The sequence below is a fragment of the Perca fluviatilis genome, chromosome 10 (assembly GCF_010015445.1).
Source record: "Perca fluviatilis chromosome 10, GENO_Pfluv_1.0, whole genome shotgun sequence".
Lineage (NCBI taxonomy): Eukaryota > Metazoa > Chordata > Actinopteri > Perciformes > Percidae > Perca > Perca fluviatilis.
In genome coordinates, this window is record NC_053121.1 from 25,129,682 (window position 1) to 25,180,663 (window position 50,982).

General features: G+C 40.0%; 3 protein-coding genes across 6 annotated transcripts; all 3 read right to left on the bottom strand.

Annotated features, from left to right (window-relative positions):
• Positions 1-464: 464 nt before the first annotated feature.
• vimr2 (vimentin-related 2) lies at positions 465-18,177 on the bottom strand. The gene is made up of 10 exons (XM_039813392.1): positions 17,882-18,177; positions 17,324-17,468; positions 16,997-17,155; positions 16,687-16,806; positions 13,105-13,200; positions 10,584-10,715; positions 8,525-8,656; positions 5,776-5,886; positions 5,527-5,651; positions 465-1,478 (listed from the first exon to the last, which is right to left on the bottom strand). Exons 1-10 carry the CDS (start codon positions 17,989-17,991, stop codon positions 1,436-1,438), a joined length of 1,173 nt encoding a protein of 390 aa, XP_039669326.1. The 5' UTR covers positions 17,992-18,177; the 3' UTR covers positions 465-1,435.
• Positions 18,178-18,264: 87 nt separating this feature from the next.
• ocrl (OCRL inositol polyphosphate-5-phosphatase) lies at positions 18,265-36,074 on the bottom strand. 4 transcript variants are annotated; one of them, XM_039813387.1, is made up of 24 exons: positions 35,546-36,074; positions 34,187-34,266; positions 32,185-32,276; positions 31,714-31,752; positions 31,214-31,327; positions 30,036-30,230; positions 29,641-29,875; positions 29,330-29,503; positions 29,107-29,208; positions 28,882-28,996; positions 28,501-28,617; positions 28,014-28,195; positions 27,538-27,649; positions 27,006-27,115; positions 26,619-26,754; positions 26,392-26,502; positions 26,028-26,193; positions 25,548-25,783; positions 24,796-24,819; positions 22,877-22,996; positions 21,968-22,052; positions 21,624-21,751; positions 21,312-21,423; positions 18,265-20,445 (listed from the first exon to the last, which is right to left on the bottom strand). In XM_039813387.1, exons 1-24 carry the CDS (start codon positions 35,585-35,587, stop codon positions 20,321-20,323), a joined length of 2,952 nt encoding a protein of 983 aa, XP_039669321.1. In that variant the 5' UTR covers positions 35,588-36,074; the 3' UTR covers positions 18,265-20,320. The 4 variants fall into 4 exon arrangements, with proteins under 4 accessions (XP_039669321.1, XP_039669323.1, XP_039669324.1 ...); XM_039813389.1 differs by lacking the exon at positions 24,796-24,819; XM_039813390.1 differs by lacking the exon at positions 34,187-34,266 and having other exon boundaries at positions 35,594-35,634.
• Positions 36,075-37,539: 1,465 nt separating this feature from the next.
• si:ch73-335m24.2 (protein eva-1 homolog C) lies at positions 37,540-43,159 on the bottom strand. The gene is given in 9 exon segments (XM_039812586.1): positions 37,540-38,322; positions 38,627-38,707; positions 38,795-38,866; positions 38,943-39,086; positions 39,996-40,148; positions 41,583-41,706; positions 41,799-42,004; positions 43,041-43,111; positions 43,113-43,159. Coding segments are annotated over 9 exon segments (1,266 nt in total). The 5' UTR covers positions 43,145-43,159; the 3' UTR covers positions 37,540-37,939.
• Positions 43,160-50,982: the final 7,823 nt, after the last annotated feature.

Below are 50,982 nucleotides of genomic sequence, written 5' to 3' on the forward strand. Positions count from 1 at the left end.
GAAAACAATGTCTTCCATCTCCTCTGAGGACTTGATTTAGTTCTGCGGCCCTGAGAAAACAGACACAGCAGCTTCCTCCTGAGCAGGCCATGTTTCATGTCGAGACAATTAAACAAGTCACCGTATCCACCCATTCCCAGGCCTTTCTCCAGACACTGAACTCAATTATTACAGAGGCTAACTCCTCATCACCACAAGTTCACCGAGCGTGGCTAATCTTATCTTGATCCGTTATTAGCAGCATTTTTCATCTTTATGGCAGAGCTAACAAGCCTTTGAGATCGTTAATAGCTGGGAATGTTCAAATCTCACATTGAACATGAAGATGAATGAAAGAAAGATCACTGAACATAAATCACTCTGTGCTCGCTGCATAGTTTTATAGTGCGGGGAACTTCTTAAGTCCAAAAATTCACAAGCAGTTCTCATGAAACAGAGATTTTCACGAAAGAAATCACACAGTATGAGGTGATCTCTCAAGCAATTAGTTTTATTCAATTTAAATCTAAAGCACATGCGGATGCTTGTGCAGAAGTGGGAACCAACAATGATTTATCACAGACAGCTTAAATGTCATGTGGAAAATAAAAAGATTACAGAGGAATGTATTACAGAATGCTTATTTCTAAAAATGACAGCAATTGGATCATTGATTTCTAACGGAGAAATAATGAATCATACAGACTTTTTCTTGTAGAAACATCCAGGTGCTCATGTTGTAAGAGCTGCAGAAAAACAACAACTTCATGAACCATTTGAAAAGCAAACAGTGCACTGCACACTTGACTGTCAGTTATATGTAAAAACAAAACATGAATGCATGACTGTAAAAGCAAAGGGAAGGTGGGATGCTTTTAGTTACCAAAAGGAGAACTGTCAATATGTTAACAGTGATGGGGTCAAGGGTTAAGAGCTGGTAATCAGACAACGTTTGAGTGATGGATGAGGTGGTATCAGAGGGGGATGACTTCACAGAGCCGCAGTTTAACGTGTGTGTGTGTGTGTGTGTGTGTGTGTGTGTGTGTGTGTGTGTGTGTGTGTGTGTGTGACTTGTTCAACAAAGAGGGGACAACACATTTATGAATCATAGCAGTGAGCTGGTAAAGATAAAACCCACTTAAGGAAATATCCCTGCCAGACACTGAATGGATACGCACTCATTGCGCAGACCCCATCCTCCCACCTCTTTTAGACAGCTCCATCTTTCTTGGGAGTCTCGGGGTCATCTGCCAGCGATCTGTTATCAATGGCCCCGCTTAGGTCTCCAGACGGTATTAATCGGTCATGATAAGTTCTGCTTAAATTGCTGCATTGGTACCTTAAGCTTCATCCTAGTGCTGGTTTCGGTGTGTTTTTCACGTTTCTCTTTGGTCTATTTTCTAATCCATGTGTGGGGGGAGTATCCAGCCTGCCAGTCTGATTCTCCAGCCTCAAGTCACAGTTTGCACAGGCGCTCCTCCTCTTCCTCCACCAGACTCCTGAACCAGAGAAATACCACGGTAAACACACAGAGTACAGGTGACCAAGGTGAAGTACTCACAGGTAGTGCTGCTCATCAGTTGTAGGCCAAGTTTACCAGAAAGACAGAAGATTGCAAGTTAATTCTTTATATTAAAAACATTAGTTGATAATCTCACCTTAAGGTCAATTTTTAAGACTGCAACTAACTATTATTTTCACCATCAATTATTCTCTCAATTAATCAATTTGGGGAAATTGTAAAAAAAACAATTTCCTAAAGGCCAAGGCAACATCTTCAAATGAAGTTTACTGTTCAAATCAAAATACATAGATTTTTTGTTTACTAATACATAAGACAAAGAAAAGCAGCACATAAAATCTAACACTGAGAAGATGGAACTAAGGACTATTTGCCATTTTGCTTATTTCACTTGTTCTGAAGCTTTCGATTATAAACCTCAAAAATGGGCCTTGAGGTGAGATTGTTTTGTCAACAGCTGCTTCCAGGGTGAAGAATGAACTTCATAACTCAACTTTTAAGCCAACATAAATGAGAAGTCCTAAAGGAAAAATACAGAAAAAAAATAGACATGATAACAAACTCCATCTGCTGATGAAGATCATGTGATAGGATCAAAAGCTTAAGAACAGCTACTAATATACACATTTAAACCTGCAATAACTGCTTTTTTTTAACCGCAAAAACACACTTTAAAGGTCCCATGACATGGTGCTCTTTGGATGCTTTTATATAGACTTAGTGGTCCCCTAATACTGTATCTGAAGTCTCTTTCCCAAATTCAGCCTTGGTGCAGAATTACAGCCACTAGAGCCAGTCCCACAATGAGCTTTCCTTAGTATGCGCCATTTCTGTGTCTGTAGCTATTAAGGAGGATGTCATGGGCAGGCCAAATGATCTGGGCGGGCAAAGCAGAGAAAGGGGAGGTAACCTTGATCCTTATGACCTCATAAGGAGCAAGATTCCAGATCGGCCCATATGAGCTTTCATTTTCTCAAAGGCAGAGCAGGATACCCAGGGCTCGGTTTACACCTATCGCCATTTCTAGCCACTGGGGGACCATAGGCAGGCTGGGGGAATGCATATTAATATTAAAAAACCTCATAAAGTGAAATGTTCATGCCATGGGACTTTTAAATACAATATTGACATATCACCATCAAGTTGATATGACGTACTTGCTAGCAAAAATATGCTTTTTTTCACATCCAGCAGACACGGAGCAACATTATCATTCATTTTACGTCATGTTTGTGTCCATCTGATGAATGTAAGTCCAATATTTAATCTCTTTTTAACGCTGTTTTTGGTCTCTACAAACTCCTCAGGGAAATATCTGGCTCTTTAGCTGCTAAATGCTTCACTATGTTCACCATCTAGTTGCTCACTGTGGCAGTCTGCTGTTTGATGCTGGGCAGGTAGAAGTGCACAGTGGGTTTTTAAAAACAGCTGCCTGCTACATCTGGACACGCTAGTGATGAGAGAGATGAGAGTGTACCAAAGCAGTAAAGTTGCATGCCAGAAAATCAAAACAATGAGCTGAAAGATGCTATTAAGCTCAGTAGCGCAGAGGGGATTGATTGGATTCACTGTGAATATAAAAAAATATTGATTATAGCAGCTTTAAGATAGGACCGGCAGACCAGTCATCGACTGCACTTAACTAAAAAGGATCTTGTCCCTAGTTGAGCTACTTGTTGCTGAGTCATGCAGCACCATGAGCAGACCACAATGAACAGCAGAATGAATTACAGTGTAATATGGTTCACATTAGCATTGAGCAAAAGCAACGAGCATCTGCCTGAACTACTCAGATGCTTTTTCCAGGCGATAAGCCACCATGTAATGGCAGCCTTGGGTCATTAAGGTCTGTTGTGCAGACAGTTTGCCACAGCACGGAGAGAATAAACAACCACCATTTTCATTTCTTATTCATGGTTTTAATCACGGATGACAAAACATCCAGTAAATAAAAAAAAGGAAGGAAAGGAAAAAAAATAAAAGTTGGCGTAGATTGTGTGCCTTTCCTGTGCCTTAAATGTCTTTGGGACAGTCTGTTGGGTAACGAGAGGGAATTAAAACTGTGGCGAATTTGGAAATGTGTGTAAGGGGAGGGCTGACATTAACAGGCTGGCGTGGAGAAGAGCTGGCAGTGGCCCAGCACACAGCGCTGACAGTGTGAGGTCCTCTTTGCCCATTCTAATGAGGCATTGTGAGGGTCTGAGCTTCAGGTCTGCAGCAGGGGCCCCTGGGGGTCAGATGCAGTCGGATTGGCGATGGAGGGACCAGGAGGAATTACGTGGCAGCAGGATGAGGTGGTTGAAGTGCGTCAGTCCACATACCAGAATGGCAGATGGTTAAACAACCTCAGTGGAAGGAGGGAATGACCTACAACGTCTTCAAGGTCAGGTACAGGAAACCGCATCATATTCAGAAGCTGTTTCCTGTGACTCCAGTTGGCCCGTGATGTCAGGCCTTTGTTTGCAGGAATATCTTATTATGGACAATGCGGATGTCCAGGTGGCATTACATGAGACAATATTGGACTTGCAGAAATACTCCTTGTATTATTCACTGTGAGGCTTACGCAGAAACCTTTTGTTGATGTTGAGGAAAAAACAGTGACGATGGATTTAATTTAAATCTAATGAAATCATCCCAGGGTTATTATGTGCTTTGCTCCTAACAGTTTATTCTCCTCAAGAGGTTTAAATTATGTGTGGCACCGTAGGGAACGTCGGTTTTCATTTGACCCCCTACCGCAGAGATGGGAATCTACAATAAATGTCAGGAAAAGGCTCCGACGCTTGAGATTTTAATTGCAATCAGAAACTAAAGCAGTTGACTTTATGACACCTTTAACAGGAGAAGACAAACTAATCAGTGAAATCTGGTGCAGTGTTTTTGTTGGAATGAACACCTCCATGTTCTCCAGCAGACATGGCTGTCCATCTCTGCCCCAGAGTGCTGGTTCAGGGTCATCCTATTGACTGACAGCCTCGCTAACAGTTAGACCTCGCTGTCCCAAAGTCTGCTTATCTTCTCTGGTATAATTGTACCGTGCTGTTAATGACATAAAGAGTGCTTTATAATGATAGGGGTCTCATTTAAGAATAACAACCTGCAGTTCTCTATAAGAGGGGAATGAGAGTTGTGAAAGTATGGATGACCACTGTAAGAGTCGTATTTATGGCAGCTCTGAGAATTGCATCAACACTAGAACCTTATGGTCCGTTATAGCATATTAAGTAAGTTAGAATGTATTATTGCTGGAAAATCAATCCCAGGAGGAAATATCAATTATATCTTCCCAGACACTGTTGTATACAGAGCTTATTCCAATTGTTACCAACTCAAATCAAATAGATTACTAATACAAAGAGCCTCAAATTGAAAAGTACAATCTATTCTAGGTAATATGATCTAATGTAATAATCCAAGTTTGTAATATTTTTGGACTGTGTTTTATTAGCCAGGAATTTGACTCTGGTTTCTAGTAGCTCTCAATTTTTACATACTGTACAAATAGGTTAAAATATACAGTAGATGCATATATACACATATTTATAATCAATAATGGACAACAATATACACCAATTCTAAATGATTACAGGAAATTCTAAACAAGAAAAACCAATAGTAAAGGGTGAGTGGTGGAATAAATATTGAATATCAGATAATATTGGATAAGATAGTAGGTGCATGTATACATTACACGTCTATCAACAGTATACACGGCCTGCTTAGATTTATATTTGGCAGGGTGTTATGTACTAATTCAGTCGACTGTTAAAGTTAATTTGACTATTTCTTTGTCGTCGCTTTGTTTCATATTATTCATGTGTATTAATGAACCCCAGGATGAATTCTAGCTGCTTTACTAATAGGGAGCGTATAAACAATCAACAATTAAAACAATCCCAGAACAAATATTTCAAGTTATTCAGTTTCAAGTACAGTTTTAGGTTTTCAAGCTTACCTGATCATACAGAAGATTTATTACAGTTTCACACAAAAACACAATTTATTACACCAGACTGTCTGACCTGTAAGCAGTAATTTCCATGTCTCTGGCCATCTTCTCACTGAGCAGCTCCTTGTAGTCTTCACACTGCTTCTTCATCTGCACTTGGAAGTCGGCCTCCTGGTGCCGCATTTCATCAATAGTACACTGAAACACACACACACACAAACACACACACACACGGATTAGAGGGTGAGACTAAATGACAGAATTAGACCAAACCACTGGTCCTTTTCAGCCTATGATTACGTTAATCAGTCGACTCTCAGACCTCCAACTCAGCAATCTCGTCAATAAATGCAGCCGTCTTCATCTCAACCTCGTCCTCCAGCTGCTCGTTACACTTCTCCAGCTCAGAGAGCTCCTTTTGTAGCTCTGAAATCTACAGAAATATAAACAACATACAGCAATGGTTATTCATTCAAAATATACTCACAAAGATTTCGACTAGTTATCATGTCAGACTATGTCTCGATGTTCCCTTCATGGTCTCTGTCGTGTTTCAAATCACATTATTTACTCTTTCTTTTGGTCTTGCCAAGAAAGATATCTGGGTTTTTAGCATCTGGATGTTCGACTTTCTTCACCAGCGAGTGGCTAAGTTTGTCTGTCTGCAATTTGATGCTAAGCAAGTACATTTAGTTGTTTTTTTAGAGCTTTTTAAACAAGCTAGAATTGTTCGTGTGTCGTAAAAAAAAAAAAACGAGCTAAAAGAAATGGGATAACTCTCTATGGGTTGGTCATCACAAGCAAAGGCATTACACATTTGTCATTTGATCGATTTTTGATATAAAATGGATAGAAATTGAGCAAAAACAAACCAAAACTTTAGTATGCCAATCAACCCAACCTACACAGATAAAACAGGTTCCTTTACTTCTACCGCAAACTAAAGCAGGAGCATCCCCCCCCCTTCCCCTTCCCCTCCCCTCATGTCTGAAGCTGTGGTGTCCTGCCGTGAGTAATTACAGCAATCACGCAAGTTCAACAATTAGCTGTCACAGCCAGATGGGGATCCAGGCAGTCGTGCTCATCTTTCAGTGAGATCATGTGAGCAGAGGAAGACCCAGCTGATGATGACTCCCAAACCTGGTCAAGCCACTTGCTCCCAGACTCCTTGGTTCTCCCTGGCATAATGAGTGAGGTCTGGGATGTGTGCTTATGCGAGAAGTGGCATACAACCCCATCAGTGCCTGCTCTATTATATACATTTCTGCGTCATGGCTGATTTTAACTGCAATCTGTTTGTTTGGACATGTTGTGTCTCGGTGAGAAGCCAGACCTGAGGCATCCATCACAGGCGAGAGAGGAAACAGAGCAGATCAGGCCGTGCTGTTCATCCGTCAGGCTGGATTGAACAGAACTGGGGATAGGGTGCTGCATAGTAGACATGTAGTAGATGATGTTGGGAGAGTTCTGCTGTGGTTACAGAGGCTTACTGTTTATTTAAAGAGCTGGAGGAAGAGCTACAGCCTCATTAATGAGAACTAAACCACCATGTTTGTTACAGATGTAGCTAGGCTTCAGCTGTGGTCTGACCACTGATGGATGTTAAAGAGACTAATGTGAAGGAAATGGAGGTAGTTTTGGGAATCACCTGGTGATTTTACCTGAGTCATAATTTCCTGTTTCGTAGCTTTGTTGAGGCCTCACTTCGCTCTTTCATTCAAAGCCCCTTGCTGTCATTTTTCTGCTGGCAGGATGAGAAATATCCGATGAAGGTTTATTTCCTCCCTTTCATTTGCAGAGGTAGTCTCTAGTCAGTGTGTGTGTGTGTGTGTGTGTGTCAAGTTTTAAGATGTTCATGACGCTGCAGGCGCTTTAAAGACTGTACTTAATAACTGAGGACACAGAGGGCAATAAATCCTGTCTGAGCTGAAGCCGAGCCTTTCACATCTCCTGCTGAAAGTGTCCGCAGAGTAAACACTCTGGTCAGCAGGATCTCCCACACTGTTGCTCTGCTGTCACTCAGCTGCTCTCCACTCCCTTCGCCTGCTGTGGGAAACCATTCATTTCCACCATTATGTCTGATTTAAGAGCTGATGGCCGATGCAGAGCCAGTTGTGGTCTGTAAGACTCCTCTTTTCTTTGTCAGTAAAGAAGTAGGAAATGTGTTATGGGAAGATGTAAATCAGTAGGCAGTAACTGAAGTATTTAAATGATGTGTAAATGTGAAACTTAAAGGGTCATTCACCCCCCCAAAATACAGATTTTCTTCCTTGCCAGTAGCGGTAACCAGCCATGCAGACAGTTTGGGTTTTATTTGCAGAAGTTTGTAACTATCAGTTTTGGAAATGTATACTTTATATTACAATGTCCCAATTACTCTGGATAATCCTTAGAGCATGCAGTCAACAATTTCCATGGGACTACTTTTTAAAACAATAGTTAAACGTTTTCAGAAATACGCTTCATCACTTTAGAGAGCTAGAGGAGCAGAAGCCGGCTTACTTAGCTTAGCATAAAGACTAGAATAGAGCAAAAAAGCTAACCTGGCAACCTCATGCTGACTGGCTGACTCACAGTGACTGCACCCAGCCAAGAAATAGTCCAACACACAACCCCTTCTGCAACCAAAACTTGTTGTTTTTATACTTTGGTTTTGTACGGATTAAACATACAACATATACATGTGTTATTTAGTGATCTTTAGAGGTGCTGGTAGGCTGATTTTGTTACTTTTGGACTGAGCCAGATTAGTTGTTTCCCACTTTTTTTCTAGTCTTTGTGCTAAGCTGACCAGCTGCTGGCACACATGACAGTGGTATCAATCTTCTGAGCTAACTCTATTCAAGGCACTAATAAGAGTATCAGCTTGCTTAATGCAGGAGCTTTGCACAACATGTTGTTGAGATTTGCAAGGTGTGCGCAGCAGAAAAATGAGATCTCATCTCAAAATCTTGGCAAATAAAACCAAATCCCAAATCTACCTTAATAATGTGGAGCACTATTTGTTTGATTTGGGTGAACTAACCCTTTAAAAGTGATGAAAAAAGTAGGTAGGAAGTGAGTCGGCTCACCAGCATCTTCAGCTCATTGATGTCGTTTATCTTTGAAAAGTCTTTGACTGTTGACCCTCCAGCTTCCCCCACTTCCAGTTGTTTTCCATCACCACTGTGAACCACAGCGGAGGAGGATGCACCACACTCATACTGCAAAGACAGAAGAGGAGGAAGAAGTTCAGTCGTGAAAGTTCTGACCTTTCAGTTTGAGTCTGCAAATGCACAGGACCATGGAGGATGGTGTTTCTTTTGGGCAGTTAAGTGCACTCTGACAGTGGAGCAAGGAGCAATCAGAGCCTCTTATCCCAGCTGATGGTTAAACCTCTCCTCGTGTCCACTACATTCCTGATTAGATGGAACAAATGCAGCAGAAACAAGCAACATGAGGGTGCACAGGTGTGTGGGAGTCAGCCAGCAATCACCATTACTGTTCAAACCCCGATAGCAATCATTTTTAGCATCGAGACAATTGCGCGTCGTAATCGAGGCCAGGCACAGACAGGACGGTGTCCAGCTGGCGAGAGAAGAGACAGAGTGGGAGGGAGAGAGAGGGAATAGACGGGGTTTGGGGGAACAAAAAAAACACACCTACGCATCTAGACAGACACACAAATACATAAATACGCTGGATACCCTTCAGCCATGCCTCCAAATGAAGGACACACGCACCAGCGTCTACTCCAGTACTGCTGAGGAGCATGGGAAGGCGGCCAGCAGTCTGATTTCAGCCCTGACCTTCGAACCGGGCAGACATCCTCGCCCCCAGAGGGGGTCAGACCCACCGGAGCTGTAGTCTGACCCCGATGCAACACACGCACACACACACACACACACACACACACACACACACACACACACACACACACACACACACACACACACACACACACACACACACACAGGTAGACAAAGGCAGCCTCTGATTCTCGAGTTCTTCCCTGGTGTTGTGTTAAGAGGAAAAGAAAACAAGTGGGAGTATCGTTGTGTGATTTGTGAAAGTTGAGATTTTCATCTGGCCCTAGCAGGGATGTTTCAGAGGGAGGGAGAAAGTAATCAGTGGTCAGTAGGAGGTTGAGGAAGGCAGCCGGTGGAGGGAGAAGTACTCAGATCATTTTACTTTAATAAAAGTAGCAATACAACAATTTAAAAATACTCCAACTAAAAGTAATTCTAAATCCTACTGAAGTAACATTACAGAAGTATTACAAACAAAATGCACCTAAAGTATCAAAAGTAAAAGTACTTGTTCTGCAGGAAAAGGCTCCTGTCACACATACATCATTATATATGAGATTATTAATACTGATGCATGCACGTGTAAGTGGCATTTTTACTGTTATAACTGGTTGAGGTATAGCTGCTGTTTCTTTATATACAGTTTAGTCCAGTGGTTGTCACACCAAGGGGTTGGCCCCGTCCAAAGGGTCACAAGATCAACGAGATGATTAATGGGAGAGGAAAGAAGAAAAAACTAAGTTTAGCGACATAAATTTATATTCATGAAGTGACTTAGCGAATGTATCCACCAGCCGGTGGCTGGTGGATACATTCGCTAAGTCAGCTCTTGATATAGTTATTGATAGAGTTAAATTAATTAGCTGATTTTCTTGGTTAAAGATTTATACTACATTTGGATGGAGAACACTATAGACATCTGAAAAGTGGCAAAGGGCCCCAACCAGCCATTGCTAGTGAAAAAAAACACTGGCTTCATCTTTAAAAATGCATTTTACAAGCTTATCATGTTTCTTTAATGTCAAATCTTAATCTGAAAAGTATCCATAGCTGTCAGATAACATACACCCCTCTGAAGTAATGGAGTAGGAGTAAAAAGTAGCATGACATTGAAACCCTCCAGTACCTTATAATTTTACTTAAGTAAAGTACTTGAGTAAATGTACTTATTGACTTGTCCACTATTGGTGTTTATGAGGCCATTCATGTGCATGGAAGTGTCGCTCAATGAGAACCAAAGCCAGAAATAGCCTTGCTGTGATTCTATGGTTGTACACAGACATGCTACTGTAAAGCATCAGGCGGCCACTTCATATGGGTTTTATGCTACTGTGTGTTGTACCTGGAGGTTCTCGGCCAGCTGGCAGTAGTACTCTTTTACAAGCAGGGCTGGAGTGATGTCAGGGCTGCCAAATGTAATAGCTGCCACTGCTCCTGTAGCCCCTTCAGCTGGCTCCAGCAGATTCTCCACTTCCTGATCATACATGCCACACACAAAAAAAAAAACAGCGGTGAAGTATACTCAGTGGTCAAATGCAACTAAATAACTAAATGTGATTATTTCCATTTCATGCTACTTCGTTTTTCACTACATTTCAGAGGGAATTATTGTACTTTTACTTAACTACAAGTACATTGTGCTGATAATATTGAATAATATTTTGAATACAGGACTTTTACATGTAACATTTTTACTGTAGTCAGAAGTAGAATTTTTACTGTGTGGTATTAGTACTTACTCAAGTAAAGCATCTGCATAGGTTACTTAAGTTAAAGAATTGTAAGCATTATCTGTAAAATTTATTTAAAGTGTCAAAAGTAAAAGTACTTGTTATGCAGATAAATGGCCCCTGAGTGTTATACTAATATATACTGTAGCTAATTTGATCTATTTTATATACTGTTGAATGATTTTATATTTAAGAACGCATCATATTTTATTAGCCATCATATGTTTTCTATGTAAAATCTTGATTTGTAACGTAACTTATAACTATAGCTGTCAAATAAAACTGTAGTGCAGCAGAATTATAACGTGGCATGAAATGAAAAAAAGTACCTCTGATATGTACTAGTAACATTTCACCTCTGCAAATACAAACACACATAGTTCATTTTGATGAATTTACACACACATCAAATACCTCAACATACTTGTCTTCAGCTTCCAATATCAAGCTCCTTCAGTAAAAAAAAAAAAAAAAAAACCTATATCCATTACAGAGAAAATTAACTGTTACAGAGCTGCAATGGCAGTCTAACATTTGTATCCTTTCCCCTCCACCTAAATAACGACATGGCTGCCGATTCATCAGGGAAATATGGGGTATCTGAAGTGCTGAGAATAACAACAGTTAATAAAACAAAGAAAATTTCTTTTTCCATTTGGTATTCAGCTGCATTTCCCGGACTGTGAGTTATCGAGCGTGTCCCAGAGGGAGTGTGTTAAACGCCGGGCGGCCTGGCTTTGCAGAGAAAAACAGTGTGATGGAGTTGCTCCTGCTTCAGCTGCCGCTCTCTCTGCCTACAGCCTCAAGATCTGATACTGGGGCGCGTCTGTCATCTCCTGGCGGGGTGGAGAATATTGTAGAAGGTGGAGAGAGCAGGGTGTGTGTGGATGTGATATAGGTAATTATGTGCATTGGATATGGTTGCAAACACAAGCCTATTTTAAAAGGTGCAGTAGGTAAGACTTATAAAATTAACTTTCTGTCATATTTGCTGAAACTGACCCTATATTCCAGTAGAACTACATGAAGCAGGTAATAAAAAAAAATAATAATCTGGCTCGTCTGGCACCACCTACAGCCTGTAGTGCGATTTGCAAAAATCCACCGCTCCCTGTTCAGATGCACCAATCAGGGCCAGGGGGTGGTGTCTAACTGCGTGTCAATCACTGCTCATGCACACGCATTCATTCTCCCTTGTGGCTGTTCAAATTGTTTGGCTAAGTCCTGGATCTTTGCAATCCTACCTACAGCACCTTTAAAGCAATAGTTCATTTTGGGAAATATGCGCGTTTGCTTTCTTGCTAAGAGTCACATGAGAGGATTGATACCACTCTCAGAGTGGTGGTGATCTTCTAATCCAACTCTCAGAAAGAAATCATAAGTGAGACATATGCTGATTTTCAGGTTAATACATGTATTTTGGATTAATACAGGATCATGTTAACCTGCTTTAATGTTGTTGTTTTTTTCCATACTGTCTGTCTCAAGATACCTGTATTGACCCTCAGGCTAAAACGCTCCGTTTTAGCGCCCGTCTCTTTAAGCCCCCCGCCCAAAAAGCCCAGTCTCTGAATGGTTTGTGAGAAAAATATGGTGCACCTTTGCAAAGGTAGTTCTCAAGCTGCTGGATGGAGATACTCAGATATGGGGCGGTATATTCTAATGAGCCTGCATGTGACATAGGAAGGGGAGCCAAATCTGAATGGCTTGTTGAATTCCATGTTTTCGGATCTAGGCAGCTCACAAAAACCTGACTAGATTGTCTTATTTCACAGTTTGCAGGTTGGTACTGCACTTCAGATACCAAAATGTATGTGCACGAGCACTGAATAAGTGAGTTTTCATTTTATGTCCCCTTTAAAACACTGGAACAAGGACTCAAATGAACACAACAAATTAAACAAGGGCCTAATTTTGACTTGTTGCATGATATACTAGATACATATTTTGTGTTTTAATCCTCTCCCCATATGTTTATATTGACAGGGATCATCCTAGCTGTGTTTGTCACCACAGGTCTGGATATTTCTCCAACATTCCCGTCTGACTTAAGAGCTACATTTTGAGTCATTTTCATGGCTATAAAATTTCCGTTTTACCACGCTGCAGCTATAGATCCTCTCTCTCCCTCACCGTTGTGTGCTGGGCCTCCATGTTGGCCAGCTGCTCCTCGTAGATAGCCACTTGCTCCCTCAGTGCCAAACACTCTGCTGTCACAGCATCGACTTCCTGCAAAGAAAATCAAATTAACAGAGAACAAGCTGCAAGTACAGAAGTTCAACTTCATTTCTGGAGGCGTCTCAGAACACTGCAGTTTGTGCAGTAAATCACACCACAGGTTGAAGAAAAGTACAAAAAGGCTTTGTTTCCACCCTGAACAACCATTTTAGAAACCATCAGCACATCCACCTGTTTCCCTGAACAGCAAGTAGACACCGCAATGCAGAGAAAAGGGGGAGGAGGAGGAAGTTCAGAAGCAGGCTAACTAGACACAAAAGCTCTGTCCACCGATCCATCCGCTAGCAGGGGTTCTTAGCTCATCTACTCTTTTTAAAGAACCAGATTAATTGGTGTTGGATGCAGTTACTGTGGGTGCCTACATTTACATTTGGACACATGCAGAGAGAGTTTGGTGGTGAAGTTGTGGAGCCTTGCTGGGAGGGTGGCACGGTCCTTGATGGAAAGCAGTAAGCAAAAGTGGTTTGGTCCTGATGCTGCTGCTGCTGTTGCTGCCTGCGTTCAGGAATCTGCAAGCAGCTGGGGAGAAACTTTAAAGCATTAATTGTCTTTTTGGCCTCTTAGGGGCAACAAGCTGTAAACACAACCATGACATACTAGCACCTTATATAGTTCATTTGGAATTTTTTTTTTGGAAAAGTTGCTTATTTTTAGCATCCAGGAGAGCAACATTAGCATTAATGTGGAGTCGTGTTTCTGTCCACCTGACAATTGGAAGTCTAATATCGACTCTCCTTTTACTTCCCTTTTGGTTTCCACCAACTCATGAAGGAAATATCTGGCTTTTTAGCTACTCTCTTCACCAGCTAGTCACTAACTGTGTCAGTCAGCTGTTTGGTGCTGAGCAGGTAAAGTGAATTTATCAGAGATTTTTTTGCTAAAAACGATGCTGATTATCGATGAGAGGGAACCAAACCATTATAGCGGCGGGCTGTAAAACGGAAACCGTGACTGAATAGTGCCCAAGTCAAATCAAGTATTTTTCTATTTTTATTTCTATAATTATCCGTTACTAACCATGCAAAAATCCAAGTTAAAGTTCAGAGAAAAAAAAACATCTTTAGGTATTATTTATAAGTTAAGACAGGCAAAAACTGAGCTCATCTGCTTCATCTGGAAGTGTGGGTGTGTTTTGGCCAAACAACCCACTAACTGACATCGTATTCTGATGCAAATGTTGCTACATCCTGATTGGTGCTTAGAAGTACATGACATTACCTTTTTCCAACACAGCCCCGCCCCATTGAAACCAATGGAAAAGTGCACAGAGAAAAACAGAAATCATGTGAAATAATCAAAACTGAACTAACTTTAGCAGAAAACTGTTTGTTTGTCTGGAACCCTATTGCTTGGCCTTTAAGATTCCTCAACATTTTAAAATCCATCCACTGTTTTTACAATTCTCGCTCTGATGACGATCTTGTGAGGTCAAAGCCGGTAGGCGTTTTAACCGACATGCCTGACTAAATAAAGGCTTTTATTATAACTTCTCTCCTTGTTCTGCCTAAGAGTGCGTGAAGAACATTTTCTTTTCTGTGCCCATTTTTTTTGTTCCCATGCAGCACCACTTACAGTAAACCGACTGAGCACTTGGCCTCGTCACTCATCCACTTCCTTGTAAGTGCATTTTAATTCTGGTGAATGGTGTTCTTGCACAACTGTGTTTTACTGCAACCCACCAGGTCTGGTGACAATAACATAACTGAAACAAAAGGTTTATGAAGAGGGGAAATTTGTAGGCCTTGAAAAAATGGAGCAGAACTGGCAGGAGTGAAACAACACAATATCCAGTAGTATACTGGACTGGATAACATGCCTTGTTTCATCGCTGTCAGTCTACCATTATGTTGAGAGAACTGCAGCTAGCTGTGGGTTGAGTTGTGTAGCGTTTGCTCCTCTCCTCCGCATCTCTGCTCTTCCTCTACTTCGCTGTCGGTTTCCCACCAAGTCTTTCTTGTCACCCTCCAGCTGCTCCCAATTCAGAACCAGAGAACTGAAGGAACAGCCAGCAGGAACATTACGGCACCGTATTATAGCCTGCATCACATCTGTAAGGGAGAAATTAAATCCTCCCTCGCATCTGGCCCGGCTGGGAGGAGATTGGCTCTGGCATGTGTGAGGGAGGGGGGTATATGGAAAAGTTGGTGGCTCAGGTTGCAGTGGGCCACCAGCCCAGACTGTGACTGCTGGTGATCAACACCCATTGGCTGCATTACAGAGGCGCAGCTGTGCCGAGTTTCAGCTGATTCACCAGGAGGCCGAGGGGAGGAGGAGCAGGGAAAGGCTTGGCAACACTGCCGTCTAGTGCTGAAGGCGCATTATCACAAGAGAGGTGTGATCATGTATAGCACGGTACAAGAATCTAAGAGATACTGTATTGATCCCCTGGGGGGGGGGGGAAATGAAAGAATAAAAGTTGTATAAGTCACAAGTGACTCAATTTAATATTCATTAGTTGATTAATTTGAGTTTGAAAGATAATACCAGGCAAAGGAATACCAGGCACGGAGGGTCTAACAAAAAGGTGCTACTGGTTGCATTTTGGGAAATGTAGGAGCCAGTGTCATTGCAGCTTGACCCACACTAGGGACTAAAAATCAGGGTATCTCACCTTCTGCTGCTTCAAATTTGGCCATTCTTTTCTTATATCTCATCTCTTGAAAGTCCCCCAACTTCATGGAAGTGCAATAAAATGTTTTGAAGTGACTCTTTAACCTAAATACATACCCCTAAGGGTTAAACATAACTATTTTTAATCTCATGACCTCTGGTTTGGAGGGTGAATTGCAGCACTTCTGCCCATAATGCTGGAGGGGCAGGGGGCGGGGGGTTCCATAATTCAAAGTCAAACAGTCTGTAGGACATCTCATGGACACCTTATAAACAGGAAAAACTATTCAGGCCAAAAAAGTACCAACTATGATTAACAACTTCAAGGTTAATGTTTAATGTATAGTGGAAAACCCATGAGCTTTTGTTTTTCACTTAACAATAAGCCATCAACTCTGCAGTTATAAATGTTAGTAAGTAGTTAATATATGTTTGTTGGCTTTGAATCTCTATAGCTGGATTCATTTATAGAGCTAATTTTTTCAAAATAACAGGATGTAACACAAGCTAAACTGGTCTGAGAACATACTCTAACTTCAGGGATTCTTCATTTAAAATTTGCAAAAAACTTATTTTTATTTCTGCATTTTAATTGTTTATTTCTTGTCTGTATTGAAGTAATACATTATTTGTAATTTGTTTAGCAACCCTTTATGGATGTCACTTTAGTGTTGATCTTGGTTTGCTTTAATTATTTAAGTTTACCTTAACTCATTCATGTTGCATTGTCAAGCTTTATGCTGTACTGTATATACACATTTTTATGTAGGGGGACTCTCAGTGTTTATAAATCCTGGCTACAGCCCCGACTTTCACAAGTCGACTTTGTTCCCGGTAAGGATGCTATATAGTATTTACAACTATTACCTCAGCAACCTCCTGTCGTCCCTGCTGGAGGATGACCGTCTGCTGTGCAGCCTTCTCGTACTCTTTCATCAGACGTTCAAGCTCTTTCTGCAGCTCCTCTGTGTCACACAGAATCTCATCCTGCAGGGAGAAGCGGTGATGACAGTGATGGACCTTGACAAGGTTATAGATCAGTCCTGTCTGTCACTGCACAAACTAAAGTAAAATTGATGGGATGGAAAGCGCAATGGACCATCTATGAGAAAACCCAATTTAAGAATGTCGCACACAGAGAAGCATGCAGCAGACACACCCAGCAGCGGCAGCATACCCTCTCCCTGCGCAGTCTTTCCACCACTGCATCCAGACTGTAGTCAGGCTCGGCCACAGTGGAGGTGATGCTGGAGGAGGCTTGTCGACTGTTCAGCTTCTCCTCTAGTTCAACAATCTGACATTCAAGAGAATCATTCTCCTCCTCAAAACAATGGGCCTAAAGGGCAGAGACAGATTAAACAGTTACATACTGTGTGTGTGTGTGTGTGTGTGTGTGTGTGTGTATATTCACTGCTTCATTTACCAAGAACAAAAGGCATGACACAGCTGAGGGAAAATAAAGTGCTGGTGTGTCATTGGGAGCAGTAACAGCGTTTTTCCTCACCAGTTCAATAAGCCTGACCAGGCGGTCGTTGAGGGCTGCGATGATGTTGCGCTCCTGGACAAACCGGTTCAGACCCTCCTTGTTGAGCGCCTCGGCAGCTACAAAGTCTAACTTGTCACAGCTACACTTGTTAACGGCCGCACCCCTGAGAGGAGGACACAAAGTACCAAAGACTGGAATGGATTTTCAAGGATCCTATGGGCGATCATTTGATCCACATCCAGGGATAGTTAATGACTTTTACAAAGTTGCATACAGTAAAACATTCATTTGGGAAACAAACAAAAAAAGTTCAACTACAGTACAGCATCATTCTTTAAACACTTCAGTTCATTAGCCCTCACCTGTCAAGGTAAATGAACATAAGACTAATTATAGAGAAATTATTTCCATGAGCACAAAAAAGGTATTTGTCATCACTATTCAGGGAAATCTGCCTTAACTACAACACCCACATTCATGAACATTTGTTTCTGGTTAAATACATCTTAAAGTCTACATATTTTTAAGTGAAACAACACTGCTGCACTCAACCTCTACCCAGAGACACACACTGACCTGACAGAGGACCGGCACTGCCCTGCACACTGCAGACTTAACCCTCCATTTCGACTCCAGCTATCATCCTCAAACAGCTTGCGATAAGAAGACACTCTGAGCATGGCCATGGCTTTGAATAAGTTGAAACTGGGCTACAACACAACAGGCAAATAGTGGCAGCAGGTCCAAGCCGGGGGTTTTATATTCACAGTGAATGAGAATGTTGCACTGAGGTGAGGGATCTCTCACCGGCCACTGAGTAGACTAAATATACGGTCAACATCAGCCGGTAACGATTTCACATGTACCTAAAGAGTGAGCCCCAAAAACCATTGTACAATTGTTGTTCATCTAAATAACAAGCGGTCAATAAAAAGGCAGTGTTGAATGGGAAAACAAAACTGCTTCATACATAGTTTTATTTCTGTTAAATAAATTAAAAGCACCAAATATCTGTAAAGTTGAAAACAGGTGCGACTGTTTCCTCACGTACCTTTAAATGTACCTTAATTTTATGAACAGATTGTGACAAAATTGAAGACAAAAAACACAAAGGGATCAGTTGGTACAGTGGCATAAGACAACACATAAAATCAGAGGTTATTGATTATATTGATTTCCTGTTTGACATGTTGAGGATAGTATTTCTAAAGACAAAATGAATAAATAAATAAATGTAAAATGGCTCTCCCAAATCTGAATCCCCAGAACTATTCATTCAGGCTCAAGCCACCTTTTGGCAAAGCGCAGCTTGATTAAGACTAACGGAGGAATCTAGTGTATTGATGGCAATAAGGCAGAAGAAAAAAAATATGCAAGAACAGAGCAAGTTCAGTCCGACCGGCTTTTCTATACGTGCCATGATTGTCAGTATGGCCACCTTACATCATGTGCTCACAATGTCTCCAAACATTAAATCTTCTCAAATTCCCGGCGCATCTAAGAAGAAATCCTCTGACATCACTAAATTACAGGAGATACTGAGCAAAGGGAAATTAATGTCATAAATGTGAATATTTTTGTGAACTGGGAAAGCTAATGCTGACATATCTTGGGGAAAACTCTAAAAGGAGGAAATGTTGTTCATTATACACAGCTTAAGTTCCTTATTTCAATAACAATGACATGTCTTTTCAACACTGACTACAATGTCCTCACTGGCACAAATGAGAAAGGTGCACAAAGACAGGCTGTACCCTGCAGAGTAATGAGCCATTAAATCTTACACCCAGAAAGTGCTGCATCACGTAAAGCAAGAGTACTATTCATCTGGATTTACCACGAGGAACACAACAGCAGTGTCTTGGCAACACAGGCCTAAAACAACGAAAAATTATGTGGCAGAAGTGAGGAAAGACGTGTAAACATACACAGACATCAACAGTACCACAAACATGACAAAACGTAAGACGCCATCACAGATTTGCGTCACCATACCGACAGTCAAATACCCATGACATACCCAGAGAAGCAATCACTATTTACACTATTTAAGAAATTAAGAACAACAGAGGGTGAAGGTTCGCTCGATTCCGGTTGACCAGGAAGTTAGTGTGTTAACAGACTTGTTTTGTAACTCATAAGGAACTGGCAAAAAGAGATGTGAGGCTCACAGCTGGATTTACATAAAAACATTCACGACAGTTTTCTATAACAGGATGATAAAAACAAGCGATGAAAATTTTAAAACCAATTCAGAGCTTAAAAAAAAAAAAAAAACATACTGTAGAAGGAACCAGAAACCATTCCCATGGTGCAAACTTAGATGAAAAATATTTAAATAACAGTTATAATACAATCAGTATGGTAACAAAAAGGTCCTAATGATATCTATAATATTGTCCCCTCAGTTAAAATGAATGATTGTCATGATTTATCTTAAGCTTAAACATTCTTTCCACAATTATCCCATTTCAAACTATTTATACTTTTAACTTATTCAGTCTACTTCTTTAAACTTCAGGGATTTAATTTCTTTAGTGTAATTGAGTCTTTCGCTTAGCATCTATGGATACAGAGTGTTTTTTTACATTCATACCACTCACTCACTGTTCAGGAGAGATATTTTTGACATGAGCGCCTACAATAAGAAGGGTCAGCTGAGGAGGAGAACAACTTTAGTCTGGAGCCACAGCCTTTCGGTCATCAGAAAGTGCATAGGCATGAGTTTAAACCTCTCCCAAGTGCTTACAAATCCAGCGAGTGGTCATTCTGTGAACGAACTGAAGATATAACACTTGGTAAAATCATCACAACTCTAATGGAAGTCTTGAGTTCCGCTAACAAGAGCGATTGTGAAAAGGAAGGATGCAAGAGCGGCACTGGTCTCCAATAGATGACAAAGTACCATGTGGATGTTCCACAGTGTCCTACAGGTCCAGGTCCTCAGCCAACAGCAAGCCAGGCTGGGAATCAACTCCAAACCCGACTGATGGCGCGAGGTACCATTAACCTCGGTTACTCCTCGTCTCCTGCCATGAGGAAACCCAGAATGAAGTCGATAGCTTTCTGACGTTCGTGTGGTGTCTGCCTGCCCATCAGATTGGGAGGCGGACGGATAAGGAGGCTGGCAAAGAGTGTAGCTAAAATACAAGAACAGGACAAAGAGGTAAAGAAAAGAACTGATATACTAACACAACATCTATAACATCTGGTCTGTATAACCAGCAGTGTGAAGACAATATACACAGTTTAACATTCATGTCACAGTAACCAACCCTTGTGTGGATATGTAGCAGAATGGCTACCATAAAGATGATGTGTAAAATCCCTAACTGACAGAAAATCAAAGGGAAGGAAGAAAGTGAATAGTTAGTGGTCTCCCCTACCACTGTATAACCCACAATGCCTTTAAACAACGTACAGTAAATTAGTCTAAACTGCTTCAGTGGAAATACTCAGTTGTCTGCACTAAAGACTAAAATAATAAAATAAAATATCATCTCATATACTTGTTAATATGAGTATATTCAGGGATGGGTATCATTTAAGAAGTTTTGGTTATAGCTTAAATTTACTTCTGACACCAAAATGTATTAATTATTGCCCAAGTGCAGTATTTTGTGTAAAGGTTTATATGATGTAATAATAATAAAAGTGTAAACACTGAAATGTTTTGTCTCAGTGTATCGTTGAAACACGGATGTCCGATGTTATGTATGCCATATTTATAAAAGTATTGTAAAACAGAAGCTTTTGTTGTCACAGTGCCTTATGGTGATCACTGTTGTTATCCTGATTGTTCATTGCCATGGGAAACAAAGAACAAACACAGAGAGGGCTAACAAAGAGAGATAGCTTCACATACAACAATCCAATTTACACTACAATGGTCTTATTCTCCATTGTACACATTACACACATTATAAACATCTAAGAACAATAAATTGGCTATTCAATGAGCTATAAGGTAGTATGAACATTAAGGTAGGATGTATCCATTGCGTACCTATGAGGCTGGCTGTTAGGTTGTTGTTGTGTGAGTGCTTGAGAAGTTCCTTCAAGAAGGCCATTAAGTAGCGAAACACGTTGCGGTGAGCCCGGGGCAGCTGGGAGATCAACTGTCCATTGTCAAAAGAAGACAAAGATTAGTCATACACATTACTGTATGCAGTATAGGACATAGGCAATCCTGGGATAATGCCGAGCTAAAACACAGCCACTATGCACTCTTTTCTATACAGTTCTTCTAAGAAAACAATGCCCAATTGGTATCCATCATACAGTTAACTACATGGTATGTTGAGTGTAGGCACTGCACCTGTTTGCAGAGGCGGCTGTCATGAGAGCAGTCTAGGCACCGTTGGTAGAGTTCGTAACACACCACTGGCTCCGGCAAGGCCTCCAGGAAGATCAACAGAGCCTCAGCTACAGAGTGGTTACAACCAGCTACATGAACAGTTAGGGAAGAACAAGCAAATATGGAGTTCTATAAATATACTGAGAGGTAGGGTCAAAATTAGTTTATTGAGTAAGTATGCAAGTATGTGCCTTAATGCTACTCTATGGGTCTTATTTTAAGTGCTGTTTGGCATTTCAGTGGTTGCAGGACTGGGTCTTAATGAAATCTGGGGCATGTGGGACTGGCTTCATAAACAAGGATACAGATAGAGTCTGGGATGCTGGTGTCCAGACAGTCGATGATGCTCTGCAGCTCCTCTTGTAGGCCTGGTGTCTGGAACAAGTCCTCCTGGGAGACACACAGAGACAAATATGGAACATTTAAAAACAGTTTCCACAAGTACCTCTGTGTCCAAGCAGTATCAGTATAAGTTGGTTAGTTAGGCGATAAGTGTCATGCACACACACGTGCCAGGCCCACTTACAGTTATAAGACACAAAAATAAATACTGTTGCCATGGTGATAAATTTGCCAATCATGAACATGACTTGTTACATGACATTGCAAATAAAGACCTCGGTCTTCTAAATCATCTATAAATCATCATATAATGACGAATAAAACATGAAATGGACTTAGTCTCCATCCACACATATTAAATTACTTGGAAAACAAAGTCTTTTAGTAAACCTGTCTGTTCATAACTGCGCACACACACAAAGATCATCTTCACATAAGGCGCCACACTGTTTTTCATCAGAACAAGTTCATAATTTAGGTGAATATTAAGTAAGTTAAGTAAAATGTATTTATACAGCGCTTTTCACAGAAAGAATCACAAAGTACTTTGCATAAAAGGAAGGATTAAGTGTTCCTATGGGCTGAGAAAATTGTCCTGCTTCCTAAAACATCCTAAACTAAACCATATAAAATCCCATTTAGTTACAAAGAAAATTTTACAAATCTGAAAACAACACCGTGTTTCTCAATTCATGAAAAGTTTTGGAGATACATGGTTTCACAGGACAGTAACACTATATAAAATGAATATTGTGGAATGAAAAAAATAATTGATATCTGGAATTCTGTCTTATGTAATAGCATAAGTGCCTTTTCTTGATCATCTTTAAGGGTGGATTACATCAAATTTTAAAAGCTGTAGCCTTTCTTACCTGATCACAGGACTTGGTGAAGAGATGGTTGACAAGAATCCACACTTCTTTGGGGATCTTCAGAGGTTTGTCCTCGGTACTTGCACCATCCACCATCAGGAAGCTCACTTTTGACCTTTCCTGATGAGAGATATTAACACATTCACTAGGTTTCACAATGGCAAACTGTAGCAGACATTAAAGCATTTCCTGTAATAATATACCAATATTCTCCCATGTACTCACTACCAGAGAAATTATCAAAATCATGACATTATTCTTATACTGTGTGATTTGAGACCTCTATGTGACTGCACATGAGAAATTTATCAATTAGTGATGGATATAGTGATGGATATATGAGCAGCAGTGATTATCTCGGAGGTCTGGAAACTTGAATGCAGGAGAGCCATTTTAAAAAGGGCTGTATATCACATTCTTTTTGTATCTGCAAATGGATTCCCGCGACTCACGAGAGACATCCAAAAATAACCACAGCTAGTGAGCCTGCACATACAGTAAATGCAGAGGAAACTGGAGTGGGCATTTAATGGGGGACTATGCCAACATGCAGAACTAATGTGATATCCTGTAAAATGTTTTAACACCAAAATAGTCTACTGTGAACCTTCAGGTATTTACAGTGTGGTGAATCTTCCATATACAAGATCAAGAAAGCTTTAATAAAGAATGTATAAATTGCTACATTGTTAGAAAACAAAGCCTAATTCATATTCTAAGTGGAGATCTGTTCTGTCTCAATGCAGCTACTCAGTTTCAATGATATGTAACAAGTTATGAAATGCAAGAGGAGACTTGTCGTTTGGCTTCATAGGAGTGTTTGAGTTTAGCTGAACAGAGCCTAATAATTCTTCTCATTATTTTTGATTATGTATACGAGGGAGCTGTGCAGTCTGGGTGACCTGCTGTGAAATGAGATTTAGTGTGTGTGTGCTTGTGTCTAAGTTTCATTGGACTGGAGTACCCTGTCCTCAATAGGCCAGGGGAGATTTAATGGTTGACTGATCCACACACACAGATTATAACTAAGCTGACATGGTCTGGCCTGTGAGTGCCTGTGGGTTAACAATTGTTGCCCTTGTCAGTTTTCTGAAATGTAGAGAGTATGAAACTGATTCAATTTTCTGATTAGCTAGTGAAGCCACTTTTTAATCAACCTAAGTGCACAATATTGTAGCTGAAAAGGACTGCACGTTAAAGGAGTAGTCCAACATTTTAGGAAGTAGGCTTTGTTTCTTACTTTTAGAACATTAGATGAGGTTTGCTACCACTCTTGGTGGTAGCCTGGCTCTCTCCAAAGTTTAGAAATACACCTACCAACACCGCTAAAGCTTCATAATTATTTTTTACAGCATTTTGATATCTGATAATGAGCCTTCAAACTCTTGTAGCTGTTACTCAATCCGGACTTCCTGGATCAGATTTCATGTTTCACTGGCAACCAAAGCAACAGGCCCCAACTAACACCACTCCTTGCACTGTTTTAACAATGTCTCATCTAATTCTCAGAAAGAAAGTGAATACAAATATCCAATGATATATTATAATAATATCATAATATAACATTATATTCCAAAAAGTGAAAGTGTTCCTTTACTTTCTGCTTGTTGGACAGCAGGATAACAATTTTCAAGTAAATAGTCTAAACATTTTATGCTTAACAAATAAAAATCAAATATATATTTCTACTACAGTATGTAAATCTTTGAGATTAAAGTTGGGCATTAACAGGATGTAGCCTACACTGGGGCGTTTGTGACTGACTAATTCTAATAATAGTTGAACCAGTTTCTCTTTATGACATGAGCGACTGAGGATGGTCAATAAAGTGTCATAAAGCAGATACTAGGTCTTGTAACCAAGGGGATTTTGAGGCTGATTTCACTGATAGATGATCAGTATTGGTTTTAATATTTTACCTTTTCCATGTAGTTGTCCTCTCCCTGAGCAAGAAGTCAGCCAACAACCACAGTGAAGAGTTGGAAAGGAAGGATCAAGGCAATTAGAGGCGATGAAGGGAAACAAAAGAAGAAAGAACAAAGTAGATAGAAGAGGTATTTGCATAAACACGGAATCAGAAAAGTAGATAGATTATAGATTTTTCTTGCATAAATCATTGATCAAATTCACCAGGCCAGTAGGAAAATGGAATAGCTTAAACAGAAATAAAAAGGAGTACTGAATGATAGTATATTCCAAAGCAAAGTCAGATTAAGTCAAAAATAGCATTATGGAAACAGACAGAGGTGAACGTGTGAAGACCAGAGGAATCTATTTATATAAAGCACTAATATGGGCCTAACCTGAGTCAGTTTTCCCTGTTCCTTAGGAGCTCCCTTCCTATGTTTTTTGCCACTTCCTTGTTCCCTTGGCCCCTTTTGGCCAGAATTATACAGGTTGAGACATTTTATGCGCTCCAAATATAGTTCTCTCTGTGTGACTGAGTTTACCCTGAGGGAGGGAACAAGCTCTCATGCGTCCCTGTTCAGGTTTCAGGTAGTGGATAGCTACACAGTGAGAAGCAGCCATCGCATTACAATCTGAGCTAAGCTGCTCTGAGTAGAGGAGGGTTTATGTTTCAGAGCTTCAACTAGCAATCTTAGGAAAATATGCCTCTGTTCAGTAATACTATCACTTTAAACTGGTCTGATTGGATTTTCATTTCCCTCACCAGGTCAATTAGTTTGGTGATGGGGATCTCTCTGATGGGCTTCTTCATGCGGCACAGAGTCTCCAGCGAGGTACCAAAGCAGCTGGGCAGGTAGTTGCCAGAGATTGTAATGAAGTAGTCTTTGCCACGGTCCAGATGGAGCACCAGAATGTCCTCTATGGCGTCCTCTGCAGAGTTCAGCAGCGTGACGGAGTCTTTACTGACGTACACCTCCAGATAGATCTCCAGGGTCTCATCTGCTCAGGAAGATAGGGCAGGGTTTTAATGCTTTAATTTAATGTTTAAAACTATTAAAACGGGTGAATGGCATGACTCACCACAGTAGTCAGAATTACACTATTACAGTGGGAAAACTAAATGTATTATCTCCCTTTTACATTTCATCACCAATGTTTAAAATACTACATGATCACAGATCTAAAATTTGAGGTAACAAGCCTAAGGACGATCAAAAAAGAAAAGAGAGTTGTTCAGACTTACTCGGCTCTAAGAATCCATCGCTTGGTTCGGCACGGAGCCAAGGCTTACAATACTGCGAGTCATTGAGTTTGGGGATGAAGGCAAAGTGACAGGGGACCTGGCCGTCGTTTGTTATAAGGAAGCGCTCCTTTTGAAGCTGGCGAAATTTCACATTCCCAAATGTAAACTGCAGGACAGGGAAAGAGAGGCAACATTAACCACAGATTCCAAGTAGCTCAATCTCACAATTCTTTGGAGAAATTACAACAAGCTACTCTGTTTTGTAAGGTTATCAGTGATTAGTGCCTGAGATGATATCACTGAGGAAGGAACATAAGACACACCCTCAGTTGGATGAGTGCATGTGAAGACTTTTTTTTTTTACCTCTCTCCTGCTCAGAGTTACAGATGGAAGGAAATCGTTCTCCATTCTGTCCATCGCTCGAACAATCTCCTCAAACACCTTTTTGTGGCGCTTCTCATTTACCACCTTAACCTGGTACACAAACACACAGATCCTATTTATTAAAATGAATAGCAGAACTGTGCATGTTTCAACCAAAAGCAGTCAGTTGGCCTCATGTGTTTTTATTTGAAAACATAGTTTCTTACCCCTACAGTGAAGAGAGCACTGACAGGCTTGTGGTCACTAGTTTGCAGCTCCATGTGACTCCGGTATTTGAGCTGCTTGACATTGTTGCCCCTCCACAGGATTCTGTCACACCAAGCCGGGACACGGCACTTCCCACTGCAGGAAACAGCCACAGTTTCAGAGGCAAAGTTAACACTCAGATCCCAGACACACATACAGTACTGCTGACTCTATATTAGTGTAATGATAAGGCTGGAAAAAGCTTCCTTACTGGAAACATTTAATCAGGATTCCAAAGAAGAAAAAACAAAACTGAGGAAAAGTCGGATATAATAATGCAAATCCTGGAGTAGGTTTGTGTGTTAAATAATTAAAATAAAAGATACAATACAGGGATATGTTTTTACCTTGAGTCCCATCGATCCGTTTTTGGGTCGTACTTGTACGTGGGAATGAAGTTGATCTCTCCCTCCATGAAGTCTGTGAAGGCTTTCTTCGTCTGCCTCTGAATGTTCAGCTACACAATGAAAGTGGCAACATTTCAAAGTATTATTCGGTGAAAGAGTCAAACCCGAATCCAGTTCCTTTTTATCACACGGATAAGTTTAAGAGGAAAATCATGGCAGATTACAAACGCATCAAGTGTGGTAATATGTAACAACCTGCGTAATAATGCTATTAGAAAAACGGCTTCCCTTATACATTTACATATAACTTCTATTTATCATGATCCATTTATCATTTACTGTTTCAGTTATGTCTCCCTGTCATACATTTACACATCAGAGCTTGAAAACACAAGCACCGTATACAGTACTAATATAAACAAACATATTTTATTAACAGCTACTAAGTAGAAACACAAGAGTTAAGTTCTAAAGTTGTCTGTGTTTTTAAAGTTAAAAATAAGTCAACCTTATGGTACGTATGGTCTCTTACCTGATCAAGCTCCTGAAGCTTTTTTAGCTCATTCTGAGAGATGTGCTGTTTGACCTCAGCTGAATCGTATATGAACAGACGATAGTTTAGATCCCCGAGCCAGATTACTACACTGAAACGCAAACAGAGATGGAGATAGCTTTAAACAACAGAATCACAGCAACAACTTTGTAGTGAATTTGATTATCTTTACAAATCCTATCAAAGATAGTCAGTAGCTCATCTTTGTAAAGCCACTAAAGACAGACACAAATTATGTTAGTGTATCAGGTAATAAGAGCTTGGCAGTACAGAATTATTTTGAAGTATTGGAAATGTGAAAAAATTATTTGTTATATGTACAAACAACAATAAAACACAAGAACTGTGAACAAAACCTCAAGCTGATGATACAAACAAAACCACTGAGTGTAAAATCTGACTATGCACATTCATTTAATGTTCTCACTCTGGACATGAATGCCTGAGGAACTCACTCGTGCTTGACGATACTGAGAGGGGGGTGGTCCAGTAAGTGGAAGGACATGCGGGCACAGATGTCTTTATAGTCCTGGTTGCGGCGCTCAAAGTCTTCCACGTGTGCTGCTAGATGTGAGTTGACGATGCAGAAGCTAGTATTGTGGAAAACAAACCTGACTGCCACACCTCCTTTGTTCCCCTGCAAAAAAAAATTAAACATAAAAAAAGATCAGTCTGTCAGTTTGCACATGCAGGAATGCTCTGTGTAACATGTTTAATATTAAATAAATAAATCAAACAAACAGAATTGCAGTATACTATCAGGAAAAAACACATGACTTTTTAAGTATTTCTTAACACTGAGCAATACAGCATTTTATTTTTACATTTTACTTATTTTTCTGCTGCACTTGAATGAAAAAAACATGGCACATTTATCCCATGGTTGTCTACTATCACTATGTGGATTTTGAGGCAGATGGTCTGAGTTTAGAGTGAACAAACCATTTTCCCCATGATTCCTGTCCCCACATGCTCTGCAGCCACTTCTTTAATGTGATTCTTGTGAATCTTTTTGACAAAGATGACAAGCATCATCCCAACTAGACGTATCATTCGAACCTGTAGACATAAAAAAAAAGCAAGTTAGCACATTTATCAATGTATTCATCAACACGGCAGGATCCAATTGTTCTAGACAGTATTCATCCATGAGAAATGGCTGCATTTATATGGCACTTTATATCCAATTTACATTACATTCACACACACACACTGATGGCCAGGGGCAAATGTATTACTATTTCTATATCAGTGTCTTGCTCATGGACACTTCAAAATGTGGACAGGAGGAGCTGGAGATCAAACAGTCTTTTCTTTACTCACCCTCTTGTACTTGGCTTTTGGGTGCAAGCTCCTCTCCATAGCTTCCACCCACAGCTGCTCCTTGGGTGAGTCCATGTAGAGGAAAGCTTCAGTGCTCAGGTCCAATTCTTGGAAACTAGAGTCATAAAACAAGTCACCATATTGAATGTTATTAAAGCAAAAGCAGAGAACGATATGTATGACTTCATGGTCAGACAAGGTACTGTAAGATAAATTCTCACTGACCCCAGAGCATAAATATCAGGAGGTTCTGTGTCACAGCAGAGCCACGGCTCAAGGCTGCTGTCTGGAGCCTGGCCGTTCACATTCCACGTACCTGTGAAAAACCTAAAGAAACAAAAAGCAGTATTTATGCACAGAGTAGGGTTAATGTGTGCAGGAGCAGCATTGTTGTGTTTCTATATGACTACAACAAACTAACGATATATAATAAAGAAGCTCCTCTCACCTGAAGGTCTGGATGTCCACGTACTCGTGCTCCTTCTTACCCAGGCGGTGTTTGATTAGGTATTCTCTTTGCCCTGCCTGGCTGGAGAACATGGCCTGTCTCATGCTGTTGGTTGTGGGGCTCTCGCTCCAAGACGTTGGCCTGTCCGCATGGTCAAACCCTGACCTAAAACTACTGGAATGGAAAAAGTAAGTACGATTTAACACCAGCAACATTTTGGACGGCTCAACATTTTTTTAAGTTAAGTATATTCAGCCAGTTTCCAGTGTTTTCAGTAAACCTGACATGGTGTCATAAAAAGGTCAACTTACTCTGGTTTGGAGTTGTCTCTGGCCTGTAGGGAGACAGCTCTGTCTTTAGGGACTGGTGGAGGAGGCAGAGGATTGGATGGAGTGTAGGAGGCTTTGCGAGGAGGTAGAGGGGGAACCGGAGGAGGCTCCCTAGCGGCGACGATGCGATTCTGGTGGTTCTTTTTTTCCTCCACTTTGAGAGCGTGGTTAAAGTTGTCCTCAAAGCCAAAGTCTGAGGCAAGTGATTGAACTGGATCTTTGGAAAGTTCAGAGGAACAGAGGATTTAATCTAACAGCAACAGAAGCTAATTTGGAAGACAAAGACGTTGGGCTTTGTTTTTTAAAGTTGCTACCATTTATCTTTTTTTCTTAACTGTTGGATTTTTCTGAATGTAAACACAGTATCTGTATATTACCTGCGTTAGTCTGATTTGTTGACCTGCTGTTGTTTAGGTTGGGAGGCAGAGCACTGGTAGATTTGGGTGGGTTGACTCCAGAGCCCACAGAGTTAGCAGTCTTGTTTGCTCTTTGCGGTGGGATCGGGACCGGACCTCTCAGGGCTGTTGCTGCAAGGGGCTCCATTGCTTTGGGTTTTGTGAGTTTGGATTCAACTGAGAAAATGAAACAGCAATGTCAGGATAAAGCACACAATGATCCACACTTAACACAACCATAATCAAGCAAAAGAAGCATCTTTCCAGGGAACTTTATTTTTTTTTGTTTAAAAAACAATAAAAAATGTGCCAGACCTTGCTCAAGATAGAAGCTCATATGTCTTGTTAAACCTTTGACTTTACTAAGGTAAATTCCGATCCTGTTTCAGTTGACCTCACTGAATGCAAATATGAACATATTGAATTTCCCCTTGGGGATCAATACAGTATGTATGTCTGTCTGTCTGTCTGTCTGTCTATCTATCTATCATAGATAAAAAGATAAAAAATAACACCCAGAAGAGCAATGTTGTCATTACAGGAAGTTGAGTATACCAGCTAACAAGTGGCTTGCTGATAATAAGAGGACACGGTTCTACTGTAGTACTACTGATACTATAGGATGTTATAATTATCAACCAGGAAATGAAAATAAATGATAGTAACAGTAAAACGAGATGTACAGGTTCTGACTATAGAGATAATAACAGCTCACTGGCAATTTTTTAATAGCCACAGTTTACATTCACATCAAAAGTGCAATTAGGGAAAGACTCAAGTAAAAAAAAAAAACACCACACACGTTTTAGTCTTTATCTACTTACTATAAAGATAATCCAAACCAGTGCTATAGTGTAATACACAGCAGTGAGGACAGCTAGCTGAAAAAGTTTGCTCATTCAGTTGAGGAGTATGAGCTACATGGCCAGAACAAAAACGTAAGAATGAAATCAAAATAACATAAGCTTCAGGCACCTTTAAAGGTGGATCGGATTTAAAAAATGGCAGCCAAGTGAGTCTCTCTCCACCAGTGTGGATGGCAAGTATACACAGGAAATCAGTGAGCGGTGTAATCCACCCTAGCTCAATAAATGTTAGATGAGTGAATAAATAATTAATCATCTACTGCTTCAGACTACCGACAGACAGTGACGTCTTACCTTGTTGCTGAGCACTCTTCACCTGGGTGAAGAAAGTCTGAGTCCGATCATCATCCTGGAGTTCCAACAGCAGCTCTGGAGCTTTATCTCCTTTGATTCGTATCCTAACGCAGGCTTGAGAGGGGTACAGAAAACACACACACTTACACATGTTGGACATGTTTAGACTTTGCAAACAAATTAGAAATGCAGACTGTCTAGAAAAACAAAGCGAAGTGATTTAATAGTGAACCAACTCAGCATTCTTTCAGAGAGCCCTGGTAACCCATGACCATTGTCTGCTACTAAATAAAGGACATTGGGCTGAAGGCATGTTCTAAAAATGGGGCTGTGTTGCAATAAATGCCATGTTTAAGCTCTCTTTTGTTCCCAAAATACAGGCACATTTTATACTTGCTGGCGTGCTTGGAAGACCAAAACAACATATTTTCTGCTTCTGCTAATTGGTTTGAAAACAAAGAGGAATTAATTTAATCTGAAGAGAGGTAAAACATACTTACAAGCTACTGAGAAGTTAATAAGAAGAGCCTCTTCCGCCTCTGAAATGAAAATGGAGAGAGCTTAAATGGCGCCAATGCAGTTCAAAGGTCTGTTGTGGGAGTAAACCAGAGGTGTTATAAATTATTTCAACAGGCTCAAGTTGTCAGTTGATTTTTAAATGTTGTCTTCCAAGTGCAAAGGAAATGCTCCGTGGACTTACACTTTTACACCAAGTGTGGGATGACCCTGAGTGACACTAACAGCATTATGCACTATGGTTAAAGAATGTGAAGTGAGGGTCAACGTTATAAACATGCTATTCTATTGGGTATCTATTGGATAGAAAGTACAAACATCTTAGAATACATAGAAATGAAGAATAGTTTGTAGCAGTTGGTAACTTAAAATATCGTGAGCATTTGATTATAATTAGCATACCCAAAACAGTAAATGCTGTGAATTTGATATTGAGGACAACAAAAGTCACATACCTCGAACAATTTCAAAATTACCATTGATGGGTATAGACAGCTGAGCCACTGGACGAGACACAACAGCATCAGGGGTCGCCAAAACACCCAATCTGGATGAGAACAGCACACTTAACATCAGCTCTGTGATGTTTTAATATCATTTAAGATTAGCAATAAAACCCTCTAAAACAAAAGGATATGCAGATGGTCTGCAGCAATTTCCCTTTTATGCTCATAACAGCCATTTTCTTGGAATTAAAATTGTGTTTCATGCACTGAACATTTGTGATGCAATATGGGTAGATGTACAATAAGGATTAGATTATAATCAGTGATTAAAATGTGAATTTAAGATTGTTAAAAATCTGAAATGCACATGCACACATGCAAAAGTCTCTTTTAGTAAAATTTGCATGCCAGTTACTTTAGTAAAAAAAGCAAACAATTAACTAAAAAGCGTCCTGCTTCAGTCAAGTCTTGTTGACAAAAGTCCAGTTTAGCAACCTAGCGGCTGGTGCACATTTAGAGGAGCTAATCTTTGAGTTATTAAATAATCAACATAAGCAGCTTCAAATCTGTATGTGGGTTAATGTAGGCGTGGTCGTATTTCACTCTAACAATGGCTGACTAACAGCCAGGTCAAAGCAGCACGCCGGTCAAAGCAGCACGCCGGTCACTGCCCACGCTTCCCCTCCACTTCACAATAAGTCCGATTACTGTAGAAGAGAGGACCATGACTCAGCCCTGCTGTGTCAGAGGTACTCGCAGTTCTCCAGAGTCTGCAAGGGCCCCTCTAAAGTCATAAGCTACATGACAATTACCAACGGACCTCCTCAAGAGTGCGGACGAAATAATAGACACTTTTCACGGCAGTTTTTACACCTGAGTTATTAAATTGCTTTAAATTAGTATTGATGCATCAGTGGCAAGGTCTGCTAACATATTAATTGTAGCAAACAGAATAATCTTACAAATCATAACAATAAATGCAGAATACAGGAAAAGCTATACTAAACATTATCAGATATTTAATTAACATTAACATACAGCCTCAAAGATGAGATAAAACACTTCAGTTTCAACTAAACTAAAATATCGTCAGATTCATATTCAGTATTTATTGTAAGGTTGTTGCATTGTAATGTGCTTCTTTGGTTATTTTGTTCACCTTGTGTAACAAGGCCATGTACCAACTGAAACCCTGACAGCACCTGGTCTGCATGACTCTTCAGTTCAGTGTGTGTGTGTGTGTGTGTGTGTGTGTGGTTTTAACACAGTTAGCTGAGGACGGAGCTTGGGTGCCCATGTGAGTCTCATTACAGTCGAGGACTAAGTGGAGGAATTCTGGATAATGGGTAGTGAGCTGACCGCTGGTATGGGTAATTGCTTTCTCCCTCATGCTAGTAGCCACAAACTGCTACAAAACACAAACAACACTGATCATTTAACACATCCACAACATCCTTTCACAACACAAATGCTGCAGCTGCCAAGACCCGGATTAAAGTCCTGCTAATGTAACACTAGACCAAATCAAGACAGCTCCATAGGCAGTACTTTAGCCACACAACAGTATAATTTGCATGTAATGCCATTCACTATAAAAATCTATTCATTTCATATTACAAACCAACCATAAAACACAATAATTAAACTGTAGAATCTATTTTACACCTTTTAGATTGTATTTTTAACCATCTTGATAGGAGTTTGCATGTCAAAAGCCATATTTGGCCCGAAAAGCAACACAGCTATTCAGTGCATGTCAATCAAAGACAGCCAAAAATATAAAAAACAGTTTCCAAATTAAGGGACCTGCCCATAAGAAAAACAACAACCATATACCTTCAAACACAGACAAAGCTGTCAAAAACTTGGCTTTCATCAGAATTAAACAAAAGCTAAAGGAAGCAGGCAAAGATCTAAAATCTCAAGGTGTTCAGAGCTGCTTCGAAATCTGTGGACTCTATTGCTTGACACATTTACACAGATTTCGGTCATCAGGTTTTCTAATACTTACATAAACTCTCCACTGCGCTCAATTAGTGACAGTAGTCTGGGCTCCTTCTGGCCAGCCCTCAGCTCCTGAACTCTCACCGTGTAAGCATCACAATCAAGGAATTATTTTGACTGAGGATGAGAAAGTCGCTTGGACATCACAAGCACTGAGTTGTTATTTTAATTAACTGCAGACAGACCGGGCCTCACTGTCATGTTAAGCTTGCCAATTAGTATGCGTGTGGTTAGATTGAAGATACTCAAGAGGTGATGATCTCTGTTAGAAGAAGCCATGCTTATTGAACATTAAGAGGCAAATTAATCTGACAAATGTCAAGTCACAAGGCACAGGAAGGCACAGAAAAAAAAGAGAGTGGCCAAGGTGGTTAGTGGCAGCCAACGTAACTTAAAATAAATCATGGCTAACATTATTCTGTTCAAGAACAAGTAGGATGAACCTGGTCATATTGGTGTAGTTAGTAGTGGACTGAATAACAAGTCAACTGTAGCTATACACAACCAGGTGAATAAACGCACAAGTTAACCCGCTAGCAAGTTATTACAATAAAAAGGCCATCCACACCAAGAGCGATAATTCTGTAAATATATTGTTTTAAAAATCGTTTTTACCTAAGTGGATGGCGGAGTCCACACCACAACTATAACGACAACGACAGTGGCTAACGATATATTTGGGATCACTTCAGAGCGATTTGATTAACTATATAACACTGGCAGCCAACGCCAACCAATATGCAACATGGCACGGCAGATGACACTGCGGAGAGATTTGTTCGACACAGGAGTCAGTGGCGTGGCGTGACTTTTCCACTCGGTCGGGCTACGATCCTTTAAGCATCTCTGTGCATTTTTTTTAGCGTTAGTAATTTTAAAGTATTTCTTATGTCACAGAACACTCAGAGTGAATCTTGTGTTTTTGGATGTTATACTGTGTCAGTGTTTTCGTGGTGATGTGTACAGATCTGACACCTGCCCCTCCGGCTCGCTTGGTTCATAAAATGTACCCGTATTCACGAGACATTCCTGCAACGTCTGTACACGGGTATTATTATTATTGTTATTATTATTATCAGCTGTAGCGTGCAGTGCGTGCGCCAAGCCACTGTTTACAGAACGTTATCGTTCAGCAGTGTGGATGCTCACATCGTTATAGTTATCGTTCTTGGTGTGGATGGCCCTTTAGCGGAATTGATAACGTTACCTGACGTTAAATCTAACGTTAGCCAATAAGCTAAAGCAAACTGGAGAAAAAACACACACACACACACACACACACACACACACACACACACACACACACACACACACACACACACACACACACAAAGGTTGTAACGTTAACTTCATTCAAAAAGGATATTGCCAAGCACTCCTCGTCGCATATGCCCAAAGAGGACTCCATTCTTACCGATAAATGATAAATAGTAATTTATCATTGGCTAGCGACTTTGTGTTGGTTCAGTCCAGACACGGAGAGAGAAAGTTAAAATCCCCACCCGGTGCGCCGGCCTTCCGGGATTACAGCTGTTCAGCGGTTGCTCGCTAATGCTAACTTTAGCTAAGCTTGTTAGCCAGCTGTGGTTGTTGTTGCTGGACGTGGGCACAAATGTTCAACAGAGTCGATATGTCAAAGTACCCCGGTTAGTGTGCGCCATTCTTACAAAAACCTTAAAGTTTCCGGCTTCTTGTCTGTGTCCAGAAACAGGCTGGCCAACCTGCATAGCTGGTGGGTTGTGGCTGATTTAAGAGAGCTAGTTGGCTAGCTAAGGCTACAGTAGACAGTAGCGAGATGTTGGAGGACTCCCTCCTACTTCTTGTGTCCCTCTCCCTGTTAATGCTGCATTCACGTGCTCCTCGGATGGTCCCAAATCCCGTTCTGGGAAGTCGTTCTTCCGATTTCGGTGGGAACAACTTCTACATCCATGGGGAAAACATGGACTCTGCAAGGATATATGTTTTTGTTTTTTTGCTCAGAGCGTTTATAATAGCTGTTTCAGTACTTATTTACAGTTTGAAGCTTTAGCTATATTAGTGATTGTCCCACCCCAGACTTGCTGCACCAGCAGGCCTAACGTTACATTCGTTAAAACCACTAAAACATATTGCTTTATCCGACTTGGGGTGATGCTAATAAATCACTTTTCCAACTAATCTAGGTCACTCTACGTGGACAACTATTAACGGGTAATAGCATATTACAAAATATGTGACGTGAGTAAAAATGTGTATGCAATATGTGAATTAATAAAAACTGTTTAACCTTTTATCTATGACTTTTATTCGTTCGCCATGTTGCAAAATGTTCGCCTTCATTCCGAGTAGTTCCGATTTCAGGGGCAATTCCGTTCATGGAATTCACCATGGTGGACTCATACTGTCTATGGGTGGAATTCGCGTGAGTTTTCCCAGTCGAGAAGTTATTTTCCGATTATTTCGAGACCACATGAATGCAGCGTACGTTATTCGTGGATTCGGCTTCATCATCCCTATGCATCATCCTGATTTCTAGTGGCGGGTGTCAACAAGAATGAGGCACATAACGCCACCTTCTGCCTCGGAGTGTGGACCAGAGTGAGCGAGTTAATGCAGCTTCTCAGCCCTGTCGGCAAGTAGCCTACCATGAAACAAAATTTGCAACATTATGTGGTAAATTCATAATTATTTTCATTTCAGATTTACACGCAAGTGTGTATCATGCTAAACACATTGTGTGTCTTGTTTGGGTTTACCTTGCTGCAGGTACATTTAGCCTACTCCTAGCCTTAGGTACAAATTTGTGATTAAGACTTTTGCACAGAAAACATACAAATAGGTTATAAAATATAATGCTTTGTCACAAGTTCAACTATCTAACAGTAGGCTATACAAGTATAGCTGAAACTATAGTGGCTTAGAAGAGGATCGTGGTTCCAGCTTCACTGATGTGAGTATTTGCTGCTTTTCATTTTAATATTTGTAATACATTTTATTTATTTATTTATTTAACAATTTTGGTATTTGGTTATATAAAACAAGCATTGTGAAGGTTTCACTTTGGGCTCTGTGTGATTGTAATGGCATTTCTCATTATTTATTTTTAGAATTTTTACAAACCAAACAGTCAATCAATCAATTAGTCGAGAAAATAATCAGCAGATGAATCCATAATGCAAATAATCATTTCATTAAGTAAATGTACATTCCACCACTGACAGTAAGTTATAACACACTGCTGGATAACCCTAAAGTACACCTGTAACACAAACTACTGTGACAGGTTTACACTGGATTACTGTGCATTAGTTCTTTAACTTTTCAGGTGCGCTTTATGAAATATTAATCAGAGGTATCACTGTAAACAGACCACAATTCTCACCCCATTACAACATGCTTTATTATTCAGAATTATTTTATTTGTACATTATTGATTTTGACGTTTTTACATGACATCAAAATAACCAAAACAAATGTAGTCAGAAAATTAGCTGAGGCTGAAACTTTGGTCCCACTGTTATTTCATAAATTACATTGCATTTAAAATTAATTTAAAGAACAAATCGTCTGATGTTACTCTTAATAAGATTGTAATAAATCTAGCACATTAAGACTTTGTGTATTTCCCTCATTATTGAGTCAATTTGCCATGAATGACAATACATGCATAGGTAAAATAAATGTCTGTATGTAATTTCAGTCCACAACCTCAATTTCATAGCAGAGATGCAAAGATGATTTAGCAGTAGTTTCTCTAATACTTGTAACTTCTCTCAATTGTTTAATTTAAGGTTTTAATCTTATGAATGGCGTAAGGGCTGGAGTCTCGATGTGGCCAAATGTCTCCGTTGGGCTGATCCCTCATCTGATCCACCTCACTATCAACCATCTCTACTGTCAAAGTGGAAGGACTGAGAATTTCTGTCGTGCGGTATGATTGTGTGAGGCGACGGAAGGATGACGTGTCTGAGATGTCATCGTCGAAGAGGTCCTCCATGAGCTCCTTGCGCTGTCTGCGAGAAGCTTTCAGCTCATCCTTCAGGTCAGAAACCAGATCTTTAACATCCCTCACTAGTGTGGAGCGTATACCAAACAGGCAGAGCAGGAAAACCAGACCAGCACAGATGCCAGAGACAAAGTACAGAGCCACTCGCTCTGGGAGACCTGGAAGAGATCGAGGCATGTGATGATCATGAATCAATCTAAATAAAAAAAATGGCATAAAACTGCAAATGAATACTTCTCTGCCCTGTATATCATCCTGTCCTTCTGCAGTCAAATTATTCCTTAAAAAACTATACTGGTGTTTTTAAACTGAGCCGTTTGGAAAGCCAATTCGTTAGATAGTTAGTGTTTAATTTTTTAGAACTGAAACATGCTATGTCCCTTTTAAAAATGATCTACAACAATTATCAAAAATGTACATGCAACACTATAGCCTGGGGTCTACAGGCATCAGTGCACATACCCAGTATTTTTTCAATGATCTCCAGAGAGTTGGTTAAGAGCACGTTTTGAGGCCTGTAGGTGGGGCCAGTGTACCATCCACCTGCAGGTGAGAGGGGCCTGGGCTCAGACACCATTTAAAGTCTGCTTCATGCAACAAAACCTGTGACTTTTTCAGTCATACTCTCACCATGTGTGTAGTCTGAGATCATGAAAGGATCCATTGACCCTCGACCCACATCTTCCAGAAGATACCGGGGCACTAAATAGAAAATTGAAGATTTTTATATGATGCAGCAAATCATGTCACAAGCAGTAACATCCGGTTTGTCACTTACCACAAGTAAAGGACACACGCAGGTGTTTCCTGGTGCCCGGGAAGCAGGGGTCCCCGAAGGTTAAAGTATCAGCCACTACTGAGCAGTTGGCTCTGCTGTGACACCTACGTGACACCTTCCTCAGAGCCGAAGGCGACAAACACTCTGGAATAAATTAAGTTTAATAAAAATGAATAACTGTAATGCATTCATTATTAAAAGATTGTTTCTTGTTGTAACATTAGGCTCTTCAAATCTCAGCTCTAATGCATACTAATAAATGAATAGCACACCAATTATTCTCCACTGTGTCTATCACTCTCGTGTCTAAGCCATTTGCCCATATGGTCTCCTTTGTAATAATGCATGTATTGTCTCAAAGTCTTATTCCTGACCCGAGGGGCGAGGACTGAGGATCGAGGAGGGATCTCCTATGAGCTATGAGCGAGGATACAGGAGAGCAGCCTTCCAGGAAGCTGTGCAGCTGAAAGCCGTTGCTAACTCCGCCCATACAGCTGACAAATTCACGTGACGCTTCAGAGGAAAGGACGTCTCCTTCCTCTAAAAACACATTTCCTTGTTTCCTCTCTCCTCCCATGATTTCTTCCATCTCTCCGATGCTTCCTCGGTGAGACGGACTAAGACGCAAGGAAGGGAAGCAAGTGGGGGAGCTGGGGATGCAATTTAAAGGAAGTGAGATCCAGCCTGGGTCACATCCATAGACTGATTGCTGCTGGCGCATTTGGAGATCTAGTCAGGAAGACAGCCTCTGATTGGTCAACACACTCACTCCACTGTATTCTGTGGCTGACAACAACAAAATGATCAATTTTCATGTTGAAAATTGATAAATAACTATTTAGTTTTTGATTTATCCATTTGAATTTATTGTACAAAGGTTCCAAAAAGACACTGCAGTTCCAGGCTGGTTTACAAAGCTTCTGAAAAGGCCTAGGATCTGGAGATATTGAATATGACCATATATCGTGTAGTTTGCTACCCCAGGTGGCTATAGAACTAATATCTGTTCCACTATTTTGCCAGTAGATGACACTTAAGCGCCCTATTACCGACCCATGTCAATGTGTGATCCAGGTTCCTGAGGACAGTAAGGACTGCCGTGCAGCAGATGTCCAAACGTGGCCGAGTAGATCGCAAGGACAGTCCCGTTTTTACACATCAGCCTCAGACGCTCATTTTCACACACCAGCCTTGTGCGGTGGTGCTCTGAAAAACAGAGATGGGTCCACAGAAATTACTATTTTGATGAACATTAACATAAATGTTAAGGAATATATTGTACTAATGTTTTTGCATGTTTTAGCTCATGAATAACTGATGTTATGTTACCGCTGAGCTTCCTTCAAGCCACTAGTTTTGTTTCTGTAAATCACATGTAAAAACAAAAAAATGGTTGAGATATTGGACATCATCTTTTTTTTTACTGTACTGTTTGTTTTTGAAAAATATATTTTTTCTGCTCAGCCCTGTGTGCAGAATAAATCTGTCCATAATTAAGAGTGGTGGCCATAATCTGCATTATGTCAATTTAATGCTACTTAATACTTCCACTCCATTACATTTCAGAAGGAAATCCTGTATTTAATACCCCACTACATGCTTTATTAACTAGTTCATTTTCAGATAAAGACTTGTTAAAGATATGGTCTTACAATTTGATGGATTGCTATAGCTTAAACTATCCAACAGTATAGAAAAGTATCAATGTTGTTCAAATGAGCTCCACCTTGACAGCATTAAATGTGACTTACATGTAATGCATCATTAGAAATAGTCAAATGATCAATAACACTTGCATAAAGAGCACATTTACTTTAAATACATTTTGCTGGTAACATTTTTAATGGAGGACTTTTACTTGTAATGGAGTATTTTTATACTGTGTTATTTCTACTTTTAGTTAAGTGAAAGATCTAACATACTTCTTCCACTACTGCACATACTTCCTTGAGGGTTTATTTAGAATTTTAAAAAGTAAAAAGGTGGTATGCAATACACACTTTCTAAATCAATCCACCCTAAAACATATTTAGTTACTGAAATTGCAATTAAATGAAAATTAAATAAACTAAACTAAATAAAAACAGAGATGATGTGTGTTTGATCACTTATCTCAATCAAGCTTCAAGTCCCTACATGTTGGTTTTCATACTTTACTAAAATGATCAGAAACCAGTGGCTGCCACTTGAGTTGGGGTTGTTTCACCAAACCCCAACTTTTTGTCTTTTCCAGGGCTTTTAAACATATCACACTTCCTTCATTAGCCAATGTTTTCCTCAAGATAATTATGTTATCATGTTTAACTTATAAGTCAAAAAGTCCCAAAAGTGCTAAGAATTAAGAAGTCATAACAGCTGCTGAGCTTGCATGTCATCAGATACAAACAGACAACAGAACCCCTGATGAAGACTGTGTGATATGGATAAAAGCCCTGAATGACCTTGAGTTAAATTGACTGAACTTTCATGGTTCACTATGGGATCTTCTGGAAAATTAAGTACATTGTTTGCAGAGCCTAAACATGCAGTACACACAATCTTAGTTGCTTTATACTTTGATTTACGAACATAAGTACCCTGACCACTACTGTTGTAGTTATATGATTGTCCACATATTAGGCATAGGACCACATGACATACCTGGTCTGCACTTGTAGGCCACTAGAAGGTACTTGCTGGTGAGAGGACAGGGGTCCTGCCCAAACACTTGACTGAAGACAGGGATGTGACAGGACCGCTGATCCTGACACTCTGACAGCACTTTCTAAAAGGATAGGACAACGTGTGTCGACAACAGTAATCTGCTGTGTTGGTCACAATAGCATTTTATAAAAAAATAAAAAGTAATTTATATACCTCGATAGCAACTGGGGAAGTGCAATCTTTATCCTCCTCCACACTTGTGTTTGTGTTTGCAGAGGGACATAGATACTGATTAGGAACACGTCGTCCGTAGAAAGCTGAGAGTACGGCCACAGATGTCCTCGAGGGACACTCGATGATGAGCGTGTCCCCTTCACAAGCATGAGCTGTGTGGTTCTTAAGGATGGTGTCCAGATATACTAAAAGAGAACACAAGGTGATGCAAATTTCACTTTATCTGCTGGTTGTGGGAGAGCATTTTTAAGTTAGTTAGAAAATATTGGAAAAGGTTATATCTATTTTCAAACAGTGGTTTAATATGTCACTTCAATTCCATTTAAATATATAAATGGTTATAACTATGTTTGACTTACGTCAGTAATAAAACAAGTTTCAGATTTGCTTTATTACGAACAAGACAATTATTTTCCATGCTTAACTAAGAAATGACTTTGTTCTTATTACTCAATTTAGAAGCGCCTTTTAAATAGTGTGACTTAGATGCTTTTTTCAGTTTTCACAGCTCGGCCCTGGTTGTCGACTGGGTGGTGTCCCAGTCACTGGGTGTATCTCTCCAAGATGTTTGGACTATGAACAGAACACATACAAACATACAAGACAACAGAGCATACTGAAGTCTCCACTCCCACGTGTGCTTCCCGTACTCTGTGTGTGTGTGTGTGGTGCGTGCGTGCGTGCGTGCGTGCGTGCATGCATGCGTGCGTGAGTGCGTGAGTGCGTGCGTGCATGCGTGCGTGTGGGTATGTGGGCGTGTGTGGGTTAGGCAGTACCAGGCACTCACTCACAATGAACTCTTATTAGGCCCCTCATGGTCACACAAAAAATGGAAAACTCTGCTGAGGTCAGATAGAGAGAGGCAGTACTAATGCTTAAAATGGATTTGTCTGGGACAAATGATACCTTTGACTTTGTCTGAAAATATCATTGTTACCATAATGTCATCCAACATATTTTATAGCCAGGAGTCAAAACAACTCAACTGGAGTTTATTTAATCCTTTGGAAGTATCTATTCTGTGAAGATCTAAGTTCAGGACCTGTTCAGCCTGATTCTGTTATTTCAGCATGAGTTGTACCAGCTGTTTAGAAACCAGGATGTGCAGATAAAATTGCAGGATGATTAATGTCTCTCAGAAGCTCCCTTCACAGCAAAAAAAATAACCCGTCAGCATTCTCCTGAAAAAGCAATTATTGACAACAAAAACAAAACACTTACGAGAGAAATCAGGAGCCAAATGTACGGTGCGAATCTTCAGAGCCAAAAGAAGAGATAAGAACAAGCAGTAACTCCATGGCACTGTCATTGTGCATATCCTGCATGACAGACCCTGGGGTTTTGTTCCAATGTTGTTGTGCTATTGACCGCCTCGGAGAGGGCGGTCAGTAGGTCAATGATGGCATTGTGTTTACAAGAAACAGCCTCCCCCTTTAGCAGTAAAATGTAATATTTGTTTTTAATATTTTTTTTTTAAATCACATTTGACTGCAGTTGATGTCTAAGCTCCAGTGTTGCTTTGGCTGAGCTTGGTGTGTGTGGATGTGTGTGCAATTAATCTGTGTAATCTTGTTGTTTAATGCTCACATGGTAGAACGGTGCAAAGATAAACAAAGTAATGCAAATAAAAGTATCAAACTCCCTCACAATCAGCACTGAGTTTAATAAAAAGTCAATATTGTGGTTATAGACTTTGGTCTAACATTAAACTCACAATATGAAACAACAACATCTTTATACTAGAGCAAAATGCTGCAAAACATCTGTGAGGTGACTTATTTTTTGATTAGTTGGTGCAGCTTGTGGCTTGAGTATAAGGACACAGTTTAAACAAATAGTTTTACATTTTGGGAAATGCACTTATTTGCTTTATTTTAGATTGTTCGATGTCCATGTCTGCGTGTTAAAGCATAACTCTCGCCAAAATGCAACCTAGGGTCTTTTTGTGCCTTGACCCAAGTCAGACTTTCGTTTAAAAGCATAATAAGGACTGAAGCGCCACTTTTAAGATTGACCGTATTTTCGTTTTCGGTCAAATGGCCTTTTGAATGGGAGTGCTGGGGGCACTACTATGATTGCATCAAAATCGCCATTTCTAAAACACTAAGAAGGCTGGACCCAACATGAAACTGTGCTAGTATCACCAGGGGCTCTACACATGAACTCCAGCATTGAGAACATTGTTTGTGTACACAGAGTTTACTAAAAAGCTGAGATGGCAGCGAGCGGAAAAACCAACTGCTAAAGTGAGTTGTTCAAAACCTTTGTTTTTAGTAAACTCTGTTTACGCTTTAAAGTGATGGTTCGGAGTAATTTCACCCTAGGGTCCTTTGCACCATGACCTCGAGCCAAACACCCCCCCAGAAGCTTTTTTCACCTGGGTCTAACATTGGGAGAGTTAGCGTAGAGTAGCGTTATCAGCTGAATAGCTTAGCGCAGGGCTAATGGATCCAGTGATGTATCTCGTAAATGACCCCAATAATAATGCCCGAAATGATACCAAACTTCTACACTAGTATAAATAGCCTAGTTTATTTACTCATAAAACGATGGATTGGAAAGTTTGTAAGTACACCAGAAGTGTATGTAAATAACACTTGCCTGCTGGCTTCTCGTCTCTGCTGCAGCTGCAGCTGCTGCTGCTACCTAATGGGCAGTAAGAATGCTTAGGGCCGTCTACAAATTACAACACCGAAAAGAGATGCAACAAAAATATTTATTAATTTAACTTTTTTTTAAAGTAAGTGCTGTAGTATAACTAGCAGGAGACAAGTTATAATTGAGGTAAGTTTGGAGACATTACCTTATTTAATCATTAAATTAATAAATATTTTTGTTGCATCTCTTTTTGGTGTTGTAATTTGTAGACGGCCCTAAGCACTCGTCTAACTGCCGGTGTTCTGTCGATGTAGCATACTTTGTCAGAATAGCATACCGGAAGTTTAGTTTTGTAGCGGGGTCTGTCAATTTGGCCTACTTTGTCAAAACAGCATACCAGTGTTTGTGAAGGGTATGCTGTTTTGATAACCCCTGGTTTAATAAAAAAAAATACAGTTTATAAAAGAGGTATGCTGTTTTGATAGCCCATTGTTTAATGCGATATAACGCCCGGTCTCAAGGAAGTTCGTAATTGTGACGTTATTTGAATCGATTGATATGCGTGTTCACGGAGACGTTTTTGTTGGTTTTACGTGGACAAGACGAAAATGTAAAGTAATGTATTTCACCAGCGGGGCACCGGCGCTCCTCCGGCTTATGGAGCGTCCTTTTTCGGGCCGCCTCCGGCCACCTCATCCAGCGGGTCCCCAGCGGGCGTCTCGCGGCTTATGGAGCGAACCTTTCGTCCCCCGGCGGCCCTTACCCGCGAAAATAACGTTACATTTACAAGTCCTAAAATAACGTTACATTTACACGTAAAAAATAACGTTACATTTACAAGTGCTAAAATAACGTTACATTTACACGTAAAAAATAACGTTACATTTACACGTAAAAAACGAGAAAAACGTCTCCGTGAACACGTATCAATAGATTAAGAATAACGTGGCCATTTACACGAACTGCCGTGAGACCGGGTTGGATATAATACACCAACACTTACCGCTTGTAATCTTAGGTATGCTGAAATGATGGTTTAAATTTAACGCATGCGCAATCCCACAAATTTCACTGCTGCGCATGCGCATTAACCGAAGGTATCCCATTCTGATGGGTATGGTGTTCCGTTAGAACACCGGCAGCAGCAACAACAACAACAACAACAACAACAGCAGAGAGCAGGGGCCTGTTTCACAAAACCAAGATAAGGGATTAAGCTGGGATTTCCCAGTTATCCTGGATTTATTAAGCCTTGATTCGGTTTCACGAAAGCGGAGGCACATAAATCACCATGGAGATTTATTCTGTACAGCTAGCCTGCTCCCGACAAGGCTAACAGCCAGGATTTATTTAATCCTGGAGCCTTTTCTGATCACCCAGCAGTGGTTTTACCCTATTGTCATTATCAGCCTGGATTAAAATACAACAGGTGCATTTTGCTGTTTATTTTAAGTACTGTTATTATTTCAAGTTGTGACCATTATTTTTTTTATTTATAATTATTCATGTGACAGTCATTGTTACTGTTATATTGCTGTATGAAGACTGCTGTTCATATTGTTGTTAGAAGTTTGATGAATATATTATGGCAGTTGTTGAGATAATTAGAAAAGGCTGATAACATTTCAAATGTGTTTCAAATGAAGTCTGTTACTAAGAGCAATACATACAATGCTGTACATTTCTATAGTTGACCAATGCACCTTGAAATATTTTAGTTGATTAATTTTTTTTAAATTCTTTAACAATAAGGATCATGTTTGTTCCACTTCCATGTGCATTGTATTTGGCATTTTTAGCACACAATTTATGTTGTCCAGTAAACTGGGAATATAATTTGGGAGGATTGTACAATTTTAAGAACATATCCTAATTGTACAATCCTCCCAAATGATAGTCTTAGTTCACTGGACCAGTAACTATCTAGTGATGTAGGCTACAGTACATTCATGGAACCACAGGGAGAGGATACCTCAATGGTTTTTGACCTTATATTTGGGGGGAAATAACTGATGAATATCACTCTGTTCCATTAATGTAAGTGTGCATGGAATTTATCACTTAATTATCTTCATAGTTTCTAGATTTTAGAGTCCAATTTCTTCAGTGTCTTTATTTTCTATGTGCATATATACAGGGAGCAAGGCATATAATATGTAGAGAAGGAAACTCGTCCTCTATAAAAAATAAAAAAAATGAAACGTGAGAAAAAGTGTGGCAGATAATAGCGGACCAACTGAATGATAGTCTAAAAATATACATTTATGAAATACTGCTCTTAACTGAAACCATTCAATGAGTCACTGTCATTTGCAAAAACGAACAGTTGTACACTTTGCATTAAAAGCGAGCAGTGGAAGTTAATATGACTTAGGAAACTTATATTTTAGCCCATGAGAGAGAGAGGGAGGAACAGAGTGAAAGAGATATTTACGCATCATATTCTAGCGTTGTAGAAAATTGATCTTCATTGTAAATTTCCTGAGTAACATTATCTTCTGCTTACTTTTAAGGCAAAGAGTACAACTGTTAATTTGTGAAAATGATTAGTAGCCTAAACCTTGAATGGAATGATTATGACGGCTTCAATTCAGAGCCGTGGTCAGTTAATGTATATATTTAGGCTACAATTACGCATTCAGTCGGTCCGTGATCGTCTGCCTTTTCGTTCTCGCCTGTTTCATTACAGCGGCCGTGTTTCTTTTCTTTTTAAACAAATAATGTGTTTCACGTCGTCATACTTCCACAAGAAGCTGCTGCTCACTCTGTATAAAGTATGTACAATGCGTATTCTCCATGTTGGCATCAGTAAATCTGTGATCGACCTTGCGGTCTTTTGAGGAAAGCCGTGGACGCGCATCTATCTGAATTACTTCAGCCTGGCTCAACCTAGTCGCTCCTCCTCAGCCTGGCTTGGCCTTCGTGAAACGCACCAAGCCAGGATGCACAGATTAGACTAGGTCAAGCCTGGCTTTATCAGTTATCCTGGATTTATATATTCTGCTTTTGTGAAACAGGCCCCAGAAGTCAGCAGGCAAGTGTTATTTACATACACTTCTGGTGTACTTACAAACTTTCCAATCCATCGTTTTATGAGTAAATAACCTATTTATACTAGTGTAGAAGTTTGGTATCATTTCGGGCATTATTAGTGGGATCATTTACGAGATACATCACTGGATCCATTAGCCCCTGCGCTAAGCTATTCAGCTGATAACGCTACTCTACGCTAACTCTAGCTCACCTAGTAAGAGCGTTCGCCCCATGTTGGCTGATGCTGCGTTCATGCCACCTCGGAATAACAGGCACCGCCCCCCTGGTTATGTTGTTTCTCCGACTGGCAGCGTAATAATGCCCGAAATGATACCAAACTTCTACACTAGTACACATAGGACATGGTCGGGATGCGTGTTCTTCTTCTTCTGTTATATTGGCGTTTGGCATAACAACTTTTTGCATGACTGCCACCAACTGTTGGCCGTAGCCGAGAGTATCAGGTGTGTGCAAACATGGAGGCCACAATAACAAAAAGATTTTCTGCTGTTTTCTTATCCAAACAGCACATCGTCAGGTGTTTGTTTGTGTCATCTGCAGGACAACCAACGGGAAAAGACACGGATAATGTGTTGTTTTTTTATACATAGGCCTATTTATGAATAATTTTAAACATGTTATGTCTGTGTATGTTTCTTGGCAGAGGCATTTGTCCACAATAAACAGTTTATTATCACTGAAATATGTTCAGTGAACCAAAGTCGCCTCCATCAAACGTCAGTTGTCAACAACGCGTCACCAACTGGGAAACTCGGTTATCAAAATCCAGCCCGAGTTTCCCACCTCTGATTCCCACAGGAAGTTACGTGAATGGTGACGTTTTCACTCGGAAAAACGTTTTTCCGATGTCCATGAACGCACGGTTAGTCCTTCAGGAGCTGCAGCTAGGAGGCTATAGCTTTGCGTAAAGACTTGAAACAGCGGGAAACAGTTCCTTATCTCCAAACTTCAAACATATGCCTACCAACACCTCTTAAGTCCTGTTTGCAAGCAACTAGTATTACCAGGGGACCACATGTGATTTACAACTTATTGTAAATTTTATTTTTGTAAGTCCAATTCACACTAATGTAGTTATGTATGTAACTGAAGAGAGCCGGAGTAGCTATTTCCCCCTTAAGCTATTTAAGGTATTTTCCAACCTACCGAGCTCTTCTGTAGTCTTGACCGTATGTGTGTGTGTGTGTGTGTGTGTGTGTGTGTGTGTGTGTGTGTGTGTGTGTGTGTGTGTGTGTGTGTGCGCGTGCGTGCGTGCGTGCGTGTGTGTGTGTGTGTGTGCGTGCGTGCAAGGGTGCGTCTGTGTGTGCGCATATTGGCAAAATCAAGACTCGTTCTCTTGGACTGGGTTGTCAACAGTGAGCGTCCTGTTTATGGAGATAAGGCACTTGTTTCCAGGAGGTCACTTCCAGCTGCTATGTGTCCAGCGGAGATATGTGTTTCTCTCTCCTCTGTTGAAGAGGGATTGAGAAGGTCATTGATGATTTTTTTCCATAAATACTCAGGAAATCTCTCTTGTTGAATGTCCTCTCTGCTTATCCAGAATCAGTTGGTTTCAGTTTACTATAAAAGCTGTGATTTGAACCTTAAATTCCTCTCTTACACAACCCTTGTGTGTGATGGCTGTTGTCATACCAACCAAACACTGATGCATAATACATGTGAGGTCATTCACCAGTGATGACTGTGACATTATCAGCAATTGCAGCCACTTGTGATGGTGAATCAAAATTAATATCTGAATGGCACTTCAGACATTTATCACACAAGCTCCAATAAACACTCCCTCCATAGCAGCGGAGTGGACATTATTATAATGGAGGCTAGGTCACGTTTTAATCATGTGCGTAAGTAAGAGTGACACTCCCACCTTATACTCCAGTAAAATTCCATTCACCTCCCACAGGAAGTGTCAATAAAGAGACTAATTGTTTTTTATAAACTGTCTACTTGAAAGATGGGTGGTACCACTGTGTGGAAATGGAGATTAGCTTTCAGACATTTGGGAAATCTCAGGTCATAACCTCCCTGACTTTGTAGATATTTAAAAGGAAAAAGGAGGATGCTTTCTTCTCTTTCTCTGCCACTTTTATATTTCCTGTGATGGTTAAGTGTTATTCATAAAATGTCCAGGATTTGTTTGGAATTTCAATTTGATGGGTTTGTTTTTCATGGCACAGAGCCACATAAAGCAAAGTGGAGTACAGAGCCTCATATCTTCTGTTTTGAATTCCTTGCGCTGCATTGCATAATTCTGCCCATGATGTTGGTCTTATTTCTTTAGGGAAGTCCAAACCACGTGGGGATTTTGTCATAAAAATTTCCCTTCCCCTATTTACTGTAATTGATAGTATTACAAGAAACACAGATACTGAGCTGAGCTTTCACTCCCAAACTGTCTGATGAAAGTTAACTGCCATATTCATTACTTTTATTATTATTCATTACTAATTACCACTTAGAACAATTATTGTATTCAGTGGGGGGGAAAAATCAAATGTCTTAAGCTGTAAAGCACAAAGCTTTTTTCATACTTTCTTGACGCCTCAATAACTCATGTACAACAAGTCAGCAATGAAAAGTAACTTTTTCGTTTTATGCTCAAAACACTGAGGGGATTCCCGTCACCATGATGCATTACTCAAAATACCCCTGAAATAAATATGCCGCCATTGTTTGAAAAGAATGGTGACAAAACCCAACTTGACCTTTTCCAATAGAGTAGAAAACATTATACTATTAGCAAAAAACAGTGGTATAGCAATATCCAGATCTTTTTTAACTGAAAGTAGCAAAACAATGGGATATTGTATACAGTGTAAACCACTCCATTACAAGTAAAAGTCTTGCATTTAATCTTTTACTTGGTCAAAATATGTACATATTATCAGTAAAATGTACTCAAAGGATGACAAATAAAAGTAATCACTATGCAGAATTAGTTAATTATTATTTTTTCTGTTATTGGATTATTATTTATTATTTTATTATTAACCTTCAACCAGCATTTTATTGTTGTAACTGGTCAAGATGAAGCTAATTTTAGAATATATTGTCATGTCTCCGTACACAGCAACGAAATTGCTTTGATGGTAAAAAGAAACCAACAAGTAGGAAAAACAATTAAAGTAGAACTAATAATTTGTATATACAGATGAAATAAAAATGACTTAATATTTAAAATGTATTAAAGTAACTACTATCTATAGTTGTCAAAAAAATGTAATGAAACAAAAAGTATTTCCTTCTATAATGTGGGGAACTCAAAGTACATTAAACATTGTACTATGGCATTTGAGTAAATGTACTTAATTACTTTATCCCATCGACTCTATTCTACCTTCAACTTCTTTATTCAGCTATAAATTATATTTTAAGAGAGCATTAAGTGGATTTGTGTATGTCAAAAAGCACTGAAGCAAAAAGACATCTTTTTTAATTTTTACTTTATAATTGCAGCAAAATATACCCATAAATCCTAATCAAAATTACAAACGCACACCAAGAAACGTTT

What these genes read in the sequence shown, in the direction of transcription:
- vimr2 (XM_039813392.1), bottom strand. Translation starts at nt 17,991, where the DNA reads ATGGCCATGCTCAGAGTGTCTTCTTATCGCAAGCTGTTTGAGGATGAT. An exon ending in GACGACAGGAGGTTGCTGAG is followed by an intron (nt 13,201 to 16,686) that starts GTAATAGTTGTA and finishes TTTTCTTTGCAG; the next exon opens with GAAGTCGATGCTGTGACAGC. An exon ending in TCAATGAGCTGAAGATGCTG is followed by an intron (nt 5,887 to 8,524) that starts GTGAGCCGACTC and finishes ATATTTCTGTAG; the next exon opens with ATTTCAGAGCTACAAAAGGA.
- ocrl (XM_039813387.1), bottom strand. Translation starts at nt 35,587, where the DNA reads ATGGAGTCCTCTTTGGGCATATGCGACGAGGAGTGCTTGGCA. An exon ending in TATTAACTTCTCAGTAGCTT is followed by an intron (nt 31,328 to 31,713) that starts GTAAGTATGTTT and finishes ACCCCTCTCAAG; the next exon opens with CCTGCGTTAGGATACGAATC. An exon ending in GTGCTCTCTTCACTGTAGGG is followed by an intron (nt 26,503 to 26,618) that starts GTAAGAAACTAT and finishes TTTGTGTACCAG; the next exon opens with GTTAAGGTGGTAAATGAGAA.